We start from the raw sequence: 61,593 nt of genomic DNA on the forward strand, positions 1-61,593 counted from the left end.
GAGGGGAGGTTATCTTGGGGCTGACATCTTTTCAGCAGGTGTGGGGTTATCTCAGGGCTGGCATCTTCCCAGGTAGAGGGGTGTTATTTCCGGGCTAGCATGTCTCTGGTTGAGGAGGAGTTTGGAATGTTTCTGGTTGGAGATGTTATTTGTGGTTTATGGTCATGCTGACCTAAGCCATTAGGCTGATGCCCTTTGGATTTAGGCAGTTTTTGATTAAGGTGAATTTTAAAATGACAGTGTTTGTCCAAGATGGTGATACTCCTGCTCTATCAGCTAGAACCAAAGATGCATACCATCATGCCAGGCTAATTTTTAAAAATTTTTCTGGGGTTCTCACAAATTTCAAACATGAGTAGAAACCAAAAGCAGTTAAGCTAAGAACACAGCCAAAGACACGGCACAGGAAAAGACTACTTGGATAGCCATGACTGCTATCCAAGTAGTCCAATTGTCCACCCACTGCTGGACTCTCACCCCCCCACCAAGTACAGACTTGTCCACCCACTGCTGCTGGACTCTCACCACCCCACCAAGAACAGCCCTGCCCCTTCTTTTCTGTCCCTTAGGGTCAAAGTCCCAGGCAGGATATCCCACTGCTCAAGCTCAGGCCATGTTGCCCAGGCTGATCTCAAACTCCTGGCCTCAAGCAGTTCTCCCACCTTGGCCTCCCAAAGTGTGGAGATTACGGGCATGAGCCACTGCGCCTAGACTGACCCTTCCCTTATTATTCACCATTGGAGCCTTAACATCTAGCACAATACTAGACACATAATAAATGCTCATTAAATGTATGTTGAATGAATCGGCTAATGAATGAATGCGATGAATACTAATGGCACCATCATCCCCCCAAGTCACTTGGCCCCCCGACTCAGTCATTCTTATCCCCATCTGGTCTGGTGTCAAGTCCCATTAATTCTACCTCCATAGTCTAGGCCCTCATTTTCTTTCTCCTTGGCCTTTGCAATAGTTCCCTGCAGAGGACATCTGTTGTTTCTGCCTGCTCAGTATCTCTTTCCTCTTATTTTGGAAATCACCACGATTTGCTTCTGGGAAACTACTTCTTCCATTCTCTGTAGTCTGGAGGGAACTGTCAATTAAGGTCCTCTCCACCATTGCCAAGGGATGACCAGGAGATCCAAGCCAAGCCAGAAATTAAAGTCTTGAGCAGAATGACACAGATACAGAAATTGGTTGGAACTGAGTCATTCAAATCATAGCATCCATAAGAAATTATTTGTTGGGTTTTGGGATGGTCTCACCCATGTTTAGACCCGACTGAGGGGATAACCACAGAAGTAAGGCAGAGGGAGATCAGAATATCACCCTTTTTACTGACAAAGCTGCTTGACACATGCATTTACTGAGATAAAAGTGGGATTATGAATTCTGGACCCCCAAGTTAAACTTTTCTACCTGGTCCCAGGCAGTGCTAGAAAATCATCATAGTCCTCTTTTCTTTCTTTTTTTTTTTTCTTTTTCTTTTTTTTCTAGGCAGAGTTTCACTGTTAGGCTGGAGTGTAATGGCACAATCTCAGCTCACTGCAACCTCCGCCTCCCGAGTTCAAATGATTCTCCTGCCTCAGCCTCCCAAACAGCTGGAATTATAGGTGCCCACCACCATGCCCAGCTAATTTTTTGTGTTTTTAGTAGAGACAGGGGTTCACCATGTTGGCCAGGCTGGTCTTGAACTCCTGACCTAAGGTGAACCACCCACCACAGCCTCCCAAACTGTTGGGATTACAGGTGTGAGCCACCGTGCCTGGCCTTTTACTTTTTTAGATGGAGTCTCGCTCTGTCACCCAGGCTGGAGTGTAAGTGGCATAATCTTGGCTCATTGTAACCTCCACCTCCCTGGTTCAAGAGATTCTGCTGCCTCAGCTTCTCAAGTAGCTGGGACTACAGGTGCCCGCCACCACACCCAGCTAATTTTTGTATTTTTAGTAGAGATGGGGTTTCACCATGTTGGCTAGGCTGAACTCCTGACATCAAATGATCCACCCACCTCCCAAAGTGCTGGGATTACAGGCGTGAGCCACTGTGCCTGACCAATCATAGTCCTCTCTGTGAGGGCTAGACTGTGGGAAATGTATTAATAGAACATGGAGGAATCGTGCTGCTTAAGGGCAGGCACATTTGAAAGAGAAAAAAGGAGGAAGAGCTGAGTTGTGCTCAGTTTATTCTCCCCATACTCACTAATGAGATACAGGTTGAGTATCCCTAATGCAAAATGCTTGGGACCAGCAGTATTTCAGATTTTGGATCATTTTCAGATTTTGGAATATTTGCACATACTTAATGAGATATCTTGGGGATGGGACCCAAGTCTAAACATAAATGCATTTATGTTTTACATAGACCTTATACACATAACCTGAAGGTAATTTTATACAATATTTTAAATAATTCTGTGCACAAAACCAAGTTTGTGTATACTGAATCATGGGAAAACAAAAGTGTCACTTAGATACCCATCTGGAAAATCTGTGGTTGTTCGGCGTCACCATCATTCATGACTCAGAATTTATATGCTGTATCATTTTTCTTACACTTATTCACATATAAACACTTAACAGTAAAAAAAGACATACCATTAATACATACCATTAATACAATACCATTAAATGCATCAGCAAAATAATACCTGGAGATGCTGAAAAAACTGTTGTATGTCTGTGTTTTGACTGAGACCTGTCATGTGAGGTCAGGTGTGGATTTTTTTTTTTTTTTCAGAGACAAGGTGTTGCTCTGTCACTCAGGCTGGAGTGCAGTGACATCATCATACCTGGCTCTAGCCTTGAACTCCTGGGCTCATAGAATCCTTCCATCTCAACCACAGTGGCACAATCATAGCTGGCTGCAGCCTCAAACTCCTGGGCTCAAGCAATCTTTCCACCTCAACCCCCCAAGTAGCTGGAACTACTGGAGTGCACCATAATGCCTGGCTAATTTTATTATTAGCAGAGACCAAGTCTCACTAGATTGTCCAGGCTGGTCTCAAACTCGTGGCCTCAGGCAATTCTCCCACCTCAGCTTCCCAAAGTGCTGGAATTACAGGTGAGAGCCACCATACCACCTGTTAGTGTGGAATTTTCTTCCTTTCTTTTTTTTTTTTTTTTTTTTGAGACAGAGTCTCACTCTGTAGCCCAGGCTGGAGTATGGTGCAATCTTGGCTCACTGCAACCTCTGCCTCCCAGGTCCCGGTTCAAGCAATTCTCCTGCCTCAGCCTCCTGAGTAGCTGGGATTACAAGCATGAGCCACCATGCCCAGTTAAGTTTTGCATTTTTAGTAGAGACAGGGTTTCGTCATGTTGGCCAGGCTCGTCTCGAACTCCTGACCTCAGGTGATCTGCCCACCTCGGCCTCCCAAAGTGCTGGGATTACAGGCGTGAGCCACCACACCTGGCCTACATAGTCCTTGTATCTAGGTTACCCAACGCAGCCCTGGTTCCTATCACTTCCAACGCCTGTGGTTGTACAACTGAATCCTCTCAGGGAATTTTGGTGTTGCTTGATGTAGCTAGAGTCTGTTTCTATTGCTTGTATCCAAAGAATATGTACTAGTTTCCTATGGCTGCTAGTTTCCAATTACTGCAAACTTGGTGGTCTATAAAAACGGAAATTTACTACCTTAAAATTTTGGAGGTCAGAAGTTCAAAATAGGTCGTATGGGGCTAAAATCAAAATATTTTCAGGGTCATGTTCCTTTGGAGACTCTAGAGGAAAACCCATTTCCTTGCCTTTTCTGACTTTAGAGGCTACCATCATTTTGTAACTGAAAAGCAGGTTATTTGCGCACAACATTCAGAGTCCAGTTAAAAAGAGCAAGGTCTGGGACAAAAAGATGAATTTATTTTGAAGTTAGCTTGGGGAACGGGCACAAAGCATCCTGCCTTAAATGTACCACTTTCCTTTTGCAGCAGAAAGCAGGCCTTTTATAAGGTGGTGGGAGGAAGTGAGCAGGGGGAGGGTGTCTCCGTTAGCTCTGGTGGCTTATCTACTGGGCAGTTGAGTTACTGCCTTCCTGGGCAGAAGTAAGTTATAAAAGTGCCAAGTGGACATGCTTTCAACATGTCCTCTTGGTGGGTGTGAGTTCGAAGCAATCCTCCAGAGGGTAGAAGTTCCAAGGTGAAAGTTCCCTAGCGGGCATGGGCATGCCTTGGTCTGTTAACTTTCCAGGAATTAGGTTAACTTGCCTTGAAGGGAGTGTCTGATGAAGAAGCCAGTAAAATTTCTTCTTTAGAAGAATCGAGACCGCCTGACTAACACGGTGAAACCCCGTCTCTACTAAAAATACAAAAAAAAAGGCCGGGCACGGTGGCTCAAGCCTGTAATCCCAGCACTTTGGGAGGCCGAGGTGGGCGGATCACAAGGTCAGGAGATCGAGACCATCCTGGCTAACACGGTGAAACCCCGTCTCTACTAAAAAATACAAAAAACTAGCCGGGCGAGGTGGCAGGCGCCTGTAGTCCCAGCTACTCGGGAGGCTGAGGCAGGAGAATGGCGTGAACCCGGGAGGCAGAGCTTGCAGTGAGCTGAGATCTGGCCAGTGCACTCCAGCTTGGGTGACAGAGCGAGACTCTGTCTCAAAAAAAAAAAAAAAAAACAAAAAAAATTAGCCAGGCGTGGTGGCGGGCACCTGTAGTCCCAGCTACTCAGAAGGCTGAGGCAGGAGAATGGGGTGAACCCGGGAGGCAGAGCTTGCAGTGAGCCGAGATCGTGCCACTGAGCTCCAGTCTGGGTGACAGAGCGAGGCTCCGACTCAAAAAAAAAAAAAAAAAAAAGAGAGACCACAGCTGAAGGATAGCAAATTCATCACTAAGATGTAGAAAATGAGTTGCTAGGAGCCTGTGGGGAAGCATAATGGTTTCATTACACACTCTTAACTAAAGGTTCAAAGAGGCCCTTGGGGCTGGATGAAACTTTCACACACCAAAAAGCTGTAGGAATTATTTCCATATCCAAGAGGGTCATCGTTTTTGAGAAAAACTATCTTTTCCTGACGTTAAAAGGTTGTTTTTCTTATTATAAAGGTAAAACTTATTTTAAACTTATTAAGAATGTACTATAGAACTTTAAAAATATATTAAAATGTACAAAGCAGAGGTACTCCTCTAATCACACTACACAACGGTCTCCACTTGTAACAAACTAAATAGGGAATTTTTTTTTTTTTTTTGGAGAAGGGGCGGAGTTTCACTCCTGTTGCCCAGAGTGGAGTGCAATGGTTCAATCTCGGGTCACTGCAACCTCCGCTTCCCGGGTTCAAGCAGCTCTCCTGACTCAGTCTCCCAAGTAGCTGGGATTACAGGCATGCACCACCACTTCCAGCTAATTTTGTACTTTTAGTAGAAATGGGGTTTCATCATGTTGGTCAGGGTGGTCTCAAACTTCTGACCTCAGGTGATCCGCTCGCCTCGGTCTCCCAAAGTGCTGGGATTACAGGCGTGAGCCACCGCGTCCGGCCAAAATTGGGATTTTGTTGTAACTGCAATTTTGCATCTTGCTTGGCGAACATTTTCCTGCATGATAAAATTATCTTTTTTTTTTTTTTTTTTTTGAGACGGAGTCTCGCTCTGTCGCCCAGGCTGGAGTGCAGTGGCTGGATCTCAGCTCACTGCAAGCTCCGCCTCCCGGGTTCACGCCATTCTCCTGCCTCAGCCTCCCGAGTAGCTGGGACTACAGGCGCCCACCACCTCGCCCAGCTAGTTTTTTTGTATTTTTTAGTATACACGGGTTTCACCGTGTTCGCCAGGATGGTCTCGATCTCCTGACCTCGTGATCCGCCTGTCTCGGCCTCCCAAAGTGCTGGGATTACAGGCTTGAGCCACCGCGCCCGGCCAAAATTGTCTTATACAATAAGCCACCCCGCCCGGCCAAAATTATCTTATACAACAGGGGTATTCCAGGATACAAATGTGTTGTAATTTATTTAATTGCCTTTATTTTATGGTTTGTCTCGGGCTTTTGGGCTAAGTGTTGCAATTAACATCTTTGTTACACGAATCTTTTACTCGTATCCTTGATTTTATCCATTGAATTCGTGGAAGTGGAATTGCTGGACCAAAGAGTATTTGAAACATATTGCCAATTTGTCTTCTAAGAGTAATTTTACCCATTTAAACTCCCACGCGCAATTTAATAGGATTTCAATGGAGTTGGTGGTGTCATCAACCGTCAAACGACGAACTATACCTTTCCGCCAGACCTCCTGTCCTCCTTCGCGTTTTCCCGCCCACTCCGCACACCCACCGCCCTCAGTCCATGCTGGCCCGCCCTTTCCTTAACACGCACCAATTCTGTCCAATCAAAAGCAAACTTCCTCAGTATCGCCGTGCAGTTGGTAAAATGAAGTGTCCGTCGTGCCCAGGGGCGGATGGAACAGGCTGACGGACGCGGCGATGGGCCAGTGTGAGCGGCGAGTGGGACGTGCGTGGCGTGCGTGCGTTGGCCTGGGAAGCACTGGACTTGTGAGGTGTGCGAGCTGGTAGCAGTGAGACTTCGGCGGACATGGCTCCCAGCGTGCCAGCGGCAGAACCCGAGTATCCTAAAGGCATCCGGGCTGTGCTGCTGGGGCCTCCCGGGGCCGGTAAAGGCACCCAGGTGAGCGGCAGGAATGGGCTTGGCGGCGGAGCCTGCCCAACTCCAAGGTCAAGGCGGCCGGAGATCCAGAAGCCCTAGACCTGCCCGGAGCGGGCCGGGCACTGAGGCCTGCGGGGAACGGTGGCCGGGGTCTCGGTTCTGGTGAGGCATTTCGGGGAGGGTCCAAATTGGAGGTCGGGGCAGTCTGAGTTAGGATTGGAGTGGTCGAGGGATTCAGTGTTGAAGTGTTGTGTTAGGGAATCTAAGGGCCAATTAGTTCCACTAAGGGGCTGGAGACTGGAAAGGTTTGAGGGGTAGAGTGAGCCCTGGGCCGAGGCATCTAGATTACAGGCTGAATGGAGGCAATTAGCTTTATGGCCCAGGTTCTCTGCGAGTTGGAGGTGAATTGTCCAGAATCAGGGTTACATTCCAGGCACTTGGAGGTCGGGAGATTTTGATAATGATTTATGACTTAGGGGGAGGGAAGGAGGAGCATCTACAACACGTGGAGCGGAGAGCTGACATGTGCTGTGTGAGCCAGTTGAATTGAGATGGGAGGAAACCTAAGGCTCTCCCTGTTTGAAAGTTGTAGGTTAGTGTGTAGAACTGGTTTATAGCCTGGAGAGCCATGAGTCGCGCTTTGAGTAGTGTCCACAATAAGGGTGGGAGTGCTCGTGGGACCTGGCTTGGAGTTAGGACCTGAGGCTACTGAGGCTAAGCAGTTTGGGATGATGACTCAAATGATTTTAGATGAGAAGGAACTTGAATTTTTTTTATTTTTTATTTTATTATTTCTGTTTGTTTATATCTTCCTTCCCTTTGGTTTTTAATTTTTTTTTCCTTTTAAAAAAAAAAATTGTTGTTGTTTGTTGTTGTTGTTTATAGGAAACTTGAAAGTTTAACTTTATCAATCAACAGGTTAAAAAACAGGCCCAGAAAGGTCAGGTGGCTTTCCCAAGTTAGTGAAATGAGTTTCATGAGCCTGAAACCTCAGGAGCCATGGAGTTAGAGTCTAAAGTTACCGTCTGCCCTAGCAGGCACAGGGGCCTCACTTGGCATCTGGGCCCCTTCTAGATCTGGGACAAAATGGGGCCATAGGTTAGGGTTGGGATTGATGATCTCATTTAGGATTTGGAAGCCCATAGGTTGGATTATGGATGTCCCCTTCTTGCTTGGGGGTCTGGCATTGCCCCTGGGGCCCTGAGCCTCTGTCTCTTGCCTGTTGTTAGGCTCTAAAGAGGGAAGTCAGCTCCCAAATGAAAGGGAATCTGGGGACTGCCCTATGCCCGCTTTTCTCCTCCTAGCACTTGCCAAGTTTTAAAAATCTTGGCAAACAGACCATCTTACTCATTCTTGGTACCCCCTGTGGCACATTACTTGTCTCTTGGGTTAGTGGAAGCGGATGAATGTCACAGATTAATGTGGGTGTTAAGGAAAGAAGTTCTGGAACACTTCATTCATTCCTGTGACCTGGGCACTAGGTCAGAAAAGACAGTTTTCTTTTCTCTCCACAGACTGAGATGATTCTTCTTTGGAGCTTACCTGTACCTGATCCCTTTATCCTTTATCCTCAGCATTGTTGACATCTCTTTCCCGTTGCTGCCACACTCAATTTATTGGGTAATCTGCAGCTTCGGGATGTTTAATCTTAGACTCTGCAGACTTTTGCTGTGAGTGATCAGATATAATCAGAGTAGCTCAAATGCTTCGTTGTTTTTTTCTTTTCTTTTTTCTTTTCTTTTCTTTTGAGACAGGGTCTCCCTCTGTTGTCCAGGTTGGAGTGCAGTGGTGTGAGCTCAAGCGATCCTCCCACCTCAGCCTCCCAGGTAGCTGGGACTACAGGTACATGCCACCACGCCCAGCTAATTTTTAAACAATTTTTTTATAGAGACAGGGTCTTGCTATGTTGCCCAGGCTGGTCTTGAACTCCTGGACACAAGTGATCTTCCTGCCTTGGCCTCCCAAAGTGCAGGGATTATAGGCACAAGCCACTGTGCCCTGAGATTTTTTTTCCTTAACTCATATTGAAGTTAATAATTTCAGTAATTATGGAATGAACAACCTGTCCTAGTATAGTACTGGTACAAGGGTTTTATAATCTAGCAAGCTATGTAACTTCTGAGCCTCAGTGTTCTTACCTGAAAAATGGGGATAATACCTACCTTGCTCATTCAACATTTCATGAGCACCTAACATTGGAGATAAAGCATTGGGCAAGACTGATAAAGTTCTTGTCCTCATCAACTAAACATTCACAACGATACTGGAAGATTATTTTATATATATATATATATGTGTGTGTGTGTGTGTGTGTGTATCAAGCACCCACAAGCTAGATGACAACCTGTTGTATAGTAAGTACTCAGTAAATTTTGACTCCCTTTTAGTAACACATCTCCCCTCCCCTCCTTCAACTTGGATGTATTTCAGTGTAAGACATGATTTATCAGGAAGTTTAGAAGGACATTATATTAATGAGTTGATTGAATAGGGTGCATGATGGTGAGAGTTGGTCAGAGAAGGCTTTTTAGAAATAGAGGAGATGTGATTAGAGCTGGGAGTTGAAAGGATAAGATTTACACAAGTCATTTAACCTCTGTACACTTTCCAGAGTTGGAACAATAGGAATATTGGTGGTTGTATGTATTTTTGTGGAGTTTTAAAAAAAGTTCAAGCCTGGGCAATGTGGCGAAACCCCATCTCTACAAAAAAATGCAAAAATTAGCTAGGCATGGTAGTGCATGCCTGTAGTCCCAGATATTCAGGAGGCTGAGGTGGGAGGATCACTTGAGCCTTGGAGGCAGAGGTTGTAGTGAGCTGAGATCTCACCATTGTGCTTCAGCCTGGGCAACAGAGTAAGACCTTGTCTCAAAAAAAAGATCATAAATCAGAGGTTGCAAATGGTAGCCCACAATAATATGTAGCCTGCAGACACATTCCATACACCTTAACTTTTTATTATGAAGAATGTTGAATACACAAAAGAAGACAGAATGGTATAATGAGCCCTTACCCAGCCCCAACCATTAACTGGTGGTCATTGCTTCTCCAGCCATTCTCCCTTCACAAATTATTATAAAGCACCTCCCAGGCATCATAACATTTCATTTGTAAATATTTTAGTATGTATTGCTAAAAGATAATTTTTTAAAACATAAGCATAATATCCTTTAAAAAATTAACAATTTTTATTCAAATTTTCTTTTGTGTTACCAATGTGATAATTTTACGTTTCTTTTGTTTATTTATTTTTTTACAGACAAGGTCTTGCTCAGTTGCCCAAGCTGGAGTATAGTGGCCCAATCATAGCTCATGGCAGCCTCAATCCTCCCCCCTCAGCTTCCTGAATAGCTGGGATTATAGGTGCATGCCACCATGCCTGGCTAACTTTTCTAGTGTTTTAAAGATGGTGGTCCTGCCATGTTGCTCAGGCTGGTCATGAACTACTGGGCTCCTCCCTCAGCCACCCAAGTAGCGGGGACTACAGGCATGTGCCACTGTGCCCATCCTTTCTTTTAATTTATAAGTTCCCCTTCTCTCTTTTTTCTTATGGTTTTGCCAAAGAAATGGGATTATTTTTCCTGGGTGTATTATACCACTGTCTGGAAATTTTCAGTTGTGTTTCTCTGGTGTACTTAACATCTTCCTCTGCCCTCTCTATTTCCTGTAAATTGGTGGTTTATACTTAATTACTATATACTTAATTCAATTCAGGTTCAATTTTTTGGCCCAACTACTTCACAGATGGTGGGTGCTGTGCTCTCCCTGAGGAGGCACATGGTATTTGCTTGTCTCTGTGGTGTTTATAGTCATGCTGTTCAGTGTCTAGGTTCAGTAATTCATTATGGATGGTGAAATGGTGGTATTCTAATTTTATTGTTCCCTCATCATTTATTAGCTGAAATATTTCTATAAACAGAAACTTCCCCTCATCTACTGTTTGGTTACCCTGTGATGTGGTTGGTATAGAAAAGTCAGGATAAATGCTTGATTTATTCTCTTTGTCAGCTTTCAAAATAGTAAGTTGACCACAGAGCGTTTTCAGTTATGCAATTTCTCTTAAAAATCCAGAGCTCCAGTTTCTCTTGAGAAACCAGAAGACCTGGCAGTGATGCCTCCATTCCAGTGTGGCAGCAGTCACTTGCAGTTGTGTGGCACTGCTGCTTTGGATGGTCTGTGTGTCTTCCTGTCCCCTGCACGGTCCTCTTCACTGCCTGTTGCTTACATTTGACTCACTTCATACAGTTGCATTGCCTGCTTGGCTCCCATTGGCAGATGTTTGCAATCTTACATGAAAAATCCCTAACCTGGGGTTAGTGCCTAGTGCCTGCTCAGTAATGTTTGTTTTCTTCTTGCTATACTTTGTTATACCTGCGTAACTCAGTATTTTATATGCTTTATATTGCATGGCTGAAATAGTTTCCTTTTAAAACTCCTCACTTTTAACTAAAGTGGTTAAATATTTCAAAATTACCCACTTATGCATCAATGTAATGTTTTAAAACATCTATAATACCTAGGATTGTTGTTTTATTTAAATAACTTTATTTCCTTGCCTCCCTTTTGGGGTTGGATGTTCCTTCGGTGTGGTCAAAACCAAAGGTATGTTTCTTGTTTTTTTTTTTTTTTGCCAGCACCTCCTCATTTCTTCCATGTGTCATACTTATGCCCAATTCTTCGAGGCCAGGCACGCTTAGGCAGTCTTATGGGTCAGACGCATCCGTTATGTCATTGCAGTGATACTCGCAACAACTCTGAGACCCACACTCTTATTTCCCCTTTTACAGTTGGAGAAACTGAAGTTTGAATGGCTTGTTCTCTAGGCTACATAGCAAGTAATTTACAGAGCTTGCATCTGAATGACTCCAAAGCTCCTGCTCTTTCTGCTGCTATCTACTGCCCCAGGTTAGATTTTTCTCCTACCCTATGCATGTCAGGAGGGTGTAATAATTTCAACATAGTCACCCATTGCTCAGTTATGTGACAGGCCCCCAAGCTAAAGATTCGACATGCAGGCCGGGCGCGGTGGCTCAAGCCTGTAATCCCAGTACTTTGGGAGGCCGAGACGGGCGGATCACGAGGTCAGGAGATCGAGACCATCCTGGCTAACCCGGTGAAACCCCGTGTCTACTAAAAACTACAAAAAACTAGCCGGGCGAGGTGGCGGGCACCTGTAGTCCCAGCTACTCGGGAGGCTGAGGCAGGAGAATGGCGTAAACCCGGGAGGCGGAGCTTGCAGTGAGCTGAGATCCAGCCACTGCACTCCAGCCTGGGCGACAGAGCAAGACTCCGTCTCAAAAAAAAAAAAAGATTCGACATGCATCATCTCATTTAATCCTATAACACTAGGAGAGAGAGATCCTTTTTACTGACAGAGAAACTGAGGCTCAGAGGCTGTATCTTGCCCCAGGACACACATGTAGTAAGTAGCAAAGGTAGGATTTGAACTCATGTCTATCTGACTCTTGAGTAGTCATTACTTTACATTGTTGCTGTGTAATCTAGATGCAGAGGCAGAAATGAATATGAATGGAAAAATACATACAACTGCAGGGTGCCGGGTGGGAAGCATCAGATGAGTGACTTTGATGAATGTTGGGTTAGTTCAGGAATAGAACAAGAACTACAATTTGCTGAAGGTCTCCCGTTCATCCTCCTATTCACCCAGTGAGGCTGGTAATGATTTCTCCAATAAGTTAAGAGACAGCTGAAATGCAAACACAGGTTTCTGGGATTAGAAAAACAAAAAACAAAAAACTTAAGCTATAAGATACCTAGAAAAAGGTGCAAATATCATAAGTGAACAGCTTGATTTATTTTACAATGTGAACATATTTGTGTAGCTTACACCCGTTATCAAGAAACAGAATATTGCCAGCACTTTGAAGTCCTCCTTGTGCTCCCTTCCAGGAGGATAGCCACTAAGGCTCTGTGGGTTGTTTGTCTTAAAGCCTTATAGTGTCATGGCTAAGAGCTAGGGCTTGGTGATCTGGCCTGTTGCCAGTTCTTTTACTAGCTCTGTGATCTTGGGCAACTTAGTCCCTGAATTTCATCTGTAAAATGCAGTTAAAAATAGTTTCTACCTCATGGGTTTGTTATGTATTATGCATACTAAGTACCGTAAAACAGTGCATGGAAAATTGCTTGGCAGGCAGATGCTGAAAGTTAGCTAATGTTAATATGATTCCTCAGCGGGAGAAGGGGTAGTTGGGGAGGTGTTTTTGTTTTAAGAGACAGGGTCTCACTCTGTCACTCAGGCTGGAGTGCAATGGCACGGTCATAGTTCATTGAAGCCTCGAACTCCTGGGCTCAAACGGTCCTCCCACCTCAGCCTCCTAAGTAGCTGGACTACAAGTTCCTGCCACCATGCCCAGCTAATTAAAAAGAAAATTGTAGAAATGGGTATGACTGTGTTGCCTGGACTGGTCTCAAACTTTTGGCCTCAAATGATCCTCCCAGAGTGCTGGGATTACAGACGTGAGCCACTGCTTCCAGCCCAGTTAGGCTTTCGATGGGAGAAATGTACTCAGAAGTGTACTACAGAAAAGGTTTAGACCAATATTGGAGCAGAGAGGGCATTCCTGTGGAGTGAGGAGCTTGAGTTGAGGTCCTTGGAGAGGCATTTATGCTATGTATTTGGGAACCATGCATAAGAGCAGTTTGTCTGCAGTGGTGCAGTACGTAAACACAGGGCACTTGTGGAAGTAAGTTGGGAGGGCTTGGCAGGTTTTAGAAGTTGATTGTGGAGGACAGCTGAGTGCCAGGCTAAGATATTTGGGCTCTTCCCCTATTGTATCACAGAGATGTTGAAGGTTTTGGAATGTGTATGTGTTGGGGGGTAGGTTAGCATATCCAACAGTGTTTTAAGATATCAGATGAGTGACTTTGATGAATGTTGGGTTAGTTCAGGGATAGAACAAGAACTACAGTTTGCTGAAGGTCTCCCGTTCATCCTCCGATTCTAGCTGCATGTGTGGGAACATTGAGAGCAGGAGTGACAAAGACTGGAGGCACAAAGGTGATTGTGCCAGGCACAGTGGTATGCGCCTATAGTCCCAACTACTCCAGAAGCTGTGGTGGGAGGATTGCTTGGGCACAGGAGTTTGGGGCTGTAGTGTGCTATGCTGATCAGGTATCTGCACTAAATTCAGCATCAGGCCGGGTACGGTGGCTTGCGCCTATAATTCCAGCACTTTGGGAGGCTGAGGCAGGCAGCTAGCTCGCTTGAGCTCAGGAGTTGTAGACCAGCCTGGACAACATGACGAAACCCCATCTCTACAAAAAATACAGTAATTAGCCGGGCATGGTACTGCATGCCTGTAGTCCCAGCTACCTGGGAGACTAAAGCAGGAAAATTGCTTGAGTCCAGGAGTTTGAGGCCACAGTGAACTATGAACATGCCACTGCACTCTAGCCTGGGCAATAGGCAATAGAGTGAGACCCTATCTCAAAAAAAACAAAAAGTTCACCATCAATATGTTTACCTCCCAGGAGCAGGAGACCACTAGGTTGCCTAAGGAGAGGTGAATCGGCCCAGGTCAGAAAAAGAGCAGGCCAAAAATCCCATGCTGATGTGTAGTGAGCTAACACTTGTGAAGCCACTGTGCTCTACCCTGGGCAATATAACAAGACATCATTTCTAAAAAAAACCTAAGGAAAAGATGATGGTTGCAAGGTGAGAAGACAGGTGAATTTGGGATTAAACCAAATCTCTAGGACTGATAGTTTTCCTTTATTTCCTAATTGTCAGGCCTATGCTGGATGTTTTTGCATATATAATCTTATTAAATCCCCTCAACAGTTCTGCAGATAGACACTGTTTTCTGCTCTATGGATAAAGAAAACGAGACCTTAGGAAAGGTAATGTAATTTGTTCAGGATGACACAGTGAATAAACGGTAGAGCCCGTTTCCTAACCCAGATCTGTACCACTACAAAACTCAGTCTCTGCCACTACATCAGGGCTTCATAAACTGTATATGCATCAGAACCTGAGGTGCTGCTTGAGAGCCACTCAATCATAAACTTTAAAGGTGGGCCTAGCAAATGCCCCAGATGATTGATAATACACTGAAATTTGAGAACCACTCAGCCCACCATGCTTTCTCTCTAGTGGTTTTAGTATTCCCATCAATTACCCCAGAGTCCTCCACCCCACACAGAGTTTTCATAGAGGTGCTGAACCTGTTTCTTGGGCTCAGCAACAGTCTTTGACTCATAGCAATAGACTGTGACTGAGTGTGAACTTCAGACCCCTACTCTTCAAAGTGTAGTTTAGAGCCTAGCCACTCATCCAAGCTGGGAAGTTTGCTTAAAATGCAGGTACTTAGGCTGTACCCTATTGAACCAGAGTCTGCATTTTTTTTTTTTTTTAAGGCAAGTTTCACTTTTGTTGCCCAGGCTGGAGTGCAATGACCCGATCTCAATCTCAGCTCACCACAACCTCCGCCTCCCGGGTTCAAGCAGTTCTGCCTCAGCCTCCCTAGTAACTGGGATTACAGGAATGTGCCACCACGCCCTGCTAATTTTGTATTTTTAGTAGAGACGGGATTTCTCCATGTTGGTCATGCTGATCTTGAACTCCCAACCTCAGATGATCCGCCTGCTTCAGCCTCCCAGAGTGCTGGGATTACAGGCGTGAGTCACTGTGCCTGGCCGGAATCTGCATTTTAACAGCATTCCTCCAGTGATTTAGAATCTGTGAATGGCTACTCTAAAGCATAAGTTTAAAGTGTGAGGGCACTATAATAAAGTTATTTCATTAAGTTTCTGCTGTCTGTAAATAAAGAGTAATGCAAAGAAGAAAGACCATGGAAGGGAACCTTTTATTTATTGAATGCCTACTGCATGTCTGATGTTTTTGGTACTTTATTTCATTTATCCTCATAAAAACCCTGTGAAGTAGTCATTATCCCCATTCAACTGATGAGGAAACTGACACTCTGAGAAGTTAAGTACTGAGCCCAAGATCACACAGCTACTGAGTGCCTTAGCTAGGAATCAAGTATAAATATCTGTCTGACTTCGAAACCCATACATGCTCTTTACAGCCTACCACACTGACTCCCAGGCAGCAAGCAGGAAATGAAAGAATTAGTTTTCTTTTCTTTTCTTTTTTTTTTTTTTTTTTTTTTTTTGAGACGGAGTCTCACTCTGTCACCCAGGCTGGAGTACAGTGGCATGATCTCAACTCACTGCAACCTCCATCGCATGGATTCAAGCAATTCTCTGCCACGGCCTCCTGAGTAGCTGGGATTACAAGTGCCCACCACCACACTCGGCTAATTTTTGTATTTTTAGTAGAGACGGGGTTTCACCATCTTGGCCAGGCTGGTCTTGAACTCCCGACCTCAGGTGATCCACCTGCCTCAGCCTCCCAAAGTGCTGGGATTACAGGCGTGAGCCACTGTGCCCAGCCAGGAATTAGTTTTCTTCCCTATTGGTGTGTGTTCTTTCATCCAGCTGTAGAATCCAATCACCTGGAACAGTGCATGAGTCCTGCAGTTTGGAAGTGACAAAAATAGAACAAGTTCTGTGCTAACAGCTCTTCTCTTGTGTTTTGGGCAGCCTTTCCACTTGAGCAAGCCTGACCTCCAAATTGTTTACCCAGGTTAATTTCAACAGCAATGAGAAGGATTGGCAGAAAGCACTCCCTGGATATATGGCCACAGTGCCAGCCTGGGTTTTCATTGTCAGGGCTCCTGACATTCACTAGTTTTGCAAAGTACAGAATTTTGGTGTTGTTTTGGGTTTTTTTGTTGTTGTTTTTTTGAGACATAGTCTTGCTTCTTTACCCGGGCTGGATCTCGGCTCACTGCAACCTCCACCTCCTGGGTGCAAGCAGTTCTCCTGCCTCAGCCTCCCAAGTAGCTGGGATTACAGGCACATGCCAGGACGCCCAGCTGATTTTTGTATTTTTAATAGAGATGGGATTTCACCATGTTGGCCAGGCTAGACTCGAACTCCTGACCTCAGGTGATCCGCCCACGTTGGCCTCCCAAAGTGCTGGGATTACAGGCATGAGCCACCACGGCCGACCCAAAGTACACAGTTTTTAATGCCTTCTCTCTAGATTCCATTTTACTACGAAATCATTTCTTTGCTTTTACTGAATCAGTCCGTGAATCAGAAACCAACTCTATCTATGTACCTTTTATTGTGTGCACCTAAGCATGCACCTAAGAAAACTCCCAATTATATAAAAATTAGCCAGGCATGTGGCATGTGCTTGCAATCCCAGCTACTGGGAGGCTGAGGCAGGAGAATCACCTGAGCCCAGGGAGTTTGTGGCTGCAGTGAGCCATGATCGTGCCACTGCACTCCAGCCTGGGTGATAGAGTGAAACTGTCTCAAAAGAAAAGAAAAGAAAAGAAAACTCCCAGTGAACTGATTTGTTTGAATCAGGATCTAAACCTACTTAGTTTATAAAACAATTGAATGGAAAAAGCTAAGATTGAGCTCCTTGAACGGATTTTATTCCTTGTGAATTCTGCATTCTTTTTTTCCCACTGCAAAGCCAGTGTTGAGCTGTCTAGGGTCTCTCCCTGTTCTAATTCTGCATTCTCATATATAGTTCACCAAATATAATCTCTTTAAGAACATAGTCTATGCCTTTTATTCATCTGTTTCCCAGGCTCCTGACAGGGTTCTTGGAAAAGGCATTAGTAAATGTTTTCTTTCTGTATGAATGAATGTAGGATTAGGACAGGGGTTATGGTAACAGCCAGTGCCCACTGAGTGCTTACTATGTGCCAGGGCCTGCAAATACTGAATTCTATATAATCTCATCAACCCAGTGATATAGATACTATTACCATCTCCATTTTACTTAGAGGAAATTTGAAACTTAGAAAGGTGAAGTGACTTCTTAAGTCAATTTTACGTAATGGTTAGTGGACATGGAGTCTGAAAACCAGGCAGTTTAACTCTCAAGCCTATACTCTGGACCAAAATGCTATAATGCCTCCTAAAACTAGTATGTAAGTGCTTATTATATGCCAAGTACTCTTTGTATATATCTCAGCTAATCCTCACAGCTACCTTCTGAGATGGAGCCTTTTTTGCCTTCATTTTAAACAGATAAGGAAACTGAAAAGTGAGGTGGCCAAGATAATACAGCTATTTAGTGACAGGGAAGGTGGAAACCCAGTTCTGCCTGGGGGCAAACAGCTCCTAGTTGCCTCCCTGACCCAGTAACTGTAGTACATGGCAGTTACACATTCATCCCTTTGCAAATGTTTATTCAGCACGTTATGTGCTGAGTACATTATATGTGCCGAGTACATTATATACATGATCTCATTTAAACCTCACAGCAACCATTTGAAGTGTTGGTACTATTTTTATTCTTCCCTTTTTTTTTTTTTTTTTTTTTTTTAGATGGAGTCTTACTCTGTCACCCAGGCTGGAGTGCAGTGGCGCAATATTGCCTCACTGTAACCTCTGCCGCCCAGGTTCAACCGATTCTCCTGCCTCAGCCTCCCAAGTAGCTGGGATTACAGGCGCCTGCCACTGCGCCTGGCTACTTTTGTATTTTTAGTAGAGACGGGGTTTCACCATCTTGGCCAGTCTGGTCTTGAACTCCCGACCTCAGGTGATCCACCTACCTTGGCCTCCCAAAGTGCTGGGATTACAGGCGTGAGCCACAGCACCAACCCCCCTGCCCTTTTTTTTTTTTCCTTGAGACGGAGTCTCACTGTCGGCAGGCTGGAGCTGGAGTGCAGTGGTGCAATCTCGGCTCACTGCAACCTCTGCCTCCCGGATCCAAATAATTCTCCTACCAGCCTCCTGAGTAGCTGTAATTCCAGACACACACCACCACACCCAGCTAATTTGTGTATTTTTAGTAGAGACGGGGTTTCACCATGTTGGTCAGGCTGGTCTCGAACTTCTGACCTCGTGATCCACCCACCTCAGCCTCCCAGTGCTGGGGTTATAGGCGTGAGCCACCGTGCCTGGCAAGTCTTCCCATTTATAATGGGGAAACTGAAACTTACTTGTCACTAGTGTGTTGAGTGGAAATAGTGATAATAGCTAATATTTATGACTGCTTCCTGTGTGCTAGTTGTACTGTTTCAAGTGCTTTACATATATTATTTAATGTAATTCTTACCATAACCCTATAATCATTGTATGTTAGAATGTAACATAAGGTGCTTTTATCCCCATTACAGGTAAGGAAGTAGACATTTGCCCAAGTTTACATAGCCAGTAAGTTGCAGGGCCAGGTTCACACCTAGGTAGTCTGACTCCACAGCCTGTAATGTAACTGAATATTGGTTTTTGTCTTCCTCTCCATAGGCACCCAGATTGGCTGAAAACTTCTGTGTCTGCCATTTGGCTACTGGGGACATGCTGAGGGCCATGGTGGCTTCTGGCTCAGAGCTAGGAAAAAAGCTGAAGGCAACTATGGATGCTGGGAAACTGGTAGGTTTGGTGGTATCAATGAGTGTTGATATTCCTCAGAATCTGGATATGCACTGTCCAATATGGTAGCCACCAACCACAGGTGGCTATTTAGATTAATTTAAATTTAATTAATGTAAAAATCAATTCCTCAGTTGCACTAGCCATATTTCAAGTATTTACCAGCCTTCACTGATACAGAACTTTCCATCATCAAACAAAATTCTCTTGGACAACCATGTGCTAGAGGGTGTTTTAACAAAGTGGCAGATTATAGGAATTTTTTTTTTTTTTGAGACAAAATCTCACTCTGTCACCCAGGCTGGAGTGCAGTGGCGCAATCGTGGCTCACTGCAACCCCCGCCTCCCGGGTTCACTCCATTCTCCTGCCTCAGCCTCCTGAGTAGCTGGGACTACAGGCGCCTGCCACCACGCCCGGCTAATATTTTTGTATTTTTAGTAGAGATGGGGTTTCACCAAGTTGGCCAGGCTGGTCTCAAACTCCTAACCTCGGGTGATCCACCTGCCCTGGCCTCCCAAAGTGCTGGGATTATAGGCGTGAGCCACCGCACTTGGCCTTATAAGACTTTTTAGAGTGCAAGTTACTTTGTTCTGAATTTATGGCACTCATTCGTAGTATTCTTGAAGTTTTTCTGTGCTGATGTATTTTGTTATATACCCAAATTTTAGAGCCAGAAATGAAACTGCTGTCCTAGGCCAGAACTCAGAGATGTATTCAAGAGAGGATTTAGGAAGTCACAGAAGTGTTTTTTAACCTGCTTTGTGGCTCTATGTTCTGTTTCTGTACCAAAGCAATTCCTTCGCAGTTGTGACAAAGGTAATCCTTTCTATTTGGGGACCATAATTGCATTTTCTCTCTTTTTTTTTCTGAGACCCAGGCTGGTATGCAGTGGCACAATCATGGCTCACTACAACCTCGACCTCCTGGGCTCAAGTGATCCTCCTACTTCAGCCTGATGAGTAGCTATAACTACAGGCACACACCACCATGCCCTGCTACTTTTTGTTGTTGTTGTAGAGACGGGGCTCACTGTGTTGCCCACACTGGTTTTAAACTGAGCTTAACCCGGGAGCAGTCCTCCTGCCCCAGCCTCTCAAAGTGCTGGGATTACGGGTGTGAGCTGCCATGCCCAGCCACATTTTCTCTTTCTTTAGGCCAGTTGACCTGATTGGAAAAATACAATCTATTATTTTCTGGCACTAATCAAAGAAGATCTCTAGATTAATTATAACTGAGTTATTCTGGAACTTGGCCTCTGAGAATCACCTTCAGATGTCATTTTGTGCTTGGTCTTCTGGTCTTTTTTTAATCTTAGAATGTTAGTTGGGGAAGGAACTGGGCTTTGCTTTAATCCTCAAGTTACCTTCTGTTAGGCTTTGAGATTCTGTAGCCGTATCAAATGATACCTCTGCCTGCCCACCTGCCTGCCCATTTCTCTAGTTTTCCCTTCATGGAACTGAATCTCTGAGTCAAACCAGAAAGCTAGATATTTTGGACTTTGAGTCTTGACAGAAGACTCTGTACTAAGAAAAAATTGAGATGTGGCAATGAAATTGCTTATCTCCAACCTTCACTTAGTTGCAGAGCATGTACTTTGTCCCCAAGTTCACAGTTAGCACCAATAAATAAGACCATTAGCTGCCAAGATGGGCAGGCTTCACTACAGGCTGGAGACTTTTCTTTCTATAACAGCCCAAGAGAAAAACTAGTTTCTGCCGGGCGCAGTGGCTCACGCCTGTAATCCCAGCACTTTGGGAGGCCGAGGCGGGTGGATCACGAGGTCAAGAGATCAAGACCATCCTGGCTAACACGATGAAACACTGTCTCTACTAAAAATACAAAAATATTAGCCGGGCGTGGTGGCAGGCGCCTGTAATCCCAGCTACTCGGGAGGCTGAGGCAGGAGAATGGAGTGAACCCGGCAGGCGGAGCTTGCAGTGAGCCAAGATCGTGCCACTGCACTCCAGCCTGGGTGACAGAGCGAGACTCCATCTCAAAAAAAAAGAAAAGAAAAACCAGTTTCTAAAAACTGGGAGAGGTCCTCATTGGGGGTTTTAGAGAGACTCAGAAGTATGTTGGCTTTGGGCTGGATGCAGTGGCTCACTCCTGTAATCCTAACACTTTGGGAGACTGAGGCAAGCAGATCACTTGAGGTCAGGAGTTCGAGACCAGCCTGGCCAACATGATGAAACCCCGTCTCTATTAAAAGTACAAAAAATTAGCTGGGCATGGTCCTGCGCACCTGTAGTCCCTGCTGCTTGGGAGGCTGAGGCACGTGAATCATCTGAACCTGGAAGGCGGAGGTTGCAGTGAGGGGATATTGTTCCACTGTACTCCAGCCTGGGCAACAGAATGAGACTGTCTCAAAAAAAAAAAAAAAAAAAAAAGTGAGGGAAGAGTGTTGGCTTGGCTCCTTAGTTCCTTGGTTCTGACCCAATCTTGCCAATTCAATGAACTTCTGTTTTTCCTCATGTCCAGGATGGTCCAGATGTGTAACCAAGTACATACATCAGTCTCGTTACTATTAGCCTAATGACAGCTGTGAAACAGGGAAAGCTGATGCCTGTGTTTTGGTCAGCCCCATTCTCTCCTGGCACTCTCTCAGGTGGTCTCTCAGCCATTTGTCCTCACATTTCTTGTGCGTTGAGGATCACTGATTGCTGATGAACTGTTATCTGACAGTTTGGACTCTGGACTCTAGTGGCAGGAGGGGCCTTCAGGACCTGAGATACAAAGCTCTCCTGGTGAGGTAACAAGTAATGGAATCTGTCTTCCCTCACCCAGATTTTTTGGGATACAGGGGAATTTCAAGAGACGAGAATGTGCATTTGGCAACCACAGAGATAAAGTCGTGAAACTGGATCTTCCAAATGGAGCCATTTCACATTTGCTCTTATTTTTGCTTCTTTGGGTTCAAGAAAACTTGCTGTTTAGTAATAAGGTTATATACACAAACTTTTGGCTATGGAGTTCGGCTAATGTCATTCACCTAGGTAATGGATTTAAACCCAAGGCTATTTTGTTCCTAACTTCCAGGTGAGTGATGAAATGGTAGTGGAACTCATTGAGAAGAATTTGGAGACCCCCTTGTGCAAAAATGGTTTTCTTCTGGATGGCTTCCCTCGGACTGTGAGGCAGGCAGAAATGGTGGGTAGCTTAGTTTTTATATTACTTCTGTATGAGAGCACACTCTTGCTCTTTGTCTTCTCTTAATTCCTTTGAAGGAGATGAGTCTGAAAGCTTAGTTTTTATATTACTTCTGTATGAGAGCACACTCTTGCCCTTTGTCTTCTCTTAATTCCTTTGAAGGAGATGAGTCTGACCAAGCTCTGGTAGCTTAGGTGGGCCACACATTGTTTTACAGCTCGATGACCTCATGGAGAAGCGGAAAGAGAAGCTTGACTCTGTGATTGAATTCAGCATCCCAGACTCTCTGCTGATCCGAAGAATCACAGGAAGGTATTTGTCCCTTGAAGGTCCCTTTTCATGCTTCTCAGAGCTTTGTCAAACTCTGAGAATTGCTCGTGTTTAATCCCAGCCATGAAGCTTAGTGCCATTTCAACACGGATTGATTTTATTTGGTGACATCCACTGAAGTGGTGAGATGGGATTGGGATATGGAAAGAAGAGCAAGGAATTTGAAGTCAAATAGCATCTCATTCTTGTCATTTTTTTTTTTTTTTTTAGACAGAGTCTCACTCTGTCACCCAGGCTGGAGTGCAGTGGCGCTATCTCGGCTCACTGCAACCTCCACCTCCTGGGTTCAAGCAATTCTCCTACCTCAACCTCCCAAGTAGCTGGGATTACAGGTGTCTGCCACCAGGGCTGGCTAATTTTTTTGTATTTTTAGTAGAGCCAGAGTTTCACCATGTTGGCCTGGCTGGTTTTGAACTGACCTCAAGTGATGTGCCTGTCTTGGCCTCCCAAAGTGCTAGGATTACAAGCGTGAGCCACTGCTCCCGGCTCTTTTCGCTTTTTTTTTCTCTTTTTTTTGAGACAGACTCTCACTCTGTCACCCAGGCTGGAGTGCAGTGGCGCAATCTTGGCTCACTGCAACATCTGCCTCCCGGGTTCAAGTAATTCTCCTGTCTCAGCCTCCCGAGTAACTGGGACTACAGGCATGTGCCACCATGCCCAACTAATTTTTGTATTTTTAGTAGAGACAGGGCTTCACCATGTTGGCCATGCTGGTCTCAAAACTTCTGACCTTAAGAGATCCACCCGCCTTGGCCTCCCAAAGTGCTGGGATTACAGGCGTGAGCCACTGCACCCCGCCTCTTGTCACTTTTTAACTGTGACCCTAGGCACATTTCTTAACCTGTCTGAGGCTGTTTCCTCATATGTAGAAGGGGGTTGATAACACCTGCTTTGAGGAGCTATTGCATGTGTTAGGTAATATAAAATGCATAGTTCAAAGCTTTGCCTATATTAGGTGCTTAAGAAATGTTAATTTCTTTACATGTGTATCTCCTCCATTTTAGTGCTCCTTAAATCTGATTTCAGCTGGAGTTGCCATACTTTGCTGGCTTTTTATTAATTATAAAAACCATATAACCATCTGTACAAAGTTTAGAAAATGGAGGAAGAATTTGCTTATAGTACAGCCACTTTGTGTGTGTGTGTGTGTGTGTTTTAACATGTTTGTTTCTCTATAATAGCATTGAACACAGAAATGCCTCTGCTTCTGGGTTCGTTTGTTCTGACAGACCAACACTGCTTTAGGCTACGGTTTTCTTTACCCTATTTCACTAATCACTGCAGTCTGCTTTGTGCCTTCCAGAAGTATGTCAGAAGCTTTCAACTGCAAATGGACCCTCCATTCCCCTCTTTATCGTGGGCTGTAGCTTTTTTATGTCTTTGTCATTTTAATGGTGTCTCAGGAAAGTGGTCAGCCCACCATCTTGAACTAGACATCCATGACCATTAGTTTTAATTGCAGTGTGATATTTCACAGTAGGCAAAACATTGTTTACTTATTTCCTTATTGTTGTATATTTGTGTTTCTTCCAGTTAGCCACTGTTAAAATGATACTATGGCCATCATAATGCAGGTAAATTTTTGGATTAGGGAAAAAATGTTTTCTTATTTCAGACGTTATTACTTTGATTTCCTAATGAGGTTGAATGTCTTTTCCACGTGTTTATAGTCCACACCTTCAAGGACAGAGACAAACATTTAGCACTATTATCCTGGAAAGCAATATGAAATACAGTGGGCTCTACTTTGTATTCATTTTCTTTTCAAATGTCCAGGTTACATGTCTCTGGCTATTCCATAGGCTCCTTTAATGCAGGAACTTCTGTTTCTTTGTATCCCTACTGGGCACAGAGTAGACAAAGTTGATGTAGGTCAAGAAGCAGTAGGGTTAACAGTAAAGACATCACCAGGCCTGGGGTCTCTGAGGCACCAAGCACATATTAGCAGAACCAGGTGACACTGGGGACCTTTGATTCTATGGGCCCAGCTTCCTGAGTACCTGCTTCCTGCATAGCACAGGACTAGACCCTGGGAGCAGAGGACCACAAGAGGCTCTAGGATAACCATATAGTGATGCCCATCTCTGACCTCAGAGAGTCGTATATGAAACTTTGGCTGTTTAATGTGGTAGGAAGTCCAAGAAGAAAGCCTGGGGACAGGGAGGAAAGGCTGCCTGGGATAGAGATAACATCAGACTCTTCCTGGATGAAGAGTATTTCAGTGAGACTTTCCCAGAAGGGAGTAGAAGCCAGAATGAATATGGGTTGGGCTTTCGCTGAGGCTAGTAGCAGATGTGTCTGCCCAGTGGCCTTGGGGGCAGGATGGTAGAAGGAATGCTGTTGAGAAGAGCTTTACTGGGGAGATCTGCCAAACCAAAGAGGGTAGACTTGATGGAGTTCAGGACTCATGAGATATTCTCGAGCCACTGGGTGTTGTGGCAAAAACAGTATTCTAAGAACATTAGGTTGGTCCTGGTGTACAAGGTAAATTGGGACAAGGATAAACAGATAGGGATACCATCTAGGAGCCTGTTTATGATCACATGATGTGATGGAGGTTTCCAACTGAGGTTGGATGGGAGAGAACAGAAATTCTGAAGAACAAACAGCAGGATTGCTATAAAGGGTGAAAGAGAGAAGACTCAGTCCCTCCATTTGGAAGTAGGTAGTTACTGTAACTTCCTCCCTCACAGAGAGAAGGACCTCCTTCCTTATAGAGCATGTCACTGCTGAAGGTGCTTTTCCAAGTTTACCCAGCAGATGAGTGGCAGGGTTAGCCCTGGAAGCCTGCTTTCTGCCTCCTAGTCAAACATGTTGATGGTTAGAAGAAAATGAGGCAGGAGTTAGTCAGTTTAATACGGATCTTGTTTTTTTGTTTGTTTGTTTGTTTTGTTGTTGTTGTTTGTTTGTTTTGAGACAGAGTCTCATTCTGTTGCTCAGGTTGGACACAGATGTTAGCTGTTTGGAGATGCTGGGGAATGAACCCCAGACCTCACACAGGATCTTTTTCAAGTCTGAGATGATACGGACCCCACTGTAACAATCTTCTGAATTAGTTCTGACCTCACTTCTAGTAATTTTGAGTCATTGTTCTGTTTCTTGAATATGAATAGTTGGTGGTTGTTTTTTTGTTTTTGTTTTTGTTTTTAAACTTATTCTATATTGTTTCTCTCATATCCTAATTATCCTACCAGTTGGCTCTCTGGTATTATCTTAATACCTGGTACCATCCCAATTTTGTGGATGAGAAAACAGGTGTTTAAAGTGTCACACTGAATGTTGGGCACAGTGGTTCATGCCCGTGATCACAGCATTTGGGGGAGGCCTAAACAGGAGGATTACTTGAGGCCAGGAGTTTGAGACCAGCTTGAGCAACATAGCAAGACCTCATCTCTACTATAAAGCAAAAAAAATTAGCCAAGTATGGTGGTATGCACCTGTGTTGGTGGTCCCAACTACTTGGGAGGCTGAGGTGGGAGGATTGCTTGAGCTAGGGAGGTCGAGGCTGCACTGAGCCATGATTAGGCCATTGGACTCCAGCCTGGGTGACAGAGCAAAACTCTATCTCAAAAAAAATAAAAATAAAGTATCATACTCATAGTAGCAGTGATTGTAGATTCCCAGCCCTGATGGTACCTCCAAGCCAGACTCAGTGGCTCATGGAGCTATTTTGGTTGGTACTTGAGACCAATCCCATTTTGAGAACTTGGAGAGTGGGATTTCTTTCATTTACCAAAAGTGGTATTTGTGAATGGCAAAACAGCAGTTGTTGCAGCCTGGCTGCTATGTGCCCTGTGCTCTCTAGAAGGTAAAAAAAATACCCTGGTCCACATCTCATGCCCCTACCCCTTCCCAAAGTTGCTGCTGCTGAGCCCAGCAGCCTGCTCTTTCCTCTCCCTGGGTCTCCCAGTGGATGCCATTTCTGAATGAATGCATCAGGGGAATCCTTCCAGGCACTCAAATACTGGAAGGTGCAACCTCACAGTACATGACTGCAGTCACAGGAACCTTTTCTCCATTGTCCAGTTGGTCTTCTGTATCCATGGATTCAAGCATTTGTGAATTAAAAATATTCAGAACCAGACTGGGCGCGGTGGCTCACGCCTGTAATCCCAGCACTTTGGAAGGCCAAGGCGGGTGGATCACGAGGTCAGGAGATCGAGACCATCCTGGCTAACACAGTGAAATCCTGTCTCTACTAAAAATACAAAAATTTAGGTGGGCGTGGTGGCAGGTGCCTGTAGTCCCAGCTACTCAGGAGGCTGAGGCATGAGAATGGCATGAACCTGGGAGGTGGAGCTTGCAGTGAGCTGAGATGGCGCCACTGTACTCCAGCCTGGGCGACAGTGAGACTCCGTCTCAAAAAAAAAAAATTCAGAACACAACCACCAATAAATCTAACGTGGGAAAGCTGAAGAAAATAAAAAATAATACAAGTTTTAAAATGCAGTATAGCAATTATTTACATGGCATTTACATTGTATTAGGTATAAATAATCTAGAGATGATTTAAAGTATGCAGGACAACCAGCGTGGGCAACATAATGAGACCTCATCTCTACAAAAAATAAAAAAATTAGACTGGGTGTGGTGGCTCACGCCTGTAATCCTAACACTTTCGTAGGCCGAGGTGGGTAGATCACGAGGTCAGGAGTTCGAGACCAGCCTGGCTAACATGGTGAAACCCCATCTCTACTAAATATACAAAAAATTAGCCAGGCTTGGTGGTGGGCACCTGTAGTCTCAGCTACTTGGGAGGCTGAGGCAGGAGAATGGCGTGAACCCGGGAGGCAAAACTTGCAGTGAGCGGAGAGCACACCACTGTACTCCAGCCTGGGTGACAGAGCGAGAGTCTGTCTCAAAAATAAAATAGAAATAAAATAAATGAAGTACACAGGAGGATATGCATAGGTTATATGGAAATGCTGTACCATTTTATATCAGGGACTTGAGCATCTGTGGATTTTGGTATCCACAGAGGGGGCTCCTGGAACAATCCCCCCATGGATACCAAGGGATGACTGTATAGCTTATTTTCTCTACTGTCACCTCCCTCCTGCCCATAATCCAGTGCCACTTTATGCCATAAATGGACCATCTTCTCCCCCAAAATATGCTGTGATTAACAAAAAAGAAAGTAGCACATTTTACAGAGGTGCTACTTCAATAACCTAAATAGAATTGAATAGATTTTTTATTTATTTATTTATTTTATTTTTTTGAGACAGAGTCTTGCTCTGTCACTCAGGCTGGAGTGCAATGGTGTGATCTCGGTTCACTGCCACCTCCACCCCCAGGTTCAAGCGATCCTCCTGCCTCAGCCTCCCAAGTAGCTGGGATTACAGGTGCCTGCCACCCTGCTAAATTTTTCATATTTTTAGTAGAAACAGACTTTCACCATGTTGGTCAGACTGGTCTCGAACTCCTGACCTCAGGTGATCTGCCCACTTTGGCCTCCCAAAGTGTTGGCATCACAGGCATAAGCTGCTGGGCCCAGCCCAAATATTGCTATGCCTGCCAAATGGTGAAAAATATTAGGGAGCTCTAGTCTAATAGACCTTCATGAGAAGAGCAACCATTAGTTAAATAAGCAAACAAACATTTGGTTGGCAGAGAATTGAGAAACCACAGAACTGAAGCAAGGCCTGGCTGCTGAGCAGAGCTTGGCCTGCCTCCTTTCCTTAGGTTTCTAGGCTCCTGTGGTGTGGCCATTCCCAGTCAGGAACATGGGCTTGTTGCCTGTGGGGACTCAGCAGAGATGCAGCTACCTGCTATACATTCAGCGCCAAATAAATGCCTTTTGTTGAGCTCTATATTCCATAACTTGTTTAATAAGTCATTTTTCCTGATGACTTGAATATTGCTAACCCTGAGTTAGGGTTAGGAGCCAGGCTGCAACAAATATGACTCCCACACACTGCTCTTTTGCCATTCACAAATACCACTTTTGGTAAATGAAAGAAACCCCACTCCAAGTTCTCAAAATGGGATTGGTCTCAAGTACCAACCAAAATTCAAGTCATCAGGGTTAGCCTGTCTTTTATCTGTGTGATCGAAGAGATGTGTTGCATTATCTGGCAGTGTTTGCATCCATGGGAATTATTTTTCCTGTTAGTACCTTCCTGGTTTTGTAACCAAACTAGGTTAGGAAATAGAGTTCATTTATTTGTCCTCTGTCCCCCATAGCACTTTGTACAAATCTGTTAAAGGATTATCACGTTTGTTATTTATTTCCACATTTGTCTCTCCCACTAAGCACTACTTGTGAACAGGGATCATTACTCATTGCTTTGTAGCCTCTGAATTCAGCTTAAGGCTTGAATGGGATACTTACTAATGTTTGTCAAGTAAATGGGTGAATAGAATAGATAGCTGTGTGAGACCAGCACCAGAGTTCCTTCTCTCAAGTCCTGAATTAGGTAGTTAGGCCAGCCCGTTTGCTCTTCAACCAGATACTCATGATAATATTTGGTCAAAATAGAAAATATACTCTGCCACTGGCATAAGCTCTCCTGAAAGCCCAGTTATTTAGCTGGATTTTCTGCTGGGTGCTGGGTCCTTGCATCCAGGGTCCCTGTCTCGTCTTGTCATTCCGGAGCCCCCTAGAGTGGAGTGCAGGCGTGTACTGTCAGTTAACCTAACTCATATTCATTTGCTGTCTTTCAGGCTGATTCACCCCAAGAGTGGCCGTTCCTACCATGAGGAGTTCAACCCTCCAAAAGAGCCCATGAAAGATGACGTATGTAAACTCAGACAAAAAATGTCCTTTTCTTTCCTTCCCCTTTCTTCACTGTTTTCTTTTTCCTTTATTCTTTCCATCTTCCTTTTATTTCTACCAATATTACTAACTTAGTCATGAAAAATAACACTATCAAGTAAATCATGGCCTGTGTCAGATCTATTCAGTGTCTCCTCAGGTGGTTTATTGCTTGGCCTCAAGGTTGCTACCAGTGGTGCCAGCTTTTTGCAGTGTCCAGATTGTACCTGTCTTCTGTCAAGGCAGCCCCTTTCTGGCATCATGGCCACCTAAGTGATCAGCTAATCAGGAGAAGATTTCTTAAAAGCCTAGAATTGGAGAGTGGGAAGAGTGTGGCACTGAAGAGAAGTTTGATGACCAGTCCTCCAGAAAAATATTCTCTTTTTATAGTTACTGTGGCTGTACTGTGTCCTGGGGTTTCATACATAGTCACTGCACCATTTGCCATAAAGAGTCTATATGGTCTGTTTTAAAGCATGCAGACAACAGTAAGAATTTCCTGGGTTTACTTTCGTCCTATGAAACAAGTTCATTAGGTCATCCAGGTTCTATAAATACAGGTTCCAGAGCCGTTATGGCAACATAGTCACATTTTGCAAAGCTGCTAATTCTACCATTCAAAGTTCTTTCTCATTTTACTAGCCACTTTTAAAATGTTGATGGGTGACACTCTAGTACATATGCTAAATATTTAAGCAACTAAGATTACAACTGCTAATGTATCTTTGATTTTGATGTATTCTCCTGGTCTTAGGGGCCTTTGACTTCCTTACTTTTGACCCTAGAAGTGTTTATCTTGGAAGCTGGATCACCTGAGCACAAAGATGAGAAAGTCATTGCCTATCTTCCCCTCATGAACCCCTTTCCTCACAGTTGGTGTTTCTGACAAACTCTCTGACTTCTCTTCACCAGCTGCTCTGCTCCTGGGAGTAGCAAGGTTCTTCATTGGAGAGGGTCTGGATTGCCTGTCTTTGCCTCTGATGAGCTTTGGGAACAGACAGCATCCTGGGCAGAATGATCCCATCTCAAATCTGCATCTGGCGTGGAATAAGAAAACCTTGCTAACAGTCCCAGCCTTTCATTGCTGTCCTTCCTATTCTCAGATCACTGGGGAACCCTTGATTCGTCGATCAGATGATAATGAGAAGGCCTTGAAAATCCGCCTGCAAGCTTACCACACTCAAACCACCCCACTCATAGAGTACTACAGGAAACGGGGGATCCACTCTGCTATCGATGCATCCCAGACCCCTGATGTCGTGTTCGCAAGCATCCTAGCAGCCTTCTCCAAAGCCACATGTAAAGACTTGGTTATGTTTATCTAACGTTGGGTCCAAGAAGAAATTTCTTCCTATCTCTGTGAGGGAATGGGTGGGAATGATAGGACAGGCAAAGAGAAGCTTCCTCAGGCTAGCAAAAATATCATTTGATGTATTGATTAAAAAAGCACTTGCTTGATTTATCTTTGGCGTGTGTGCTACTCTCATCTCATCTGTATGTATGTGTGTTGTGTGTATGTGTGTACATATGTGTTCACTCTCCTATTTTCTAAGTTTTAGGCTAGGTTGCTTTACCAACTGTTTACTTGTTTTTTGTTGTTGTTTTGAAACAGGGTTTCACTCTGCCACCCAGGCTGTAGTGCAGTGGCGTAATCTTGGTTCACAGCAACCTCTGCCTCCTGGGGCTCAAGCAATTCTCCCACCTCAGCCTCCTGAGCAGCTGGGACTACAGTTGCACGCCATAACACTTGGCTAATTTTTGTACTTTTTGCAGAGACAGGGTTTTGCCAAGTTGCCCAGGCTGGTCTTGAACTCCTGGGCTTAAGCAATCCACTCACCTTGGCCTCCCAAAGTGCCAGGATCACAGATGTGAGCCACCACACCCGGCCCAGCTGTTTACTTTAACCATACTTTTGATTTTATTTTTTGACCAAAATAAACTAACCCAGGTAATCTTCCAGGGGCCACAATTCCAAAACCTCATAGTATTTCTTCCATTTCCAGCAGCTTATTAGAAGTCCAGGATCATGTGAAGTCAGGCAGGGTCTCAGTTCCTGATGGTACGTTATGGACAGAGAATTCCATTTGTTTTCTAACCCATAATGAAAACCCACATGAGTCAACATGTGAACAGGGATCATTAATTTTTTCCCCCTAGGTGGAAGGAAAAAGGCGCTTATGTTGCAGGTTATAGAAATTACTGGGAGAGGGTATCGTCATAAAAAGAGCCAGGCCAAATTGGAATATTTTTGTGATCTGCATCATGATGCTGAAAAGTTGCGATTATTTGGGAATTGGGTTTGAAAACTGAATTGTTGCCAGAGAATTAAACCAGGTGAAAGGTCCTTTTGAATTCAGATTGTCTTCTGAACATGGAGGCTGAGCATCTGAGAGCAGTCAAATCTACTTCCCCAAAGAGAGACCAGGGTAGGTTTATTTGCTTTTATTTTTAATGTTTGCCTGTTTCCAAGTGTCGACAAAACAGTGTGTGATCTATTCTTGGATTTATTTTGATCAGTATTTACTCAAACCCAGTCTCTCTCCAGGACATAAAACTGAAATCAGATATGTTCTTTTTAAGCCCAAACCCTCTCCCTTCTAGATCCAACCCTTTACTCCTAATTTTATGATGGCTATAGCCATGGACTTCCCCCAAGAAAAGATCACGCAGAAATAAGACCACCTGTGACAGTAACCAGCTTTTATTCATAACCTTAGCTTCCCAACCATTGAGCATTTTCTAAGTTCCCTGCTATGTCTTTTGGTCTCTGGTTTGATTTGTGGCAAACAGATGAAGTAACAGACTACTGTGAAGGACCACAAAAACAGCAGCCTCTGGAAAAACCATTAGAAAGTCAGTGGCAGATCCAGTAAATAATGTCGCCTGCCTCAGCATAATCTGCTGCTGACTCGATTTAGTGGACTCTAAAGTGCCCAGCCTCCTTCTGACCTGAGCTCTCCTGCCATCTGTGAGACTACCAGAGGTCTTATCTGCCGTCCACATGGCAACTGGGCACGAGTACGTGGCCACCTTGCTTCCCTCTTTGCCTGGTCCAAGTGAGTGTCTGCTGCCTCTGTCCTGCCTTGTCTTCCTGGCTCTAAACTAACTCCACCCACTCTTAATGGAAACTCAGTCTGGCTTTGTGTGTTTCTGGGAAGCACATGACTTCTGGGAATGGGCAAGGAAGAGGAATGAAACAAAAACTGTCAGCGATGTGTGCCTGGCCTGGGATCCTTCTCTGGGTGACAGTGGCATCATGAATCTTGGAATCAGCTCCCCTTGAACTAGGGACAATTGTAAGCACTTGGCCTGAAAGTTGAGGTCCCTGAATGTTTGCTAATTGAATGTGCATGATCCTTGCCCAAATATTTGTTATCCATCCACATAGATTCATGTGTGCATACAATATGTGCAAGTAATATTTGGGCTGCCCATGAGAACTAGAAGATTCATAGGGAATGCATATACCCCTCTCAGAATGGTTAGAATTCTGTTTTTGCTTTGTTTAATTCCAGAGTCTTAGCCTCAGCAGGTTCTGCTTTTACCTGTCAGAGAAATGTCCAGTGTTTAATGCGTTTGGTTGCTGGGGCTTACATGCCAGCCTCCTTTGATATGTACTTGGTTTTTAAAAACCCATTTTGTTCTCTCTTGTTTCCTCTCTATTTCAGCCTAGTATCAGAACGCCAGGCGAGACTACACCACTGCTCATCACCCTGCGGCGTGATCCCTGCTCTTAGGTGCTGGGCAGAAGGGAAGGGTGGTCAGGGTGAGGATGGTGAGGGAGGGCTGGTGAGGGGCTCAAAGGAATAGTTGGAACAACAGCAGTGTTATTGTAGTGTGGCAGTTTCTTTTATACATAGGTGGGAGTTTTTAAAGTGTAAGGGAAAAATTAATTTTTTAAAAAATACCATGCTTGGAGGGTGGGGGTAGAAATAGAGAGATACAGTATTATTTCTAAGGAATCGGGTTTTCATTTACTCTGGACTGGTGAAAATATTTTTTAAAGCCAGTGCACTAAGACCTCAGCTTTTATCTCGGAACCCCATGGGTTCCAGACCAAGAGTACAGGAAATCAAATTGTTGTCCTGTGTGTCTATAGCTTGCAACAGGGAGGCTTTGATTACTGACCCTGGTTCCACACACTGTAAGATCAAAAAACTGTCTCCACATTTGAAAGAGATGTAAGGTGTATTCATAGGGATGGTGGCTCAACAAATCAAGCATACTGGAATCAAGGGGAGGGGGAAGGGAATGGAATGGAAAGGGAGGCTGATTCCCTTCCCCTGACTTACCACTGATTTACTAGGCTACCTACTCTCATGAGTAACCTCTCACAGCTACGCAGCACATGCCACAATCCTATGCTCTTGCCTTCTTTTATCTGCAGTGTGTGAAGGGACTCTTTTAAATAAATGAGCAAGTGTCCTAAGCTATGTCATCCAAAGATTGTCCTTTCCATTATCAAATCCTATGACTGGGATCACTCAACAGCACTGTGATGTATTATTTTCAATGAGGTGCCTTTCTTAACTGACCAAATGCTGCCTTGTTTGGCCCCAAATCAATAAAATGTTAAAATTTGTATCCCCTGTTGTGGCATTTTTTAAGATAATCTAAGCTAGAAAAATGATATTGAATTCTGGACCTGGCTTGGAAGGAAAAGAAGCCCTTTCTTATGGTCACTGGCAGCTGTGTGGTAGGGAGGTCCAAGTATGTGCACATAAGATAAGCGTGCAACCTCTGGACCTTCAGCTCCTATGCAGGCTTTTCTTGAGCCCAGAGACAAGGCAGCTTGGTCTAGTGGAGCTAGCACTGTACTTGGAGTTCAGGGGACCTAGGACAAATCCCAGCCAGTTAGTTATTCACTCTGCTCCTGTTTCCTCAGCTGAAAAAGGAAGTTGGTTATGCCACCTTCTTGGCCTTAATGGCATTAAATGAAATTCATAGGAAGAAGGTTTTTGCTCAGTACCTGGCACGCAACAGACATTGGATAAATGTTAGTTGGATCCAGATACACACAGAAAAATACCTGCTTCCTGCCAGACTGGATAATTGTTGAATGGACACTTGTCCATAGTCTAGAAAGCCAGTGCTTCTAATCCCTAAGCCAGATCTTTGACTGCCTTTTCAGTTGCTTCTTTAGCACTCTTTGTTGCTTCTCTGTGTGTCCTAGTTTAAATTCATTTCCTCTCCAGCAAAAGTGAGTTTAAATCATTTGTCCAAACTAAAGCTCTCATGCTTTTGGAAGGGCTGCCTTTGCAAGTGAGTTTTCTGAGAAATGACTGTTGTTCCCAAAACAAGAGGGAGCTGGCTGGAAGCACCACTATTCTTCTTTAGGCATCTTGTTACAGAGAGAGGCAGGATCTTCACTGACATATTAAATCCTGTTCCCTGAACCAGCCCCTCCTTCTTCTGCTCCACTTCCTCACCTCTGCAGAGTCATTTTCAGGTGTCAGCCTTATACTGATTTGCACTGATCTGTTTGTTCCCTGAGCTTTTTAAATGCCCTATGAAAATTTTCTTTCCTCCGTTGGTCATCATGCATCTAATTGCGGGGAAATGTTTGTCAAACCAGCCTGCGAAGCAGCATGGTGTAGTGAGAAGAATAAACAGAGAAGACTGGGTGAGCTATTGTTTGTTTGCTTCTTTGGGCCTGGGTTTCCTCTTCCAATCTGCAAACCAAGAATGCAGACTAGTCCTACCACTCCCAGAAGACTGACGTTATGCCAGGTACTATGCAAAGGCTTCATGTAACCCTCGACTTCAGGTAACCCTCACACAGCACCCTGTGGAGTCAGAACTGTCCTTCGCTTTTATAGGTGAGGAAACCAGACTCAGAGAGGTGAAGTGGCATTCCTGAGGTCATGCATAAGAGGCAGTCAGGACTGAAACACAGTCTTTAACACTTATCTGTCCCCTTGACCTTGTTGCTGAAGTGATTTAATTACTTGCATAGCTCTGCAGACAGGAAGGGCTGCTCTGAATAAGAGCTCTTTTCCATGGACACTCAGCACTGCCAGAACTGATTTTAAAGAAGTCACTGCTGGCTCTGAGGGCCTAGGGTATGTGTCTTAGGATCTCCTGTGTGCACAAAGTGTCACTGATAGAACACAGCAGGATGGAGAGCAGCCTCTTCAGAAGCCTCACAAGTCTTTCCTCAGATGAAGACAGAGGGAGTCAGAAGACAGATTTCAACAGCAACTTCACCATGCGACCTTGGGCAAGTTATCTCACCTCATCAGTAGAATGGGAATGATCCCTACCCCTCAAAGGTGCTGATGACACTAGTGTCCAAGATACTCATGTGAGTTGGACTGCCCAGGACACAGCAGATGCTTGGTAAACACAGATGGAATTCAGAGGGAAAATGTAGGCATTGATGAAAGTTGTCTTACTGACCATCTGGAACCAGGCTAAGGATCCCCTAGAAATCAAACCTCTGAAATTATATGCAGAATTCCTTATGTGTTTTCATAATTAATAATAGTCTAATGTATTAAATGCTTAACTGTATGGGAGGTTCTACATGCATTATCTCATTTATTCTTCTCAATAACCCCATGGAGGTAAGTACTGCTATTATCTCTATGTCTGTGGACTTTGAGGTTCAGACATCTGATAATGGCAGAACCAGACCATGAGCCCAAGTCTAGCTCCACACCCCAACCTCTTACCACTGTACCAATTGCTTTGACACTTTGCTGGGGAGAGAGGAAATGATCTCAAAGACACTCATGATACAGAAAAGGCTATGAGCCATGGATCTAAACAAAAGGAGAAACTCGAGTAGGTTTGCTGTGTTACAGTGAAGGACCTGCCACAGGTAAGAAGACCTTTTTCTATTTTGTCATCCTCTGCTGTTTCCTTATTGTTGGTACTAAAGCTCCAATGTGCTGGATTTGCATAGCTCCTAGAATCACCCATATTCCAGAAAGACCGGAGGGGCGAGTTATGTTGGGGGAAAGGAACCGGTTCCCATCCCCTGTCCTCCATGACTGTCTCCTGGTTCTGGAAAAGGTGGCCGGGGAGGATGTGTATGCAGGCTCTTGAGGCACAGGCAGCTCTCTCAGACTACAGCTCTGTGTGGCTGATGGTGTTGTATTATTCATAACTCCAGAGGGAGCAGTGTGTTTCTGATGTCTTGGGAATGCAGCAGCTCTGTGTTTAGAGTCATCCATGGCAGTGTGACGATGAGCTGCTCTCACAGAGGGCCCCTTCCAGGTGCCCAGTCCAGATTGAGGTGCCCCCAGCAGAAAGCAGGTGGGAATGGAAAGACAAAGTATCAAAGGGCAAGACAACATGGGTCTAGATCCTGTGCAGATAGTCCTCAAGCCAATAAGCCAAACAGATCTGCACTTTGGGGGTAAAGTTGCTATGGAGCAAATAATTTGATTGTGTGGTGTTCTCTAAGGGTTTTCCAGACAAATTCCTCTGAGCTTAGCTAGGAGTTCATTATGCTTCCTGTTTAGCTGGTCTTCTTTCTTCTACTAGATAGGAAATGCTCCATTTTTGGCTGGGCACAGTGGCTCATGCCTGTAATCCCAGCACTTTGGGAGGCTGGGGTATGTGGATCACAAGGTCAGGAGTTTGAGACTAGCCTGGCCAACATGGTGAAACCCTGTCTCTACTAAATATACAAAAAAAATTAGCTGGGCATGGTGGCACGCACCTGTAATAGCAACTATTCAGGAGTTTGAGGCAGGAAAATTGCTTGAACCCGGGAGGCGTAGGTTGCAGTGAGCTGAGATCGCACCATTGCACTCCAGCCTAGGCGACAGGGTGAGACTCTGTCTCAAAAAAAAAAAAAAGAAATGCTTCATTTTCTACTGTTTTCCTTCTTGCCCTGGCTGTGAGGAAACTCAAAACTACGTCTTGTGTTCAGTTGTTAATCATTCCTCAGCCATGGTTTCTTAATGAAATTCCGACGCCAGTCCAATCTTAGTTCTGTGTTTAGCATTTTTGTACTCGTGTGTGTTGTAAACTGCCTTGAGTCTATTTTGGAAGAGAAGCAGAGTGTAAAGGAAGGGCTAATTATGCAGTACAGGAGGTCAGACTGCAGAGAAGAAGGTAGCTTTGTGAAGGAGGTGGGATCTGGGTGACTCCATGCAGAGGGTGGCAGCATTCCAGCTGAGGGCACAGCACAAGGGAAGGTATACAGCAGCCACTGGTGCTCTGGGCTGCTTTAACCTCAAGCGGGGGTCTCAAGCAGGGGTCCCCAACTCCCAGGCCATGACTACCACCAACAGGAGGTGAGCGACAGGCAAGTGAGCATTACCACCTGAGCTCTACCTCCTGTCAGATCAGCAGTGGCATTAGACTCTCATAGAAGCACAAACCCTATTGTGAACTGTGCATGCGAGGCATGTAGGTTGCCTGCTCCTTGTGAAAATCTAATTAATGCCTGATTATCTGAGGTGGAACAGGTTCATCCTGGTCTGTGGAAAAATTGTCTTCCACGAAACTAGTCCCTGGTGCCAAAAATGTTGGGGACTGCTGACCTAGAGAACCCCTACCAGAGTTCTTGGGAAATCTGTATCTGGTTAGAGATAAGTTTTTAAACAAAGCACAGTGACCGTAAAAGGGAAGCTTTTCAACTCATGAATAATGTCAAGAATGCAGAAGAGCAAAAGACAAGGATACGTACATAGAGATTTGATGGGCCGCTTTAAGCTCAGCCCATGTGCCACTCTTCCTCCCTCCCCTAAACACACCACAGTCTGTGCTTTGACCATGAATCAGGCAATCCTTTGCTGTGGGGCTGAAGTGGGGGAGGTGCCTCAGTTTTACTGTCAGCTCTCTTTTCCAGTCATGTGTCTAGTGGTGTGGGCATGAGTTCTGGGGATGACAAAGATGGTCTGTGGTTAGATCTTGGCCCTGACAGTAGCTTACTGTGTGCCTTGAGGGAGACACTTAACCTGTAAGCCTCAATGAACTCATCTGTAAAATGAGGGTCATAGCACTCATCTAGAAGAGTGGTGAAGTTCATATGAATTGAGAAATAGCAGCTGCCCAATAAATGATCCTTTCTATGTCCTTTCCCAAGGCCATTTGCTGAGGAAAAAAGGACCTTACCATGGCTACCAGCTATTTCAGAATAGGTATCTTTACCCATTCCTATTCCTTAGTGACACCTCATCCCCCTGGAATTCTGTACCAAACCCAAACAGGTTGCTTTTCACTGGGGTGTTTCCTGAGCTGCCAAATGTGCCCCTGAGTGAAGATGGGAATCAGTGTTATCTTCCCCAGGGATGCTGATTCTACTCCAGGCTGGCAGGAGACATTGTGGTCCTGACACGGCAGCCAACCACATAGCGACGGTCTTGTCACCCCCAAAGCTTACTGAGAGTAGGACATTCTGTAGTTGAAGATGAGGGGCGCATCTTCAACTGCTGAAACCATACCTTGGCCTGGCTGTACCTGCCCCTATCTTGAGGCCAAAATAGGAGGGAGCACAAAAGATCATGATGGGGTACATGTTCAATACCAGTGAGGTGCTGGAGTGGGCCGAGAGAGTCTTTAGTGAGAATATGTTGGCTCATGTTTTGGAAATTTTTGAAAATTGTCCTGTGGTAAGGGAATGAAAACAGCACCTCTCTCTTTGTGCTGTTGACAGGATGAGTTCATGTCTATCAGGTGTTTTAGAACAGTGATGCCCATAGTGCTTAGTAAGTGTTTCCTAGCTAGCAGCTCTGGCTCAGCAATTCCAGTTTGTACATGTACCCCAAGGAAATGACTAAGTATGTGCAGAAAGCATTCTTTATAACAGGGTTAGAATTGGAAACAACCTAAATTTCCAACAAAAGGGGAGATTGGCTGATTCATTCATGGGATGGAATCGTATGTGATCATGAAATAAGTCATTTTAAGACAGAAAGATTTTATGATGAATTTATTAAGTGAATAAACAAAGGTTTTAAAACAATACAGAATGGAATTTTTTTTTTTTTTTTTCCTCCTGGAGATAGGATCTCCATATGTTGTCCAGGCTGGTCTTGTGTACCACCATGTCTGGGTAAAGAATGGATCTATTTTTAAAAGAAAACATTGTATTTTGGAGTAATTTTAAGTTTATAGAAAGGTTCTAAAAATAGTATAGAGAGTTTCTGTATATACTTCACCTAGTTTCCCCTACTGTTAACATTTTACTTGAGTGTGGTACATTTGTCAAAACTAAGAGATTAACATTGGTACATTACTAGACTGACAGTATTTGGTTTTCACTAGCTTTTCCACTAATGTCTTTTCTATCCAGGCTCCATTGCATTTGGTATTTTTTTTTTTTTAATTTAAAAGTTTATGTACATAGAAAAGCATCTGGGTGCATATAGGTGAAAATATTAACAATGATCATAACTGAGTGGTTGAACTAAGGGAGATTTTTGTTTTAAAATTTTTAGTATGTCTTCTAATTTTTCTGTGTTTAACATGTCACATACTTTTTTTTTTTTTTTTTTTTTTTTTTGAGATGGAGTCTCACTCTGTCGCCCAGGCTGGAGTGCAGTGGCCGGATCTCAGCTCACTGCAAGCTCTGCCTCCTGGGTTTATGCTATTCTCCTGCCTCAGCCTCCCGAGTAGCTGGGACTACAGGCGCCCGCCACCTTGCCCAGCTAGTTTTTTGTATTTTTTAGTAGAGGTGTGGTTTCACCGTGTTAGCCAGGATGGTCTCGATCTCCTGACCTCGTGATCCGCCCGTCTCGGCCTCCCAAAGTGCTGGGATTAAAGGCTTGAGCCACCGCGCCCGGCCTTTGTCACATACTTTTAAAATACAAAACTAACAACTCAGGGTGAGTTGGTGCCCTCTGATTACCCCTTGTATGGCTATAATGTGTATGTTTAGCTGAGTCCTTTCAAGACTCAGCTAAAGAGGGCAAATGAATAAGTCTGCCTCATCCCTCTTTCCCTATCATGCAGCCCAGGGCCAGGCATGGGAGGAGGCACTGATAATATCTAGTTGAATAATAGGTGAAGTCAGAGAAGTTTATTGCTACCAACTCTCAGAGATTAACTAGTCTTAGCACTCTTTTGTAGCTTGAGGAAACCCAGGCTTATGTTTCCCCAGTTTAGTGATCCCAGCAGGACAGGACCTGTTTTTAAAGTTTGCAGTCTCAGGGCTGACTTTTATGCCCATTGCTGAATTAGTTGCTGTGGCCAGGAGCATGGAATATGCCTCTTGGCCAGTCTTGGGTCCACTGACCAGGCCTTTAGATGGCTTCCCAAAAAAAGTCAGGGTTCTGCTATCCAAAGGTGGTAAGATGGATACTGAGGAAGTTAAATACAACATCAGAGCCATCCCCTAAACACAGGCATTTTAATCTCCAATTCTTTTTGCCATACTATACATCATGCTTGGGCTCCCTGATGAGAATAGTACCACATTAATGCTATTCATTGTTAAATCCTAGCATCCAGCACAGTACTTGTATATAGCAAGGACCTATTTATTCACATATAAGTGAATAAATATATCTCTTGGTGACCTAAACAAAATCATTTAACTAGATGTTTAAATCAGAATGCTTTGAGTTGTAAATAACAGAAAACTGGCTTAATAAAGGACATTTGTTGACTCATGCAACTGAAAGTCTAGTGGAGCCCAGCAGTCAGGCATGGTGTGGTCAGGACTTCACTTATGTGCCAATCTCATGACTGCCCCCTTGGTATCATCAGGCTTGTCTCTCATGGTAGCAAAATGACTGCAGCAGTTCCAGACATCACATCTGTACTCTACAACATCCAGAACAAGAGAGAATATACAGAGACACTGTATCACAGAATTCCCAGCAAAAGTCCTGAGAGTCACTGTGAACTGAATAAGATTACATGCCCACCTCTGAATCAGCAATTAGTGGCAAGGGTTGTTTACTGGCTTAGCCTAGATCATGTGCCTTGCCCTTATAATTGGGGGGATAAGGGAGGGAGAAAGTAGAATCAGCTTCCCTGAAACTACATGGATTCCTGATGGGAACTGAGACTTCGGGGAAGGGGAAAGCAGTCTGGATCCTGAGGATGTAACCAACAGGAATCCAGCTCGATTGAATACCCTGAATTGTGTGGCATAAATAAGGGCTGCAGGAGTTAGAGGGCAATGAGTGAAGGTTGCAGCAGTCAGAGCAAGGAGGCTTCATGGAGTAGGATGAGAGACTGCAACCAAACCCGAAGAGATAAAAGATTTGGGCAGTGGGGTAGGGAGGTGGAAAGGAAGGAGCATTTCCCATGTGCCAGACATCATATGAACCCTCTGTATGCCAGGCATGGTGGATCACCTGAGGTCAGGAGTTCGAGACAAGATTGGCCAACATGGCAAAACCCCGTCTCTACAAAAATACAAAAATTAGCCAGGCATGGTGGTGCGCTCCTTTAGTCCCAGCTACTCAGGAGACTGAGGTGGGGGAATTGCCTGAACCCGGGAGGCAGAGGTTGCAGTGAGCCAAGATTGTGTCACTGCACTCCAGCCTGGGCGATAAAGCAAAACTCCATCTTAAAAAAAAAAAAATTCTCTGTATGCATTATCTCAATTAACCCTTACAGTGACCTGCAAGTTTGGTATCATCATTATCCCCATTTTACAGATGAGAAACTGAAACCCAGGGGTCACATAGTAAGTGTTGAGGTTGAGACTGGGACCCAGCTTGTCTGGCTGAGAAGCTTGTGCCGAGAGCTATGAAGCTGGTGAGTAAAGTAGACAATGGTCACCTGGGAAGTTTGTATTAGTTAAGGAAGTGGCCTGACCTCGGGTCATCACAGAGGTAGTACAGAATGTGAAGTTCTTCCCTCAGCTGTGCTGTTTTCAGGGCAGCAGGGATCAGAACCAAAGCACAGTTCCTTTGAAAGTTTGCCAAACTCTGACCTTAACTATGTGAAACCTTGTGCCTTCCCTCCTCACCAGATGGATTCTTCAGACCAGGTCTAGGTCCTGGTTCTGCTCCTCACTTAGGTGGCCTTGAATGTATCACTCACACTTTTGAGCCTCAGTTTCTCCATTTGCAAAATAGACACAGTAATACCACATTTGTTGATTCAACAGATTTACTCTTGCCTTATCTTTGCTGGGCCTAGGAGAACAAGAAACAAAGATGAATGAGACATTGCCTGCCCCCAAGGACCTCCCAGTCTAGCAGAGGAGATGGGTATAAAATTGGAGAGACTTGTGGAGAGCAGTGGAAAACAGATCAGGAAGCGATCAACTTAGCTTAAGTGGATCTGGGAAGGCCTCAAAGTAGGGGACATCTGAGCCACACCTTGAAGGGTTAGTAGGAGTTTGCCAGGCAGCCACTGAGGGCAGAGTTTTGTGAGAATCAGATAAGCTGTGTCAAATTAAATGTGTTTTATAAATTGGGCTGCCTTTCCCTTCTAGGTTCATACCTCAGCTTGCATTGCTGCTGTAGGAAACAAAGAAATGCCCTAGAAACCCCTCCCTGGGCCAAGAGTTCCTAGAATTAGGGACCGGGGAAGAGTTCTACCTGCATGCTAAAGTCTAGGCTCATCATCTTGCCACACGAGGCCTGTCTGGCTTCATGTTTCTCTTAATTTTACGTTCACGCAAAACAGCCACCTAGAGTTCCATGAAATCAGTACCTCCCTGTTTCTCCTCCTATGTCTCCTTCCTCTCCACACCCACCTGGCAACCTCTAATTTGTCTCCTGGAAATGTGATTGGCCCACACTCCACTCACGCAGCCTCTGCACCCTTTTATTTGTAAATACATGGACTCATCTTCTCCAGGGGACTGGGGCTCCTTCAAAGACAAAGAGTAGGTCTCAATCTCTATCCTGCCATGCCTAGCACCGACTGATCAGAGCTGCATCTCTGATGCAGGGATGGGTAGTTAGGAGTCTCACTTCTTCCACAAACATTGAGCTTCTGCCACAGGCCTGCTGGCATCGAGTCAGGCAAAAAGAATTCAGGAAGCAAAGAGGTACAATCCAACCCTGGAAGCACTCACAGTCCAGAGAGAAACTCACATGTAAACAGTCCATTGTAATACTGGGTGATGTGTGCTGGGATGAAAGGATATCTGGAACATGAAGGGGGCACAGGAGAGATCAACTACTTTGGGCACACGGGAAATTGAGCAGGAATCTGCTAGGTGGTGAAAGAAAGACACTAGAGCTTGTACGAGGCATGGAAGCATGAAAAAGCACAGCAGGTTCCGGGGTCCGTATGCGTATGGCTGAAGGAACTTGGGAAGAATGGAAGTGCGTGGGAGAAGCAGCTAGGGAAGCAGGCAGAGAACAAGGAAGAGCAGACCTTACTGTCATTCGAAGGGTTTGGACACATTTTAGAGCCCGTTATTGAAGCTTTTCAAGCAGGGAAGGGATGATGTAGTCAGTTTGTGTTTTAATGTGGAGTAGGAGAGAGAGGCCAGGGGTGTTCTGTTAGCCCAAGGATTTTGGCCACTTAATAGTATTAACAACAGTTAACATTTAACTCTGATTACTCTCTGCAGGCCCCATTCTAATTACCCTATGCATTTATTTTATTATTTTTTTTTTTGAGATAGAGCCTTACTGTGTTGCCCAGGCTGGAGTGCAGTGGCATGATCTCCACTCACTGCAACCTGCACCTCCTGGGTTCAAGCGATTCTCATGCCTCAGCCTCCCAAGTAACTGAGACTGTAGGTGCACACCACCATGCCCAGCTAATTTTTATATTTTTAGTAAAGGTGGGGTTTCGCCATGTTGGCCAGGCTGGTCTCAAACTCCTGGCCTCAAGCAGTCCACCCACCTTGGCCTCCCAAAGTGCTGGGATTACAGGCATGAGCCACCGTGCCCAGCCACCTTATGCATTTTAAATGATTTCATTCTCCCAGGGCCCTAAGAGACAGATACTATTATTCTCACTTTAAGGTTCAAAAACTGAGGCATAAAAAAATTAAATAACTTGCATAACTTGGTAAATGGCGGGCCTGACTGCACTCTGACTGGTGCACTTCAGGGCCTGTGCTTTTAGTTACTGTGCTGGGTAGGATCTCATCGTCGTCACACTAATAATGATATGCTAATGAACATTTGTCGAACTCATATTCCATACCGTGTTTTGCTCTGTGGGCTGCAGATTGTTACCTTGGGTTTAACCAGGTTCTAATCAGGTTGGCAAGGACACTGTCCACCTGGGAGACCAGCCTCAGAGCCCACAGTCCAATAGAGACGCTACTCCAGGTCTTGCTGTGTCTGAACTGCCCGTAGGGAAGTGGCCTGGCCACCTCCCCAAATTGCTGATGTCATGACCTTTGGCAGGGGCAGCCAGAGCCTCGTGCTGCCTTTGGCTGAGAGCCGGGCCAGAGGGGCTGAGCCAGAGTGGAGTGAGCAGCTGCATGGGTGGGCCCCTGGGGCCTCCAGACACCCTGGCTCAATGCCTGGACACTGTTCAAGGCTGCTGCAGCCAGAGCTGGGGACCAAGCACCAGGACCCCTGAGTTCCAGGCCCAACTTCATGGCTGATGTGCTGCGGGACCTTGGGCAAATCCCTACCCCTTCATTGGCCTCAGTTTCCTGGAAGGCAGTTGAATAAAATTGCTCCTGTCCGTGACCTTCCTCCCTCATATCATCTATGACAGGCTGGACATTTGGGATACCACAAAGTAGTCCTTCCTGCATAGAACCCAGGCCCCAGGTTATTTAGGATCTCTCCTTGGTACCAAGCCCTGCTGGGCACTGGGGCCACAGAGAGGAGCTGAGCTGATCCCTGCCTTGAAGTAGCTCCCAGCTGGTTGTCAGGGGGTGATAGGGGTCAGGGGTAGGGGGCGGGTGGAGCGAGACAGACAGGAAAACCAGCCATCAACCCAGTGTGATAAGTGCTGCACTGCATAGAGAGAAGGAAATGCTGCATTGCATACAGAGAAGGAAGTACTGCACTGCGTAGCGAGAAGGATGCCCAAGGAGCTGCAGGGTTCCATGGAGAGAGCAACTGACTGCCTGCACTGTCCTGGATGGCTTGCCTATAGGAAGGACATGGAGCTACTGCATCTTCCAGGTAGAGAAGGGGATATACATTCCTATTGAGGGAACAACCTGCACAGTGGTCTGGAGACAGAACTAAGACCAGGTGCGTTGAGGAAAGGGTGAGCTCCGTGTTGCAGATGGTGGGGAGAGTGTGTGAGTGCAAGGAGATGGGGCTACAGGGCATTTGGGAGACAGCAGGGTCTGGATTGAGTACCAAGTTCCTGAGCCACAGCTCAAGGCTCCAAGGCTACAAGGAGCAGAGCCCACACAGGCTTCACAGGCACGGGGGAGGGCCTTGAGCCTCTGGAGTCCCAGCTTGGTAACACTGTTCCTCCTGCTGCTTGCATTTCGCTGTGTCTCATACTTCCTCCCTTTCCTGGAGGCCAAAGGCCACCCTGTGCCTTCCTGTTCAGGGCACTCTGCCCCCTTCCAACCTCAGGTAAAGTTCTTCACAGGGTAGCCCATGCATTCCAAATGCCTCATACTTGTGGGTCTCATCGTCTACCTTCTGGGTTTCTCCAGCAGCCTAGTGAGGCAGTCGAGACTGAAAGAACTTGTAGGTGATACAGAAACAGGGAGCACATATGGGCCAGGCCCCATGTTGGCCTCTGGAGCACAGGCCAGACAAAATTCTTGCTGGGAGCCCTCAGTCTAGCTGGGAAGACAGATGCTAAAGATGTGATCATACCAATAAGCTGACCTCCCTGCACAGACAGGGAAGGTATCCCTGAGTTGCAGTTTGAACATGAGGTTCTAGAGGACCGGCTTCCTGAAGCAGCACAGAAAGAGTGTTACCAAGTACGAGATGACTTGTTTCAGATCATCTGGCCAGTAAGGGAGGTCTGGGGCCAAAACTCTGATCTGTCTGACTCAAGGCCCACTAATTTGCAGTTCCCTCCCACTGGTATTTTTCTCCCATTATTCAAATGTCAACAGCAAAGAATTTTCATATCTTTAATATTGCTGGATCCTCTGTGAGATAGGGCCCACTCTCCCTAGTCAGAGGCATACAGACCTGGGAAGTCTAAGTGATTCATACGTGGTCACAACAAGGTCAGAACTAGGATGAGAACACACATCTCTGGGCTCTAGGATAACCTGGTGAGATCATGGAGGAAAATTGTTGCTGTCTTTCCCAGCTTTGCCCTGAGCCAGGCTACCCCTGAATGACAGACACACGTTCCCAGTTATTTCCCAGGGACTTTCCTGGAAAACAACTTCCCAGAGGAATACCATAGTGGCCTGAGAGATATGTTCGACTTGGGAGCAACCCTGTTCTGATCCCGAGGGTGCCCAGGGTCCCCAGAACTCACAGCAGACATTCAGAGCAAATTATGGTATTTCTGCACTTGAGATTGCAAACAGAACGGCTTTTGGATGAAATGGAGCATGAGCCCCATTCCAGGCAAGCCGTGCAGGCCCCTCTAATCTCTAAGGGATGTGGGTGCCACCATCACAGACCTGTAAGCTATGGGAAGCTCCAAGCCCTTGAACACTGCATTCTGAAGCCCTGAAGTGGGAGGGGGTATCTTTGGGCCCTAAGAGGGTATTGATCCCATTCAAGAGCTTTTGTGGTACTGGGAGGGCCTCTAGGCCCTTAGGGAAAAGACTTGGGTTCTGGTGACGATTTTTTAGAGGACCTGGGAGGGGGTTCTAACAATAACAGATCACTTGTCAGCAAGCTGGGAGCAGCTGAAGTGTTTGAATATATTTAGGGTCATATATTTGCCATGTCTATAGTTTCTTCAGTCCCTTTCATTCCCAGAGCACCCACACTTTGATTATCTTATACATTCCACTTTGACCCTCAGAGCTGCCTTTTATGGAGCTAAAAACAATTCAGGAGATGGAAGATAGAAATGAAAATTGCAAGATGGGCACGGTGGCTCACGCTTGTAATCTCAGCACTTTGAGAGGCCAGGGCGGGAGGATTGCTTGAGCCCAAGAGATCAAGACCAGCCTGGGCAGCATAGTGGGACCTTATCTCTACAAAAAAGTAAAAAATCAGCCAGGTGTGGTGCCATATACCTGTAGTCCTAGCTACCTGAGAGGCTGAGGTGGGAGGATTGCTTGAGCCCTGAAAGTCAAGGTTGCAATGAGCCGAGATTGTGCCACTGCACTCCAGCCTGGGTGACAGAGCAAGACCCTGTCTCAAAAAAATAAAAAAGAAGAAGGCCGGCTGCGGTGGTTCACACCTGTAATCCCAGCACTTTGGGGGGCCAAGGTGGGTGGATCACTTGAGGTCAGGAGTTCGAGACCAGCCTGGCCAACATGGTGAAACGCCATCTCTACTAAAAATACAAAAATTAGCCAGGTGTGGGGGTACATGCCTGTAATCCCAGCTACTTGGGAGGCTGAGGCAGGAGAATCGCTTGAACCTGGGACACAGAGGTTGCAGTAAGCCAAGATCGCGCCACTGCTCTCCAGCCCAGGTGACAGAGCAAGACCCTGTTCCAAAAAATAAAAAAAGAAGGAAAAGGAGGAAGAAATGAAGAGTAGAAGGAAGAAGGAAGGAAGGGAGGGAGGAAGGGAAGAAGAAGAAAGAGGAGGAAGAGAGAAGAAAAGGAAAAGAAGAAATGAGTGCTGCCTAAGGCCCCACAGAGAGATACATATCTGAAATCAGATCCAGCCCTTTCCTGCTTACCCTAGACCTGACCCTTTCCTGTCGCCTCCATCTGTCATTGCACCGTCCGCCAACCTGCAGGTCCCAACCTCCTGCTGAGCTGGAAACCTTAGATACCAAAGAACTAACCCCCACTCCCCACTGGACATCTCCTTTCTGAAAAAGCCCTGGCCAGGAAGGCCTGGGGGCTTTAATCTTGGCTCTGTCTCCTTCCCAGAGTTGCAGTGAGTTTCAGTGAGATCAAGGATCTTAAAAGTGCTCCAGAACCTGAAAAATGTTGAAAGAACACGAGGAAGGGGAAACTACCACTCTATTGTTTTATATAGAGATGAGTGATTTGGAGCCAGGCCTTCCAAGGGGTCACAGTTTGGAGGGAGGCAGACATACAGACCCCAAGCCCCAATGTGACATGGATAATGCAATAGCCAAAGGATGTGCAAGGCATTGTGAGGGCACAGACAGCTCCTAGGAGAGTCAGGGAAAGCCTTGAGAAGAGCACACATTGGAGATGGGTCCTGAGGACATGTGAAAGTTTACCAGGTAGACGAAAGAGAATATGTGTATTTCAAGGGAGGGAACAGCTTGTACAAAGTCATGGAGGCTGGAAAGGGAATGGTGTCCAGTGAGAGTGTCCAGTCAGTGATGGACAAAATCACTTTTGGCAAGGTGGGCCAGGGCAGAGCAGAGCATGGCCTTGAAATACTTGCAAAGAAGATTTAGAGTTCTTTTCGGTAAATAATGGTAATTATTCTTTAAAAAAAAAAAAAGAAAAAAGAAGTCTCGCTCTGTTGCCCAGGCTGGAGTGCTCACTGCAATCTCTGCCTCCCAGGTTCAAGCGATTCTCCTGCCTCAGCCTCCTGAGTAGCTGGGATTACATGCGGGTGCTACCACGCCCAGCTAATTTTTGTATTTTTAGTAGAAACGGGGTTTCACCATGTTGGTCAGGCTGGTCTTGAACTCCTGACCTTGTGATCCACCCGCCTCAGCCTCCCAAAGTGCTGAGATTATAGGCATGAGCCACCGCACCCGGCCAATAATGGGAATTCTAAAGCAGAGAAGTGGTCCTTGTGCTAGAAATTATTATTTCCTTTTTTTTTTTTTTTTTTTTGAGACAGAGTCTCGCTCTGTCGCCCAGGCTGTAGTGCAGTGGCCAGATCTCAGCTCACTGCAAGCTCCGCCTCCCGGGTTTACGCCATTCTCCTGCCTCAGCCTCCCGAGTAGCTGGGACTACAGGCGCCCGCCACCTCGCCGGGCTAGTTTTTTGTATTTTTTAGTAGAGACGGGGTGTCACCGTGTTAGCCAGGATAGTCTCAATCTCCTGACCTCGTGATCCGCCCGTCTCGGCCTCCCAAAGTGCTGGGATTACAGGCTTGAGCCACCGCGCCCGGCCTATTTCCATTTTTTACAGATTTCAAAACAGAGACTCAGAAGGAGCAGCAAATTGCCCAAGGCCTCTCTACTAGGCAGGGAAACAGAACCAATAGGCTCTATATGTATCACGCTAGGCTAGCAAGTCCCAAGATCTGCAGAGTGAGTCTGCAAGCTGGAGACCCAGGAGAGTGGTTTAGTTCCAGTCCAAGTCCAAAGTTATCTGGGTATCCCATGGTGCAGTCGGACTGACACCATCAAATTGTGAAATGGCTAAAACTAACCATTACAGCTAAAAAGTGGCATAGCTGGGGCTCAAACCCCATTCTATCTGACTAGGAAACCCTTTGCTGCAGAAGCCACTGGGCAGAGACCCAGGCTTCTTCTGTCCTAGCCTGGACTCCAGGGTTGTGCCAGCTAGAGAGAAGCAGCCAGTCACCAGCCAGGTTAGGCTATGGGCCTGTCAGATAACCCAGCAGGGCTTGAGGAAGGAGCTAACCAGTGGCCTCTGTTTTAGGTGGAACTCCACAAAAGGCTTTACACCTTCTTGGGAGGACAGGTGAGGGCAAGGAGGTTGGGGCTTCAAAGGAGCTGCCCTGCAGAAGCTCTTTTCACTTTTCCTGTTCAAAACACCTTAGTGCTCATCACCCCATTTCACCTCAGCAACTCTGAGAGTGGGGCAGGGGAAAATACCCATTGGACAGATGGAGAAACCAAGATGCAGAGAGGTGAAAGTGAAGTGACTTTCCCAAGGTCACAGCTGAGAAGCATAATCACAGGGCCCAGGACCCTGGAAACTCACATTCCTCCTGTTCTACAGAGAAAGAAGGAGAGACCTAAAGAGGAATGTCCCAGCCAGGCACAGTGGCTCATGCCTATTAATCCCAGCACTTTGGGAGGCTGAGGTGGGCAGATCACTTGCGTCCAGGAGTTCAAGACCAGCCTGGGCAATAGGGCAAAACTCCATCTCTACAAAAACAAAAATTGCCGGACATGGTGGCGCATGCGTGTGGTCCCAGCTACTCGGGAAGCACAGGTTGGAGGATTGCTTGAGCCCGGGAGATGGAGGCTATAGTGAGCTATGACCATGCCACTGTACTCCAGCCTGGATGACAGAGCAAGACCTTGTCTCAAACAAACAACAACCATGAGAAAAGAAATGTCCCCATTCTGCTGATGAGGAAGTGGAAACACAGAAGGTTGGGTCTCCTTCAAGCCGCTCAGTGAAAAGTGATCAAGCCCTCAATTGTCCCGGGTGTTTTCTTCATTCCTCCGCAGAACTTGCCCTTTCTACTGTCCAATAGCCCAGAGTTTACAAAATACTTGGCATGGCCACAGTATCTTGGGTTCAAGGTTATGCCACTGCCAAACCAGATACAACTTCACTCAAATCCAGTACCAAGGTCCAAAGAGGGGAAAGGACATCCCATGTCACCAGCAAATCAGGAGCTAACTCCAAAGGCTGTTTTCCTGGCCCATCCCTTTCAGTAGTGGAATAGAGACTTGGCTGGTGGGACCAGCCTCCAGATGACCCTAGTAATTGCTTGCGGGGAGAGAGGTTCTGAGGCCTAGAAATGGCAAGTGGTCTGAGGTTTCACGTTAAAACCTGTTTCTGCTCTAGCCCAGCAGTCGGTGAACACCAGGTACTTTCTGATGGTGATTGAGGTTCGTGCGGGGCTGCATTATCTGCTCCACATCCCACCATGAGAACACACCAGGAGTGGGGGCTTTCCACCCAGATCCCCAAGAAGTTGCTCCATCATTCTGTCTCACCACAACCATTTCCTTCTCTAAAAACTCCCTTCCCTGCAAGCCCTGAGACCAGCCAGGCTCTCACCACAGAGTACATGCAGACTTGCTTCTTCAGCTGTGGCCACACCAGGCTCAGGAATGTCCCAGGAGGCCCTCCTATCTCTGCTGCTGCCACAAGCTGAGGGCGTGTCGGGGACTGGCCTCAGTAAAGGTTGGGCCTGGAGCTACTGCCTCTCTGAGAGTAAGAGTAATGCTCCCAACCCCTGCAAAGCAGTTTACATCCAACAGCTCACTTAATCCTCACAGCTGTCTTGTGGGGATGGAAATAGTCATTATCAATGGCCATTTTACAGAAAAGGAAACTGAAGACAGGGAAGTAACTTAGGGTGACACAGCTTTTCAGCCTGACTCTGAGCTGTCTGCTTCTCTTAAGGGGCTGCTTGGTGGACTCAAAAACAGTATTGAGTATCAGGTTCTGGTTTTTGTTCTGCTATCAGAAAATTTTTTTGAAGATGTCTGGGAAATAGGTAAGACTTCTAATGATGCTAAAGCAGGAAGAGTCCCCCAGGATGGGGAAACTGAGGCAGCAGGGAGGAGACATGTCTTAACTAAAGTTGCACAGCAGGTGAACTGGCTGGTGCTGGACCCAGCGGCAGGAAGTACCCGCTAAGCTTGGACCTGGATTCATAGGCCGGCCAGCCAGGCTGCCGCCCTTTATCCCTAAGGCCTCTGTTTCTCTGCTGTGTAGGCCAGGCCCTCCTGGAGGTCACGCCTCAGTCATCAGTGATGGGGTGACAGACTGTGGGAGCCGGAGTGCAGCTGCAGTAGGAAACCAGCTTGGTTGCATCAGTACTCGGGTTCCAGCCCCGCCTAGTTAGGCAAGGGCACCCCCCTACCTTTGCTACAAGTTTCCCACCACTCCAGCCCCACCCTGTCCCCTCCCTTCACCCCTGACCCAGGATGGCTCTGCCCCTAGCGATGCTCTCACTATGAGGGGCAGAGCCTCTCATCCCAGCCTGTGCCAGCCAGGAGCCCTGATCCCACACGTGGCAGGACCCACCTTGGGAGGTGGAGGATTCTCTCTCTAGGAGAAAGGATTCTGCTGGTGGATGACACCTGCTATTACTGACTCATTCATGCATTCAGTCTCTTCTAAGTTTATTCATTCCATCAACATTTTTTTTTTTTTTTTTTGAGGCTGAGTCGCTGTCTGTCGCTAGGCTGGAGTGCAGTGGCACGATCCTGGCTTACTGCAACCTCTGACTCCCTGGTTCAAGTGATTCGCCTGCCTCATCCTACCAAGTAGCTAGGATTACAGGCATATGCCACCACGTCCAGCTAATTTTTGTATTTTTACTAGAGCCAGGGTTTCACCATGTTGGCCAGGATGGTCTCGATCTGACCTCGTGATTCGCCCACCTCGGCCTCCCATCAACACATTCCTTTTGTTTGTTTTTTGAGATGGAGTCTGGGAGGTGAAGGATTCTATCCCTAGGAGAAAGAGGATTCTGCTGGTGGATGATACCTGCTCTTACTGACTCATTCATGCATTCAGTCTCTTCTAAGTTTATTCATTCCATCAACATATTCTTTTTGTTTGTTTGTTTTTTGAGATGGAGTCTGGCTCTCTCGCCCAGGTTGGAGTGCAGTAGCATTATCTCGGCTCACTGCAGCCTCCGCCACGAGGGTTCAAGCGATTCTCCTGCCTCAGCCTCCCAAGTAGCTGGAATTACAGACACGCACCACCACGCCCAGCTAATTTTTTTTTTTTTTTGTATTTTTAGTAGAGGGTTTTGCTATGTTGTATAGGCTGGTCTCAAATGCCTGACCTCAGGTGATCCACCCACTTCAGCCTCCTAAAGTGCTGGGATTACAGGCACGAGTCACAACACCCGGCCTCCATCACAAATTCTTATCCAGCCCCTTCTAACCTGACAGCCACACTGGGTCATGCCTTCTGCTGGACCCTGGGGACACAGAAATGAATAAGGTGGACATGGTCCTGCCCTGGAGGAGTTTAGAGGGTAGAGGGGCACTGTGTCATGTGTCTGATGCTATAACACAAAGATAGACATGAGACAGCAGCAAGACAGGGAGTGTGATGTATGGGAGCAGCAAGGCAGGGAAAGATACAAAGGGAGACAGCATCTGCCTTGGAGGAAGAAGGGAGCAGTAGTTGGCCAGATGAAGAGTTAATAGTAACAACCCCAATACAAACTCTGCAGGCATTTACTATGTGCCAGAAGCTTTATTCTCATTAATTTTTTATCTTTTTCTTTTTCTTTTTCTTTTTTTTTTTGAGATGAACTCTCACTCTGTCACCCAGGCTGGAGTGCAGTGGCACGACTTCCACTCAGTGCATCCTCCGCCTCCCAAGTTCAAGTGATTCTCTTGCCTCAGCCTCCTGAGTAGCTGGGATTACAGGCATGCGCCCCCATGCCCAGCTAATTTTTGTATTTTTAGTAGAGACAGGGTTTCACCGTGTTGGCCAGGCTGGTCTCGAACTCCTGACCTCAGCTGATCCTCTCACCTCAGCCTCCCAAAGTGCTGGGATTACAGACATGAGCCACCTCACCTGGCCCTCATTTATTTCCATCTTTACAACAAACCTGGGAAGAAGATATTATCAGCCCCCTTTTACAGATGAGGAAATTGAGGCTCCAAGAGGTTAAATGAATTTCCAAAGTGGTATTACTCAAAAGCACAAAAGCCAGAATTTGAACCAGGTTTGTCTATCTCCAAATTCAGTGCTAAATTTAGACCTAGAGTTAAGTTAAAAAATACAGGATGGTAACTGCAAAGGACTGGAGGCTATATCCAAAAGATTAACAATGGTAGTCTCTGGGGGGATGAGTTTACATTGTTATGCATTGATGTACATTTGAATTATGAGACAAGAGATGTCCATATATGCTGGAATTCACAATGATTCCTATGGTACATTAGTTTCATTTTCTCTGATTCTTTTCTTTACCCCAGAAATGGAAATTGCTTAAGTGGGTTTTTTTTTTTTTTTCTTGAATACAAAAATATAGGATCCTTTTTTTGAAAGTCAGATGTCAATTTTAGGATGACCATTACTAGTGAGATTTTTTTCCCCATTGTGTTTTCCTAACTTACTATATCAAGCATGTCTTTCATAATTTGAAAGTAATGTTATTTTTAAGAAATGAATTGCACACATCAAGGACTGGAGTGACCCAGCCAACGCAAGTGCCTGCAGTTCCTGAGAAGAAGGCTTGGGGGTTTTGGGTGACCTCAGACCAGAGTGAGTCACCAGGGTGAAGTGGCTGCCAAAACACCAGGCAAGCAAGTAGAAACACGGTCCCAGATTTGAGAAGGAAACCTCCCCTTCTCCTCAGGGCTGATCAAGCTTCATTTGAGGCTCAGACATACAGGAGAGCTACCCTAAAGCTGAAGAGAGACCTAAGCACAGCTGAGGGACCTTGGAGAACAGGCCTTTAGGGGAAGGTCTTTACAGTGCATACGCAGTTGGCATGCCTGTATGAACAGGCTTGACCAGGGGGTTTACCCTGCCCAGATACATAGTGAGCTACCTATTACTGGAAGTACACAAGGAAAGACCAGAAGACTACCTTATATTAAAAGGCAGCTGTGTCGGTGATAGACTGCATTAGCAGACAACCCAAATATTAAGACAGACAGCATTTGTAGGACATGAGGGGGAAAAGATAGATAACCAACTTAACATCTCAGAGGGAATATGCTAGAACTGTCAATAGTAAGCAATAGTGGTGACAGAATCATTTGTTGAGTACCAATTGGGTACTAGGCATATTACATAGATAGCAGTGATTTTCAAACTTGAACTACACCAGAATTTCCTGGAGGGTGTGTTGTAACACAGATTGCTGGGCCCCATGCCCAGGATTTCTGATTTAGTATGTCAGAAGTGGGGCTACTTCACAGGTGATGTTAATGCAGCTGGTCTGGAGACTACACTTTGATATACATGATCTTATTTATTTGTCACAGCCACCTTATAATGGAGGTTCTGTTATCCCTGTTTTCCAGGTCAAAAAAAACAAAACAAAACAAAACAAAAACATCATCTGAGGCTTCTCAGAGTTAAAATTACTATTTGTAGCTAGTAAGTGGCAGAACCAAGATCTTTGAATCCAGATTTTTTTTTTAAGCAGGCTTAATTCATTTTATTTTTTCTTGTGTAAAACCTCTGTTGACCAGGGGCAGTGATTCACACCTGTAATCTTAGCACTTTGGGAGGCCGAGGCATACGGATCACTTGAGCCCAGGAATTCCAGACCAGCCTGGACAACATGGCAAACCCTGTCTCTACAAAAAGCACACAAAAAATTAGCTGGGGACGGTGGTGCATGCCTGTAGTCCCAGCTACTGGGGTTGGGGAGTGGCTGAGGCAGGAGGATTGTTTGAGCCCTGGAGGTCATGCCACTGCACTCCAGCCCGGGCAACCCTGTCTCAAAAAACAAAACAAAACTCTATCTTGTATACATAGCTGGAACCTGGGTCCTCCGCACAGAGACTCTGGTCTGGATCTTGATGAGATGGTCAGTGAACTCCTGATAGGGAGACTTGATAGGGAGACTTGATGAATATGGTGTCTCTCCAGAGGTTGGGGGTCAGATAGCTATAATTCTCGGAGACGGCATCAAAGGTGGCCTTGGCGAAGTTGCCCAGGTGGCAGTGCAGCTTTGGGTTATGCTATGCCCATGATTTCTCAGCTTTTTTTTTTTTTTGACATGGAGTCTCTGTTGCCCAGGCTGTAGTGCAGTGGCGCCATCTTGGCTCACTGCAACTTCTGCCCCCCGGGTAGCTGGGACTACAGGCGCATGCAACCACACCCAGCTAATTTGTTGTATTTTTAGTAGAGACAGGGTTTCACTATGTCGGCCAGGCTGGTCTCAAACTCCTGACCTTGTGATCCGCCCGCCTCGGCCTCCCAAAGTGCTGGGATTACAGGCATGAGCCACCGTGTCCAGCCGATTTCTCAGCTCTTAACAGCTCCAGGGTGCTCATGTTGTGGGCTCTCTGCTGGGGCAGTACTTTTTCTTTCTGTTACGATGGAATACACCTGGCTGAGGTGTAGCACTGGTCAATACTAGCCATCAGCAGCATCTTGGGCACAGGGACCAAGGTGACGCCATTGCCTCAGTGGAGCAGGGATAAGGCACACCAGCACAGAGCCACAGCAGCCTGTCACCTTGCAAGGGATGGTGTGGGGGCTAACTGATCTTATTCCCCCAGTGTCTTCTCTGCACAGGGACAATGGAGAGCCTGACCAGGGTCATGGCCCCTCGGATGGCAGTGGCTACCTCCTCAGAGCACTTAACACCCAGACCAATGTGGCCACTGTAGTCCCCATTGGCAACACACACCTTTAGCCTGGTATGCTGGTCAGCGCAGGTCTGTTTTTGCACAGGCGTGGTCTTCAAAACCTCATCCTTTAAAGATGCCCCCAGGAAAATGTCAATGATCTCAGACTCCTCGATGGGCAGGGAGAAGAGCTAGATCTCCTCCAGGGACTTGATCTTCATGTCCTTGTCCAGGTAGCCCAACTTGGTGACAGGCATCCATTCCTTGTCTTCACCCTTGCCTCTGCAAGCTCCATGGCCCAGACCCTGACCCCAGCTACTACCCCAAGGCCCCAACACCACTGCCAAAGCCTCCATGGAAACCACTATGACCTCCCATTCCTGGGCCCCCAGGGCGTCTGAGTCCACTCTCTGTACCAGTCATCTGCCATTTGGTGTTTTCTCAGGGAAGAAGTTGAACCCAGATCTTTCTGACTCTGAAGTTCATGTTTAACTAAAACAGTTAGTTCCTGGCCGGGCGCGGTGGCTCAAGCCTGTAATCCCAGCACTTTGGGAGGCCGAGACGGGCGGATCACGAGGTCAGGAGATCAAGACCATCCTGGCTAACATGGTGAAACCCCGTCTCTACTAAAAATACAAAAAAACTAGCCGGGCGAGGTGGCGGGCGCCTGTAGTCCCAGCTACTCCGGAGGCTGAGGCAGGAGAATGGTGTAAACTCGCAGGCGGAGCTTGCAGTGAGCTGAGATCCGGCCACTGCACTCCAGCCCAGGTGACAGAACAAGACTCCGTCTCAAAAAAAAACAGTTCCTTTTCTCAATTAATAAATAGAAATAAAGATTCTAGGCAGGGCACAGTGGCTCATGCCTGTAATCCCAGCACTTTGGGAGGCCAAGCTGGGCGGATCACCTGAGGTCAGGAGTTCAAGACCAGCCCGTCCAACATCATAAAACCCTGTCTCTGCTAAAAATACAAAAAATTAGCCAAGCGTGTACCCGTAGTCCCAGCTACTCGGGAGGCTGAGGCAGGAGAATCACTTGAACCTGGGAGGTGGAGGTTGCAGTGAGCTGAGATCACGCCACTGCGCTCCAGCCTGGGCGACAGAGTGAGACTCTGTCTCCAGAAGAAAAAAAAAAAAGATTTGAATTGTTTAATAACAATAACACATGCAAGTTATTTCTTCAAGATATAAGAACAGAAATTTTGATCCCTGGAAGAGGTTGGAGCAGGAGTGACCAGTCTCGGGGGAAAGAGAAACAGCAATGCCCTGAGTGTTGGGGAGCTTAGTGATTCAGCTCCTACCCCCGTATGTTGGGAGAGCTTTGGGTTATGCTATGCCCATGATTGCTCAGCTCTTACAGCTCCAGGGTACTCAGGTTGTGGGCTCTCTGCTGGGGCAGTACTTTTTCTTTCTGTTACGATGCAATTCACCAAACATGTATTGAGCATCTTGCTCAACAAAGCAAAATATGATATCCTGCGGTAGGCTGAGTAATGACCACCTAAAGATATCAGGTCCTAATCCCCAGAACCTGTGAAGGTTACCTTGGATGGTAAAGAGATTTTGCAGATATGATTACATTAAGGATCTTAAAATGGAGAGATCATCCTGGATGATTATCCTAGTGGGCCTGATGTAATTACAAGGGTCCTTATAAGAGATAAGATAATGTATGAAGATAGAACAAAGAGAGATTTAAAGATGCTGTGTTGCAGGCTTTGAAGATGGAAGAGGGGACCACCAGCCAAGGAGTGCAGCCCAAGAAGCTGGAAAAGTTATGAAAACCAATTATCCCCTAGAGCCTCCAAAAGGAACACAGCCCTGCTGACACCTTGATTTTAGCCTCCATAAGACCCATTTTGGACTTCTGACTTGCAGAACTGTAAGACAATAAAATCGTCTTGTTTTAAGCCACAAATTTGTGGTAATTTGTGAAACTGATACAGATGTAATTGCCAAAAATATTATAGAAAACTGGCTCCGGTTTTCACATAGTGTGCAGTGAATAAACACATACAAATCCACATTCACCTTCACTCTGCCTCTGGCCTGGTGTATTTGGAGGAGCAGGTGCACAGTGGTGCATATGTGGCTTCTTGTCTTGAAAAGTGAGAGCACCTGTAGCCACCTAGACCCACACAAACCACTCTGGTCTTATTTTCACAAGTAAGCATGTTTGATTTGTTCCTTCAGTAAACATTTACTGAGTACCTGCTTTGTGTCCAGCATGGTGCTAGGTGTGGCTACAGTGAGATGAGCCAAATAAGTTATCATGGGACTTTGGGTCTGTGGAGAGATGTGTGTGTAGAAATTCAATACTCTTTCATATTTATAATCATAATGAGGGTGTCTCTGAACGGGGTTCAGTTTTAAAGTCAGCAGTCAGGTAGAAAAGACATACCCAAAACTACATTTAAAGCTCTTAGGGCTGGGGGCAGTGGTGCACACCTGTAATCCCAGCATTTGGGGAGGCCGAGGCGGGCAGATCACCTGGAGTCAGGAGTTCGAGACCAGCGTGGTCAACACAGTGAAACCCTGTCTCTATTAAAAATACAAAAATTAGCTGGGCATGGTGATGGGCGCTTGTAATCCCAGCTACTCAGGAGGCTGAGGCAGGAGAATTCCTTGAACCTGGGAAGCGGAGGTTGCAGTGAGCCAAGATCATGCCATTGCACTCCTGCCTGGGCAACAGAGCGAGACTGTCTCAAAAAATAAAATAGGCCGGGCGCGGTGGCTCAAGCCTGTAATCCTAGCACTTTGGGAGGCCGAGACGGGCGGATTGCGAGGTCAGGAGATCGAGACCATCCTGGCTAACACGGTGAAACCCCGTCTCTACTAAAAACTACAAAAAACTAGCCGGGCGAGGTGGCGGCGCCTATAGTCCCAGCTACCTGGGAGGCTGAGGCAGGAGAATGGCGTGAACCCGGGAGGCGGAGCTTGCAGTGAGCTGAGATCCGGCCACTGCACTCTAGCCTGGGTGACAGAGCAAGACTCCGTCTCAAAAAAATAAATAAATAAATAAATAAAATAAAAAAATAAAAATAAAAAAATAAATAAAATAAAGACCTTAAATTACCTGTACTGCACAATAATTCTTTTGTGTGCTCAATGAGAATTGGTTTTCATAACTTTTCCAGCTTCTTGGGCTGCATTCCTGGGCTAGTTGTCCCCTCTTCCATCTTCAAATTCTTTTGTATGCTAAAATAAGTAACTAAAGGAAAGGCTGTCTTATACTTGGACATTGAAGCCTCTCTGCCTTTAAGAAAATGACCCCATCTCTAGGGATGCATTGAGGTTGAGCAGAGAATTCAGGAGTGTTCCTGGTATCTGCAGGGGTGACTCCAGTTTGTTACTGTATTCAGCATCTATCAGCTTAGCGCATGCTAGAAGATGAGTTTGGTTTTGTGAGGATAATACCAAATTCTGGGGTGGCATCTTTGGAGGTCAATGGTTGGAGGATAAGTTGTAAAGCTGGTGTTAGTTAAATGTGCCTCTGATATGAGTCCACAGGGCAAACCGAGGTCAGTGCTCTTACGGAAAAGAGCGGGGGCCATGAGAATCTATAGTGGGGCAAGCTTAGGGGTTCACAGAGGCCTTCCCAGAGGAAGTGACCTCGAACTAACACTTGAAGACAGGTAGTCATTAGCTAGGCGAGGCAGTTGAGGACATTCTGGACATACATATTACCTCCGCCAGTAGCTGGAGTTGCAGCTTCATCTGTAGGACCAAAAGAGTGACACCCACAGGCCCCTTACTGCCTAGAGGAATGCTGGGACTCTGCCCTAACCTCAAGAACCTCTGTGAGATCCTTGTCTTGTGAACCTCATGCACTGTTTGACTGCCTAGGAAATGCTATGAATTTCTTAAAATGAGATTTCTGATTTATCTGCTGCTTCTGCCTGGGGTACTTTTTGTTTTCTGGAATAGTGTGGTGAGCCTTTGAGCAGAGTGGTCCTAGAATCTGCTCTAGCATTAACTTGTTACATGACCTTGGGCCAGTCACTTCTTCCCTCTGGGCCTTGATTTGTCCATCTGTAAAGTTGGGAGCAGGTGGAACCCTTCCAGCTCTGATGCTGTCTGGTGGGACTGTGAGGAAGCAGTGACCTGTAGTGGTTAAACCCCAGGCTGTGACCCTGAGTGGGAGTCTTGCCTGCACCGTTTACTGGGACCTTGGGCAAATCAATTCCCCTCTCTGAGGCTCCATTTCCTCATCTGTACAATAGGACCTTCATTCCTATCCCCCTGGATTAGATGAGGATTAAATGAGATTACAGACATAAAACATTTGAGGCTGTGCCAGGCCCAGCAAATGGCAGCTACTGTCATATTTTGTAATGGATGTGAAACAGAAAATGTTAACTCTTCTGATTGCTGCGAAACACACCACCCTCAGGGTTTACCATCAGTGCAATCCCTGCAAACTGTCAGAAGGTCCTCTGATGGGTGTCCAGGGAAACACCCAAAGCTGGGTAGCTTCACTTCAGCAGGAACTGAGGAAACTCCCCATGGGGAAAAGTTGGCGGAGTAGGTGGTGGCTGTGCTAATTTGTGGATGTGAAGATAATTCCTAGACTCTGAGCTGCCAGGTTGAGCCTGGGATAGAGTCTGGGTGGCCTGAATTAGCTCAGGGTGGGAAAGGAAATGTCCCTTGCCCCTAGCTAGTAACCAGAGTCAGGATAGCCTAGGGCAGGATGGAAGGGAGAACTGAGTCTTCCCTCACCCATGACCTGCCCCAGTCCTCTGCCTGTGCCATACTATCACTCTAATTCTGACCACCTGGTGCCTGTTCATCTTGTCACTTGTAAGTCTGACTGCTCTTTACATAAAAGATGGGAAATGAAGGCTCAGAGAAAGGCAGGGACTTGCCCAAGACCACACAGCAAATCAGAACCAAAATCTAGGTCTCCAGGCCTCAGATCCAGCTATCTCTGTCAGCATCAGACAGCCTCCTTGATTCTGGCAAGAGAGTGAATGGCTGGTTGTTGCCTGGCAACCACAGCCCCCCCAGATGTTTTCTATCTCCACATTTTCATGAGAATCAGGCCATTCAGCGATAGCTGGGCTCAGACCTCAGAGAGAAAATGTCTCTGGTCTTAGGGGCAGTAGGGACAGGACTCCTCATATTGAAGCACTTACCTAGGCAAGGCCTATGTTCCCCTCCAGGTTCTAGAACTCTCCCAGGCTGCCCCGACCCATTTCTCTTTCTTGCTTAGGGACCAGATTCACACGATTTCCTCGCTTCCAGCTGAACTGAGCTGTGCTTTGTCATCACTGACAGCAAGTGCTGGAGGAGAAAATCCTGCTGGGGCCTTTAATCACATTGAAAGAGCAATTTAGGAGTCACCCTGGGCCTGA

At 45.9% G+C, this 61,593-nt stretch overlaps 1 protein-coding gene and 1 long non-coding RNA gene across 7 annotated transcripts; both read left to right on the plus strand.

Annotated features, from left to right (window-relative positions):
- Window positions 1-6,363: 6,363 nt before the first annotated feature.
- On the plus strand, window positions 6,364-34,869 carry AK2 (adenylate kinase 2). 6 transcript variants are annotated; one of them, XM_033227225.1, is made up of 8 exons: window positions 6,434-6,606; window positions 11,373-11,490; window positions 18,886-19,011; window positions 22,049-22,159; window positions 22,377-22,471; window positions 29,156-29,228; window positions 30,350-30,545; window positions 32,915-34,868. In XM_033227225.1, the coding sequence occupies exons 3-8, from the start codon at window positions 18,937-18,939 to the stop codon at window positions 32,917-32,919; spliced, it is 555 nt and encodes a 184-aa protein (XP_033083116.1). In that variant the 5' UTR covers window positions 6,434-6,606; window positions 11,373-11,490; window positions 18,886-18,936; the 3' UTR covers window positions 32,920-34,868. The 6 variants fall into 6 exon arrangements, 5 of the variants coding, with proteins under 5 accessions (XP_033083114.1, XP_033083113.1, XP_033083117.1 ...); XM_033227223.1 differs by lacking the exon at window positions 11,373-11,490 and having other exon boundaries at window positions 6,364-6,606; XM_033227224.1 differs by lacking the exon at window positions 32,915-34,868 and having other exon boundaries at window positions 6,433-6,606; window positions 30,350-30,709.
- A 9,141-nt stretch (window positions 34,870-44,010) lies between these two features.
- LOC117092926 lies at window positions 44,011-58,274 on the plus strand. Its single transcript, XR_004440975.1, has 2 exons — window positions 44,011-45,217; window positions 57,955-58,274. It is a non-coding gene; the product is annotated as an uncharacterized LOC117092926 (long non-coding RNA).
- The last annotated feature ends 3,319 nt before the right edge of the window (window positions 58,275-61,593 follow it).

The sequence above is a fragment of the Trachypithecus francoisi genome, unplaced genomic scaffold, assembly GCF_009764315.1.
Source record: "Trachypithecus francoisi isolate TF-2019V2 unplaced genomic scaffold, Tfra_2.0 Lachesis_group12, whole genome shotgun sequence".
Classification (NCBI taxonomy): Eukaryota; Metazoa; Chordata; class Mammalia; order Primates; family Cercopithecidae; genus Trachypithecus; species Trachypithecus francoisi.

Excerpts from the sequence above, each read along its gene's own strand:
- AK2 (XM_033227222.1), top strand. The coding sequence starts at position 6,514 with ATGGCTCCCAGCGTGCCAGCGGCAGAACCCGAGTATCCTAAAGGCATC. Across the intron at positions 6,607-18,885 it reads GGGCCGGTAAAGGCACCCAG|GCACCCAGATTGGCTGAAAA; the intron begins GTGAGCGGCAGG and ends TCCTCTCCATAG. Across the intron at positions 19,012-22,048 it reads CTATGGATGCTGGGAAACTG|GTGAGTGATGAAATGGTAGT; the intron begins GTAGGTTTGGTG and ends CCTAACTTCCAG.